Source organism: Bufo bufo, chromosome 11 (assembly GCF_905171765.1).
Source record: "Bufo bufo chromosome 11, aBufBuf1.1, whole genome shotgun sequence".
In the NCBI taxonomy this organism is placed as follows: Eukaryota; Metazoa; Chordata; class Amphibia; order Anura; family Bufonidae; genus Bufo; species Bufo bufo.
In genome coordinates, this window is record NC_053399.1 from 99105548 (window position 1) to 99177636 (window position 72089).

A 72089-nucleotide genomic window follows, 5' to 3' on the forward strand; every position below is an offset into this window, starting at 1 on the left:
GAAGTTGGATAGTCACTCGCGCCCCTCAAGCCCGCTTCTTCCTGGTTTTATCTGCTGTACCCAATCCCACCGCCTCCAGGTTCAGTGCCATACTTTAACTGTACAATCCACTGTTTCCTGTTACCTCCCTGTGCAGCGATGGTTGTCAGAGGCCGCACTGGGTTGTCAGGCCCTGCCTCCTCCTTGTGATGTGGTGGACCCCTAGGACAAAGCAAATTTCCAGTCACAGGCAGGAGAGGCCATATAACTGGTTTAGTTGTTAGAATGAAATATTTCCCCTGTGAACACACATTTGAAGCGAGGTCGGCGAGTTTTCACTGAAGCGCTACTCGGCAAAACAAGCTTGCGGCAGACAGAGCGACCGTGTCAGATTTCTCCTCGTAGATGTCACATGTGAGCACGTGTTCTCCTTTCCATTTATAAGAGGGGTGGGGTCGTTTTTTGCCTCTGGGATCTTTGTCCCCAATTTTTGGGCAAAAAATACATAAGGAACAATGAGATGAGATACGTCCACGTCGTCGTATCATGAGGGTGACGTCAATGGTCCAGCTTGGGGCCCAGGGGCAGTGATTCTGTGATAAGTCTGGAACTTACATATGTAAAATGACTGCCATGTAGCAGAGGGTGGCCATGGCTGCCTGGAGCAAGCAAAGGAGGCGCAGCCACCAGTCCAATATGTAGGCAAATTATAAATGATTTCTGACTGGAGAGATGCACATATGAGGTCACAATGGTGGAAAGTAGGGCTGCACGATATATCGCAAAAATAATCGAATCGCGATAATCGGCAAATGCGATTTGGCGATTCGGCCGACCCGAAAATGCCGCGATTATATATGAAGGGGCCCCTATTGATAAAATGTCCTCTGTCCTATTGATAACAGGTCCAGCCTCTGTACTTACTTTCACGATGAATGCATTGCAGCGAGCGGGAGCGAGCGAGGCGGCCGGCGCGTGACTGACGTCACTTAGTCACCCTCCTGCTTCCTGAATTAAGTGGGAGGAGCGTGACAGTGACGTCAGTCACGCGCCAGCCGGCTCGCTCGCTGCCGCTCTCTGCAGTGCATTCATAGTGAAAGTACAGAGGCTGGCCATTTTATGAATAGCAGAATTATGTGCGCAGTTTAGGACACATGAGGGGACACATAGGGCCATGAGGGGGACAAGCATAAGATGCTATATGTGTGTCTTATTCTGGCCCCCCTCGTAGCCCCATGTGTCATAGCACACGTCCCCTATAACAGTGTCCTCCACAGGTTCCCCATAACAGTGTCCTCCGCAGATCCCCCATAACAGTGTCCTCCGCAGATCCCCCATAACAGTGTCCTCCGCAGATCCCCCATAACAGTGTCCTCCGCAGATCCCCCATAACAGTGTCCTCCGCAGATCCTCATAAGTGTCCTCCGCAGATCCCCCATAACAGTGTCCTCCGCAGATCCCCCACAACAGCGTCCTCCGCAGATCCCCCACAACAGCGTCCTCTGCAGATCCCCCACAACAGCGTCCTCCACAGATCTCCCACATAACAGCGTCCTCCACAGATCTCCCACATAACAGCGTCCTCCACAGATCTCCCACATAACAGCGTCCTCCACAGATCTCCCACATAACAGCGTCCTCCACAGATCTCCCACATAACAGCGTCCTCCACAGATCTCCCACATAACAGCGTCCTCCACAGATCCCCCACATAACAGCGTCCTCCACAGATCCCCCATAACAGCGTCCTCCACAGATCTCCCCCATAACAGCGTCCTCCACAGATCTCCCACATAACAGCGTCCTCCACAGATCTCCCACATAACAGCGTCCTCCACAGATCTCCCACATAACAGCGTCCTCCACAGATCTCCCACATAACAGTGTCCTCCACAGATCTCCCACATAACAGCGTCCTCCACAGATCCCCCATAACAGCGTCCTCCACAGATCTCCCCCATAACAGCGTCCTCCACAGATCTCCCACATAACAGCGTCCTCCACAGATCTCCCACATAACAGCGTCCTCCACAGATCCCCCATAACAGCGTCATCCACAGATCTCCCATAACAGCGTCCTCCACAGATCTCCCACATAACAGCGTCCTCCACAGATCTCCCACATAACAGCGTCCTCCACAGATCCCCCATAACAGCGTCATCCACAGATCCCCCACATAACAGCGTCATCCACAGATCCCCCATAACAGCGTCATCCACAGATCCCCCACATAACAGCGTCCTCCACAGATCCCCCACATAACAGCGTCATCCACAGATCCCCCACATAACAGCGTCCTCCACAGATCCCCACATAACAGCGTCATCCACAGATCCCCCACATAACAGCGTCATCCACAGATCCCCCACATAACAGCGTCATCCACAGATCCCCCACATAACAGCGTCATCCACAGATCCCCCACATAACAGCGTCATCCACAGATCCCCCACATAACAGCGTCATCCACAGATCCCCCCACATAACAGCGTCATCCACAGATCCCCCACATAACAGCGTCATCCACAGATCCCCCACATAACAGCGTCATCCACAGATCCCCCACATAACAGCGTCATCCACAGATCCCCCACATAACAGCGTCTTCCACAGATCCCCCACATAACAGCGTCCTCCACAGATCCGCCACATAACAGCGTCATCCACAGATCCCCCACATAACAGCGCCATCCACAGATCCGCCACATAACAGCGTCATCCACAGATCCCCCACATAACAGCTCCATCCACAGATCCCACATAACTATGTCATACCCAGCCGCGTCAGCGGCTCATATGGGAAAATCCAAGCAAATAGACCTCTAGCACAATTCCCTTTAAAATATCGCATCGCACATCGTTTCGCAATTTTTAGGGCCCTAATCGCAATCGCACAAAATTCCCATATCGTGCAGCCCTAGTGGAAAGCCGGTCTGCCACCTAGTGTTCACCAGTGTTACTGCACGTTCCGCCACAGTAAAGGCAGCCCATTCATTTCAAAGGGGAAGCATTGCACATACTAATCTATAAATGTGACTAATCGATAAAGGTGGCTCTGCTAAATAGAGGGAATTCTGGCTAGGTGCACGATCAAATGTAAGCCCCCGTTTACCAAATATGCTAAAATTATGTGAATAGATCGGCACTCACAAATACATGGGTCATGCAGATTTAATAAACAATTAACATTAAAATTTGGTCACTAAAAATGACATATAGATAAAACTTGCAGAGTCCGTATTGGCCAGTACTCTAATGCTGGATTTTGACTGATTCAGAAGGATTATTCAAAACATGAATCAAAATGAGCGAATCTTAAAACAGCTTGTTCAATCAAATCAAAGGCTCATGTACAAAAACACTGGTTGAATCCAAACGTGCACATATTTGTTATAAAACTGAAGATTCTTCGAACATTATACTGAATATATCAGTTGTTCAGGCATCACACTCCATATATCAGTGGCTCTGTCTCTTTAAACGAGCAAGACCAAAACAGCTGAATGATTTTCAAATGGCCACACAAGTTCGTCGGAAGAGCATGATTAAGAGAGAGTTCGGTAAGAACTTGATAAAGCGAGAGTTCGGTAAGAGCTTGATAAAGCGAGAGTTCGGTAAGAGCTTGATAAAGCGAGAGTTCGGTAAGAGCTTGATAAAGCGAGAGTTCGGTAAGAGCTTGATAAAGCGAGAGTTCGGTAAGAGCTTGATAAAGCGAGAGTTCGGTAAGAGCTTGATAAAGCGAGAGTTCGGTAAGAGCTTGATAAAGCGAGAGTTCGGTAAGAACTTGATAAAGCGAGAGTTCGGTAAGAGCTTGATAAAGCGAGAGTTCGGTAAGAGCTTGATAAAGCGAGAGTTCGGTAAGAGCTTGATAAAGCGAGAGTTCGGTAAGAGCTTGATAAAGCGAGAGTTCGGTAAGAACTTGATAAAGCGAGGGTTCAGTGTACACACTTGTTTGAGCGACACTTAATAAATATTTGTAGTTGTTTATCAATCAAAAACCGCGTGATGTATTTGTGCAAACTTTTTAAAACAAAGATTCGGTATAGAAACTTAGTGAAGCGACATTCATGAGGTACTCATGATTTCTTGGCCTTAAGATTCGGTTTGTATTTTTCAAGGCATCCGAATTACCACATGGTACTGGCGTGTATTGCGCTTGTTTCCCAAAGGTCCGTGGTATATTATCGCGAGATTACCTCCGTGTCTCACTTCCGTGTTATTAGATGTCCTTAGCGAATGTTTACTTTCCTCTCTTATCAAATCGATGTTTTCAAAGATGTTTACTGCCGGCAGTATTCTTAAAACTTTTTCCTCAGGTGGCACTGGAAACCGATTCTTGAAATAAACCAAACGCGTTTCGGAGTATAATTATGGTCTCACTCCTTCCTCAGTGGTAATTTTATGAACCTCCATGTGCCTCTTTTATATCCTGTAAACTCCACCCAGAAAATTCAGAAGACACAAAAGCTGGGGTGGAATTTCCTTTAAACATGTTAAACAAAAGATCATAAAAATGTCCAAGTACAATAAAAATACATTCCCTATTTCATCCATATCTTCCAGTTAGACGTTTCTGCCCATTGGTCGCTTCAAAAACAAAAACAAAACAAAAAAATGTGTAGGTCCGTTTTTTTGCCCAATGCTGCAGAACACTTCAAATAGGTGCCCCTATAAAGCATTTCAATAATAATGTTTGCCCAATCATAGAAACAAAGATTTCCAGAGTAATGTTCATAAAAATAAGGGAAAACTTTCTCCAATGGTGTAGCTCAATCTCAATTTTTCTTATATTGATATAAGGATTGGACCTCAGACTCAAGTTGGAACTCAATTTTTGTTGCTTAATTTCTGTTCATTTTTTGTTAAGTAGATATAAGGATGGGGCCCACCTTTGAACGAGAAGCAGCACAGATGAAACAGAGATTTATAGAGAAAGAATACCCAAGAGATGTGATAAAATTAGACAAATTAAAGGGAGACCTTTTTTAATAGTAAAAAGGAAGAGGGTCAGAAAAAGAGAACAAATAACCAAATGAGGTTAATAATCCCATTTAATAATCAACATAGAGATATCCTGAAAATAGTCAACAAGCATTGGCATTATTTACAGAAGGACAAGATCATAGGAGGGGAAATTCCATCAAAACCTTGTGTAACGTTCTCTAAAGCCCCAAATCTAGGGATACAGGTAGCCCCCACAATTAAAAAGTTAAATCCACCACAAATGTCTGTGCAAAAGTGGATAAGCCTGAAAGGATTTTTTAGGTGCGGTGCATGCAATGCATGTTCCATAACCTCCTTCCCAAAAAAGACTATAGAAGTAACATCAAGTGCCAATGAACATACACATCAAATTAAGGAGTTTTTAACTTGTAATTCAAGCAGTGTGATTTATGTTATCACTTGTCCATGTAATAAACAGTACGTGGGACGCACTAAAAGGACTCTGAAAAAACGTATATCGGAACATATGGCTAACATACAAAAGGGGGACATTAAACATACTTTATCCCATCACTTTAAAAGTGCACATAATCAAAATCAGTCTGGTTTGACATGTGCTGCAATAGAACACGTTAATAGACAATGGCGTGGTGGGGACCACATAAAGTGTATGTCCAGATTGGAATCCCGACGAATCTTTGAATTCGACTCATTAGTCCCGCAAGGTCTGAATGCAGATATGGAAGTATTTGGATTTTTGTGAGTGACTGGTGGGGCTCCGGAATTGATGGAGGACCTCGGAGGTGTTTTTCCGACCTTGGGGTCCTTCCTTGATTCTGGGGCCCCATCCTTATATCTACTTAACAAAAATTGAACATCACAGAAACCTGACATTTTAACAGGGGTGTGTAGACTTTTTACATCCACTTTATACAGGGGGCAAAATGGAATATATACATTGGGGGCAAATGGATATATATACAGGGGGCAAAATGGAATATATACAGAGGGGGCAAAATTGATATATATACACGGGTCCTGTATATATCCATTTTGCCCCCTCTGTATATATTCCATAAACATTTGTCCCCTGTGTATATATTAAATTTTTTGCCCCCTCTGTATCTATTTCATTTTTTGCTTAGTTTACTTATTGCCAGTGCCATATATTTTTGCCCCCGGGGCCGGGCCCCTGTGAAGGATTTGCTGGTGCCTGCCATATAGTGCCATGACAGGTGCGGTGCCCCTCTGGCAGGCAGTGGTGTGCACATTTTTAAAAAAAATACTTGCCTCGCTCTGAGAGTGAGACTGCTCCGCTCCTGCCGTCTTGCTCTCGCTCCCACAATCCCTTCTTCCGGCGTACGTCGCGTGATCCTGCGAGACCCGACACAAGATCACAGCAAGAAAGCAGTACCGGGCCCGGATGGGTGGAGGCGGGGACGAGGGTGGTAGGGCGGCGTAACTGCTCACAGAGGCCGGGCGGCCGGCGGCACTAGTGATTTATTTTTAAAAAAATAATCTTTTTTCCGCGCCCCCCCTCCCTTGTCTCTGTGCCCTAAGGCAGCCGCTTGGTCTGCCTTTTTATAGCGTTGGGTGTGAACGTGGGGTGACAGCAGAGCCGTCATAGTCAGCATACTGGTAGTCACCCACCTTTCCCATCATTCAGTGAGGTATACTGCTTCTGACTAACATTAGAGATTTGGCAGGTAAATGAGTACGACAACCTCAGTGAGGGCTGTAATGGAGGTTGGTGCCAGGTACAAGCTGCCAGGAGACATTATTCAGTGAGGAGTCTTATAGCCTCTGAATACTTCCAATGAAGTCAGTCTGCACAATATTTCACTTATTATAGCTGCAGTCTGGGTTCAAGAGCTGCTCCTCATGTCATAACTGAGGACAGGAAGTTGCAACTATAGTCGGCCATCTTGAAGGGCATGAGGCTAGTCTAGTGTAGATCCTGGTTCCCCTCTCCACAGGAGAACACAGCCCCCCACATAACAACGATGAAGGCTTCTTTTAGTCCCCGTGGTCTCTCCCGTAGGAATATTGTGCCTTTTTTCTACGGTTTGCTGAGTGGCAGTGCAGCCGGCGGTCTGTTTTCTGCTTTGTGGAACGAGGCATTTGGGGTGTGGATTTCTCCTGCCATCAGATAAGCTCCAGGTATTTGCAGATTCCAAGCTGTTGGGAAACCTTTCTGAGCAAACATTGTCTCCTCTAAAACTGATATAAAGTCAATAAGCAAACAGGGCAGGAGACAAATGTACCCTGAATGAATGTGACAGCCTCCTACGCTATTCTCAAGAAGGAAGGAACTGGTCACAACCCTTTGAAAATAGTTTTTTTGGGACTTTAATACTGATCCCCAGGATAGGTCTTCAGGATCAGATCGGTGGGAGTCCGACTCCTGGCTGTGTTGCTTGGATGAGCGATGCCTGCTCTTCCTCAGTCACATCCATCCGTGAACGGGATTGAGCTGCAAAACTATAAAAAGTCGCCATGTATCACAGCTCTACGACCTCTTGAAAAAGCTGATCTGCAGGGGCATTGAAAGTTGTACCCCCACGGATCTGATATTGATGATCTATCCGGAGGACAGACCTGGTCCTAGACAATTCGCTGTGTCCCATTAAATCCTTGGAATTCCTCATGTACAGGTATATTCTGGAGCTAGAAAGGCAAGCTGTTATCGCCCCCCAGTGGTGAGAAAAGGGATTGAAACATCCAGAAATAGACTGGTCCTGTTTCTTGTGCTATCTTTGAGAGGTACTGAGGTTACGTAAATTACAAAACCGCTCAGCTCCTGCCATTGAGATTGATTGGCACTCAATAGGTGCCCATCCTATCTGCATTTGCAATAACATACAGATGTGTCCTTCCATTTCCTCAACATAAGCTGAGGTGTGTGGGGTGAGAAGGGCAGCTTATTCAAACAAGTCTTGGTTTCTTGATACTGTACCATGAGATGTCTATCCTATAGGTGTCTATGTGTGGCCACCTAGTGGTTGTCTTGTGAATTGCAGACGGTCAAGGTTTCACAGGGATGTTGCGAGATTGTGTGTATTTCAACATCGGCAAAGCAGGCCAATTTTTCAACTGTGTACATGACATTTTGAAAATCTCATCTACTTAGATGGTGGTATATGTGTATTTTTTGCAGGTGTGTAATAAGCATTGTGTACATATACCCATAAAAGTTTCAGACAAGGTCCTTAATAATATCTGACACCTGATCAGACCCACATTGTACTTCTTATAAAAATCTAAAGGTCACATGTTTAAAAACAACCAATAACGATCCAGAAAGCAGCTATGGAGATGTTAAAGAGTATAACACATGGAAACCCTAATATCACCCCCGGTCTAATATTCAACCCTCGCAGCATTCTGGTTTCAAGTGGAAATATCCCAAAAGTTTCATGGTTTAGAAGAACCCTGTGAGGTTTGTAAACTTTCTCAAAAATTTGCACCATAGAAACACGTAAATCACCACCGTGGTCCTCCAGAAAATGTCATGAGACGGTAGAGGCTTTGATTGTCTCCGGATTTACCACATCCGACAAACTTCTTCTGATCCCAGTTTTTGGAGATCCTGACGATTAACGCTCGTAGTAGCTCTTTTTAGGGTGTTTTCAGGATAACCCCTTGCTTTCAGTTTATTACACAGCATGTATTCTTGCTTGGAGTCGCCATCATGGTCCAAATAGGCTCACCTGACCTCTTGGGATATTTCAGATGACACGACATAGCGGCTAATCTTGAGTTGGTGGCCACTGGATTGGACTGTGGTATCATTTCAGCTCTAATGTGCTTTGCTTATCAATAAAATATAAAAAAAATTATACTGACCGCAAAATCATGGGCCTCGCTCTGTAGCTGGCCATCTGGGACCTCGCTCTCTAACTTCCCCCGTCATACCGATAGCAGTTCTTAAGTGTAATGACAAGACCATCTGATATGGGGGGATCAGGGATTCTCCTCTTCGTATATATAAAAACCAATCCCAATTCTGCCATGACAGGTCACATGTACAAACTCCCTTACACCATTTTTTTTTACATTTGCCCTGAAATTCGACAGTCAGATGCGAATCCAGTGTTCGGTACATAGAAACGTAAAATGACCAAGTTTAATTTTTCATACAAACCAGAGGCCATGATTGTAACAGAACCGCAGGTGTTTGCTGGTCTTATAAGCAGGTCTTTAATATTTAGTATGGGCTTTCTTTTATGATGATCTTAAAGCGTGTATGAGTTTTCACACAGTTTGCATGATGGCTGTGTTTTTTTATTGTAGAATCATAACTGTGAAGTTACAGGTGTCTTTAGTTTTCTCTAAAGTCTTTTCCAGCCGTATTATCCCCTGTTTCAGCTGCACAGCTAGATGCATTTCATTCAAAAGCAGGGGGCCTCTTCCTCCTGTGAAATCTGCCGGCACTGTACTTCTGTGACGTCTTTCCCTTACTTCCCACTATGTTAGTTTTCAGCTCCAGAGCTCACAGAACAGATAAGGAGGGGGAGATCACACTTACAGACACACAGGAAGCTTCGGCGATCTTCGGAAGCATTGTACAAGCAGTTCTTTTATCTTCTGTGTCTCTCTTACCAGGGACGGATCTTGCCTGACAACAGGCAGTGGGCTGCAAATTATGTAGAAATGAAACCCCTAGTGGCCACGACTTTACAGCTTTTTTTCCGGTTGGATGCAGGCAGATTTTTTTTTTAATAAAGTGTTTCAGAAATTTGCTAATTATACCGCTTTATTAAATTAAATTTTGTGACTCTAAGTTGGAGTCGAATCCTCTTATCTCTTTTTGATTTAAGTCTATAAGTTCCATCTTTACCAATTCCTGAAATTGATCAAGAACTGGGAGTCTCCATTGGATTTGGATAGAAAAATGAATTATTTGTGGAAACGCAGAGCTCATAATGGCTTCGTTGACTATGGATCATTTATTCAGGAGGCCTGTTATCATCCTGATCGATGGGGCCCTAATATCCCCCCCCCACTGCTCAGATATTACCCAATCCTCTGAGAAATGGTCTTCTGTGGAAAGCAATTGTATATTTGTACGTCCACTATGAAGGGTCATCGAGGGCTCCTGCTCCACATACACAGATCAGCATGCTTCCCAAAGAGGGACGCCACCCGTGATGCGCGTACTATATCCATACATAACCCCACACACTATAATGCAGCATGACTTCCCTTTGGTGTCCCTCCATTCAGTATTATACATCCATAGAGCCTCTTCGTAGGCAGCGGATTTATCAATGTATTCATCCTAGATACACCCCGGTCAGAGTGAGCTCCACATTTATGAAGCACCTGCTCCACTTTGCTGACATAGAACAGGGTGACTTTTTTTGTGTATTAAAATGTTTTAATGCAAATTGTGTCCACTTAATAAAAAAATAAAAATAAAGAATTGAAATTCATCAGAAATCTGGGGGATTGTGCTTTGCATTCTGCATTACTGGAGAGAGAACGATGAAGGCGGACTGGGCAGGGGGGCCCCTGCTAAGTTTTGCTATGGGGCCCTATGAGATCTGTGTCCGCCCCTCGTGTTTGATAGTTGGCTATGAACTAATACATTGCGTAGATTTCAGAATACTGAAAAAGAACTGTGTACTGACTCGTACACAATGTGATACCTCTTGGCGCAAAACCACAACTGCGAGTGACGTCTTTTTAAAAGTTATTTATTCATTCGAGTGACAACGCGTTTCGGAGTGAGAATACTCCTTTATCAAGTCTTAGGAGCTGGATACATACAGTTGGTGCGACTGATCCAAATGCTTGGTGTCGGGGTCCTGTATGTGTAGCGCAGCGTAGATTTCAGTGATAACTGAGGGGGAGCTGAGAAAAGTGACCAGTGGTTAAATAAAATTGCATTAACACCTTCAGGACCCTGTGATTTATTTATTTTTTTGCGTTTTTGTTTCTCAGTCCCTGTCTTCCTGTAGCCATATTTTGTTCCCATTACATAGCCATATGAAGACTTGTTTGTATTTTCTAATGGCTCCATTTACTTTTGCACAAAATGAGAAGCTGGGAAAAAAACAACGCAATTCCGCTACAGTGTTATGGGTTTTATTTTTACACTGTTCCTAACTTCCTATGAGATAAAACTGACCTGTTCCCTTAATTCTCCCAGTCAGTACGATTACAGAGATACCACATATACAGTTGCAAGAAGAAGTGTCTGAACCCTTTGGAATGATATGGATTTCTGCACAAAGTGGTCATAAAATGTGATCTGATCTTCTTCTAAGTCACAACAATAGACAATCACAGTCTGCTTAAACTAATAACACACAAAGAGTTAAATGTTACCATGTTTTTATTGAACACACCATGTAAACATTCACAGTGCAGGTGGAAAAAGTATGTGAACCCTTGGATGTAATAACTGGTTGAACCTCCTTTGGCAGCAATAACTTCCCCCAAACGTTTCCTGTAGTTGCAGATCAGACGTGCACAACGGTCAGGAGTAATTCTTCACCATTCCTCTTACAGAACTGTTTCAGTTCAGCAATATTCTTGGGATGTCTGGTGTGAATCGCTTTCTTGAGGTCCTGCCACAGCATCTCCATCGGGTTGAGGTCAGGACTCTGACTGGGCCACTCCAGAAGGCGGATTGTCTTCTGTTTAAGCCATTCTGTTGTTACTTTACTTCTATGCTTTGGGTCGTTGTCCTGTTGCAACACCCATCTTCTGTTGTCTATGAATGGAGAAAGTTCAGCACTGCTGCTACTCTCCCTAGGAGTGGCCGTCCTGTAAAGATGACTGCAAGAGCACAGCGCAGACTGCTCAATGAGGTGAAGAAGAATCCTAGAGTGTCAGCTAAAGACTTACAAAAGTCTCTGGCATATGCTGACATCCCTGTTAGCGAATCTACGATACGTAAAACACTAAACAAGAATGGATTTCATGGGAGGATACCACAGAGGAAGCCACTGCTGTCCAAAATAAAACATTGCTGCACGTTTACAGTTTGCACAGGAGCCCCTGGATGTTCCACAGCAGTACTGGCAAAATATTCTGTGGACAGATGAAACCAAAGTGGAGTTGTTTGGAAGAAACACACAACACTATGTGGAGAAAAAGAGGCACAGCACACCAACATCAAGACCTCATCCCAACTGTGAAGTATGGTGGTGGGGGCATCATGGTTTGGGGCTGCTTTGCTGCGTCAGGGCCTGGACGGATTGCTATCATCGAAGGAAAAATGAAATCCCAAGTTTATCAAGACATTTTGCAGGAGAACTTAAGGCCATCTGTCCACCAGCTGAAGCTCAACAGAAGATGGGTGCTGCAACAGGACAACGACCCAAAGCATAGAAGTAAATCAACAACAGAATGGCTTAAACAGAAGAAAATCCGCCTTCTGGAGTGGCCCAGTCAGAGTCCTGACCTCAACCCGATGGAGATGCTGTGGCATGACCTCAAGAAAGCGATTCACACCAGACATCCCAAGAATATTGCTGAACTGAAACAGTTCTGTAAAGAGGAATGGTGAAGAATTACTCCTGACCGTTGTGCACGTCTGATCTGCAACTACAGGAAACGTTTGGTGGAAGTTATTGCTGCCAAAGGAGGTTCAACCAGTTATTAAATGCAAGGGTTCACATACTTTTTCCCCCTGCACTGTGGATGTTTACATGGTGTGTTCAATAAAAACATGGTAACATTTAACTCTTTGTGTGTTATTAGTTTAAGCCGACTGTGATTGTCTATTGTTGTGACTTAGATGAAGATCAGATCACATTTTATCACCAATTTGTGCTGAAATCCATATCATTCCAAAGGGTTCACATACTTTTTCTTGCAACTGTATATAGTTTTATGGATTTTGTTTTTACAGCGTTCCCAATGAGATAAAACTGACCTGTTCTCTTCATGGTTCTTAAATCATGATGCCCCGTCCACCAGCCCCCAATCATGATGCCCCCTCCACCAGCCCCCAACCATAAGAGAAGAGAAGCTTAAGGCTCTGAACCGGGACAACCCCTTTAAATGTGAGGGGAAAAAATATGTGAAGAAAAAAAATCTGAAACTCTTTCCCAAGATTCAAACCTATGATATGTACATGTAAAACTGGGCATTTACCACTAAGCTACAGGATTTCCACATAGAGAAAGCTGGTTTTTCTATGCTAGTGTATATGATATGTAGATACTAGGACACAGCCTGTCAATCAAGGGGAGGGGGTGTGTGCAGAAAGGAGTGCTCCAAGGACTCAGCCCGGCCTCCTGGTGCTCCAACTTGCTCAAAAACACAGATATTTCTGCAGCTGTTTATCCTACAGACAAAAGAGAGGTATAGTTTTAATCAGCATGATGAGCCCTACCAGGCAGTTTAATAGGGTTGATCACTCTGACAGAGCCTCTTTAAGCCGTTTTTTAGCCAATGCGGCAGTGAGAGGTGAGTCTTCTCCTTTTCTTTAACCCCTGCACTCACTGGCCATATAAAAAGGGGCTTCTAGGCTCGGAGAACCCCTTTAAGTCTATTTCGTACCAGGACACTGGGATGTGTGAATTGTACAGATGTTGAAGAATAATTCACTAAATACAGTAATAAGAAGACAAACCTTTACCATCTCTGGAAGGTGTACTACCCATCAATGAGCCGGGGAAGAAAGCAAAAACCTTTTACATCTAGAGTAAAAACTATTCTTTCACAATAGTGGTGTTTAAAAAGTCCCAAATACAATGGGCCAGACACGTACATCTTACTCCACTTTTACATCTGTCCAAAGTCACTTTTGGCAAAGTCGGATTTATTAATGGTCCTTTAATACTGTGATAAATGTGGTTTGACGGTAGCAGAAAGTGGCTTTAAAAAAGTCGCACGTTCTATTTAAAAAGTCGCACGTTTGCATATGTTATAGATAAAAAGTTGCACGTTTAAAGGTTTACTTACTTCTTACTTCATTATCAGTTGTACCTGAGAGAACATGGCAAACATGGACCCATCTTTGATGACAGATCTTTTTGATGATGGAAAAAGAAGAAGAAAAAATATTAGTTGAAAAGGTAAAAAAAAAAGGAATCAGTTAAAAAAGTGTAATAAGTGTGTATAGTGTAAGATTTTAAACCAGTGCAAAACCAAAAATAATATTTTGTAATATATTTTATTTTTATGAAACTAAAAAAAACTTGCTTTTTTTTAAAAACAAAAAAACAACTACATGTTATACTTTACAATATATTTAACCAAATATACATTAATAAAACATTATTAATTCTAGTAAAATAATGAAAAAATTAATTTATTTTGACGAACATTTTTACATTTAACATTCAACATTTTTGAAGGTTAAAAGATTTAAAAAAGGTAAAAAGAGTCTTCTGTTTGATGCCAATGTTACAAGCGCAGGACATACAGTTGCAAGAAAATATGTGAACCCTTTGGAATGATGTGGATTTCTGCACAAATTGGTCATAAAATGTGATCTGATCTTCATCTAAGTCACAACAATAGACAATCACAGTCGGCTTAAACTAATAACACACAAAGAGTTACATGTTACCATGTTTTTATTGAACACACCATGTAAACATTCACAGTGCAGGTGGAAAAAGTATGTGAACCCTTGGATTTAATAACTGGTTGAACCTCCTTTGGCAGCAATAACTTCCACCAAACGTTTCCTGTAGTTGCAGATCAGACGTGCACAACGGTCAGGAGTAATTCTTCACCATTCCTCTTTACAGAACTCTTTCAGTTCAGCAATATTCTTGGGATGTCTGGTGTGAATCGCTTTCTTGAGGTCATGCCACAGCATCTCCATCGGGTTGAGGTCAGGACTATGACTGGGCCACTCCAGAAGGCGGATTTTCTTCTGTTTAAACCATTCTGTTGTTGATTTACTTCTATGCTTTGGGTCGTTGTCCTGTTGCAGCACCCATCTTCTGTGGAGCTTCAGCTGGTGGACAGATGGCCTTAAGTTCTCCTGCAAAATGTCTTGATAAACTTGGGAATTCATTTTTCCTTTGATGATAGCAATCCGCCCAGGCCCTGACGCAGCAAAGCAGCCCCAAACCATGATGCCCCCACCACCATACTTCACAGTTGGGATGAGGTTTTGAGGTTGGTGTGCTGTGCCTCTTTTTCTCCACACATAGTGTTGTGTGTTTCTTCCAAACAACTCCACTTTGGTTTCATCTGTCCACAGAATATTTTGCCAGTACTGCTGTGGAACATCCAGGGGCTCTTGTGCAAACTGTAAACGTGCAGCAATGTTTTTTTTGGACAGCAGTGGCTTCCTCTGTGGTATCCTCCCATGAAATCCATTCTTGTTTAGTATTTTACGTATCGTAGATTCGCTAACAGGGATGTTAGCATATGCCGGAGACTTCTGTAAGTCTTTAGCTGACACTCTAGGATTCTTCTTCACCTCATTGAGCAGTCTGCCCTGTGCTCTTGCAGTCATCTTTACAGGACGGCCACTCCTAGGGAGAGTAGCAGCAGTGCTGAACTTTCTCCATTTATAGACAATTTGTCTTACCGTGGACTGATGAACAGCAAGGCTTTTGGAGATACTTTTATAACCCTTTCCAGCTTTATGCAAGTCAACAATTCTTAATCGTAGGTCTTCTGAGAGCTCTTTTGTGCGAGGCATCATTCACATCAGGCAATGCTTCTTGTGAAAAGCAAACCCAGAACTGGTGTGTGTTTTTTATAGGGCAGGGCAGCTGTAACCAACACCTCCAATCTCATCTCATTGATTGGACTCCAGTTGGCTGACACCTCACTCCAATTAGCTCTTGGAGATGTCATTAGTCTAGGGGTTCACATACTTTCTCCACCTGCACTGTGAATGTTTACATGGTGTGTTCAATAAAAACATGGTAACATTTAATTCTTTGTGTGTTATTAGTTTAAGCCGACTGTGATTGTCTATTGTTGTGACTTAGATGAAGATCAGATCACATTTTATGACTAGTTTGTGCAGAAATCCATATCATTCCAAAGGGTTCACATACTTTTTCTTGCAACTGTATATATAACGTTCCCAACATAAGCATGGTCCTCACTGGAGTGAAATTGCGCCATTTTGTGCGACTTTATTAAATTGTTGCAATAGTAAATCTGTCTAGAGATTGATTTACATAAGAAAACACGCCCACTTTCAGAAAACTGGTGAGCATAGCGCGGAGCCAGAAAAAGTCGCAAAAAAGTTTTACCGATTATGCAAAAATTTGACTTTAGCTAATGATAAATCTGGCCCAATGTTTGCAACTTTTTACGCCAAAATAGTGGCATGAGGAGATTATAAATCTCCTCTTTAGGGTCCATTCACATGTCCGCAACACACCGAGCCGGCACCCACATAGAACTGCCTATTCTTGTCCGCGGACAAGAATAGGACATGTTCTATTTTTTTCCAGGGCCGTGGACCGGAAGATCGGGGGCCCACTCCGGAAATGCGGATGTTGACAGCACACTGTGGGCTGTCCGCATCCATTCCTGCCCCTTAGAGAATGAATAAGTCTGCACCCATTGCGCAATTTGCGGAACGGATGCGGACCCATTCTGCGGAAGTGTGAATGGACCCTTAGTGTTTCTTTTATATATTTTATTATGGGGAAAAGCAGAAAGCAATTACTTCTGTATTTTGTATTGGAGAGGTTAGGTTATCCCACAAATGAGGAAAAAACCTGGGGTAATGTGCATTATTTTTAACTACATCAATGCAAAAATGCTGCTCTCCGGGGTAATTCGGCTGGAATTGAAGGCTAGATAACCCATAGCAGGACCCGGGCAAAGGATCAGTGGAGGCAGAGGATCAGTGGAGGCAGAGGATCAGTGGAGGCAGAGGATCAGTGGAGGCAGAGGACCAGGGGAGGCAGAGGATCAGTGGAGGCAGAAGATCAGTGAAGGCAGAGGATCAGTGGAGGCAGAGGATCAGTGGAGGCAGAAGATCAGTGAAGGCAGAAGATCAGTGAAGGCAGAGGATCAGTGGAGGCAGAGGATCAGTGGAGGCAGAAGATCAGTGAAGGCAGAGGATCAGTGGAGGCAGAAGATCAGTGAAGGCAGAGGATCAGTAGAGGCAAAAAGTCAGTGGAGGCAGAAGATCAGGGGAGGCAGAGGATCAGTGGAGGCAGAGGATCAGTGGAGGCAGAGGATCAGTGGAGGCAGAGGATCAGTGGAGGCAGAGGATCAGTGGAGGCAGAGGATCAGTGGAGGCAGAGGATCAGTGGGGGCAGAGGATCAGTGGAGGCAGAGGATCAGTGGAGGCAGAGGATCAGTGGAGCCATCCGTTACCTGGCGTCCACCCATGACTATTAGCGCCATCAGTAAATCGGTTTCCCAACTAAGTCCCAGAAAAACGACTTTTAGCCAATGCACAAATGAGGTTAAAAGAGTCAAGGGGGGGATTGGGAACTGGCGATCTGTGACATCAGCACCTGAAGGAGGTGAGGCGGGGGGCTCCGTTGGGCTCTTTTCACCTAGGCTGGACAACAATGGCCACATTTTAATGCTGCTTGTCAAAAGGGAAAACACACAGCTTGGCCATGACATGGTTAAATACAATAGCAGCGTTGTCAGTCTGGTTCACACTGTGACCAGTCAGTAGGCGGTCGCTGTACCGTCATGTCACCTCCGCTTCTTCTCCTGCCGTCTCTTTATGATGTGATCTCTCTCCGTGGCAGGTAAGGGCAATGCTCTGCACGTGGCCCACAAGTGGAAGTGCCTGGGAGTCTGAGCCCCTCACCTGACTGACCAGTGTAACCCACCCTCCGCCATAAGACTAATGACACATATACAGTATACAAGAGGGATGAACGTCTTACCAGAAAGTTCTGCAAAGGGTAGAAATCAATGATCTCCAGGGAACAAGTGCCGAGGAAGGGAGCACCGTCTAGGAGTTACTTTCACTTTCAGTTCCGTGTGACCCCTCCGATGCCTCCGGCACACCCTATAAACACGAAGGTTACATATAGGTTAATTCCAATGGGAAGAGGCTTTATCACATTGTACACGGGTGGGGGAGGGTCAGCAAATCTGGATTCCATAGTCTGCATCGCAAAGAAAATAGGACAGAGGCACGGAACAAAATCCCTTGGAAGGGCCGCCTCGTAGTGCTCCAGTTCCGTGCCTCCGCTCCGCGAGGATTGCGGACCCATTCAAGTCAATGATATGGAGCGCACACGGGGCATGATACGGGCACGGGGCATGAGCCCTCAGGAAGTATGCCAGGCTATAGGAACGTATAGAATGTCCTATAGGCTGCAATGGTAAGTCATCCCTTACAGGGGGAGGGGGTGCCAAGGAAATGACTGACAGCAGGTGGGGGCGTGGGGCTGAATAGTTTTAAAACGGCAAGTAATTACAAATTAAGTCCAGCCACTGAGCTATTCAATAAAATGCACCTGTATAGCGCCACCTGCTGTTTGTCCTCTTCTTTATGCCTTGAGGTGGTCGCACGCGCTCAGTTTAAGTCTTCAACAGCCACTTTGCAGCCTCCTCATACGGCTGATCGGCGGGGGTCCCGGGATTTGAACCTATCCTGAGGATAAGCCGTTAATATGTAAATTCTGGAATACCCCTTTAACAAGACATTATTACCTCATATTGAATGCATTGAAAAACAATAGTGAAAAATGTTTTATTCCCATTTTTTATTTATCCCCTAAAGTTTGGGAATGCCTTAATCTCTGCCCACGGAGACATGCCCTGGACCCTGCCCATCAGCTGGTGATCCTAAGGATCGGCCATCACTGAAAAGCTGAACAGCCCCTTTAAGGATAAATGTCTGTTTTACTCTATAGGCATGTGGACCGGGAGAAGAGCGAGTACATGGGTCGGCAGAGGGGCCCCGGCCAATCACAAGAACAGGGGCCCCCGGGTCACATATGCAGCTGTGTGGCACTGCCAGAGATGGGCGAGTGTTGGCGCTCACCGGCAGGATAACTCTTTGCATATATATATGTCCCAGGTATAAACATGGCACAGCATGCAGCTGAACAGGAATAAGATCCCCTCGGGGGAGGGACCTGCCGCCAGTTGGACGTCACATGACCCAGGTCAGATGGCGGAATCGACAAAGTAATGGAAGGCTTCGCCGAAGGAGCCATTTGAGGTACAGACTAGAGAACCTCTCTAAACCAGAGTACATTGCGGTAACACACGGTGCACTTGTTTCCTGTCAGTGCACCGGAAACCGAAATGTACCCCCGCTATGAGCCGGCATCGATTGTTGCTATAATTCAGGCTGAATTTTTGGGAATAAATTATATTAAATCTGCGGGGCCCAATAGAGACAGTCACATAATAACAGCTGTACCTAAAACTAAGCACCTGAAACAATATGGATAACTGTGCCTGAGCCTCCACTGTGGGGGGCCACTAGAATGGAGGGGCTCCTGGAAGGGGGGCCCCTCAGCAGTGCGAACTGTATGTGGCAGCAGCGGTCCTAACCGCCCTCGCCCCTCAGCAACCGCGCGACTGCCCAGCGACCAATCACAGCCGAGCTCTCAGCTACTGGTACTGGAAACGTGAATCTCATTGGTTGTTACGTGCAGCGGCGGGAACGCCTCATTCCCGCCAAATTCTCCTCAGAGACACCCGCCGACCCCCAACACTGCTGCTCGTGCGCCAACAAACGACGCAGGACCCGAATATGGCGCAAGGATTTGTGTTAGAACACCGGCTATAACCCAACCCCAGAAATGACGCGCCTCAGACGGCTTCGCGGTCTCCATAGCGACCACACACACCGGAAGTACGCCGCTCCTCGGTAACAGCTGATCGCTCCTGTCAATCACCTGGGCGCGCAGCGCTCCCTGCGGCTCGTGATTGGAGCAGAGGCCGGCGGGGCGGAGCCTGGCACCCGGAAGTGTCTCCGCGCTGGCTATGGCGGGCTGTGTGCGGGACCCGTGCGGGCTCCTGTGTATCCTGCTCACCTACCTGAGCCTGGGCTACGCCGACTACGTCGTCCTGCGGCACATCCTGCTCCACAGCTTCTCCGGCAGGTGCGGGGAGGATGGGGGTTATACATGCAGGCGTGTGAGGGTTATGATGAGGGATCCTCAGGGTATGAGAGATGGGTGTGGTAGTCAGAGGGGCCCCACCTGAGCGCTGTGGGATCAACAGGTGAGCAGTGACGGCGGCATACAGAATCTGTGCTTCCTTCATATGGGGGGCCCGGGACCCCTTGTCATTGCTGGGGGCCCAGTGGTCAGGCACTTACTGAGAATGGGGGCTGCGGGGGGCACAAGGGGGTAATGCGGGGGGGGGGGATTCTTAGGGATGTAGATAGTTGGGGGTCATCAGGACGCTGGGAGATAACGGGAGGGTCATACAGACATTAGGGAGGGGGTGCAGAACAACGTGGGTGTCGGGGCGTGTCCTCTCACCTCGTATTCTGTCCTTTATCTCTCCACAGCATTTGGTGTCCGCTCCACGCGGTCGGCTTCAATCTGGTGGTCTTCATTATGCTGGCCTGTCACACCCGTGCCGTCGTCTCAGACCCAGGTAACACCCGCACCCCTCCACTGTGGTCAGGCCGTGAGCGCCCGCGCCCCTCCACTGTGGTCAGGCTGGGAGCGCCCGCGCCCCTCCACTGTGGTCAGGCCGGGAGCGCCCGCGCGCCTCCACTGTGGTCAGGCCGGGAGCGCCCGCGCGCCTCCACTGTGGTCAGGCCGGGAGCGCCCGCGCGCCTCCACTGTGGTCAGGCCAGGAGCGCCCCTGCGCCCCTCCACTGTGGTCAGGCCGGGAGCGCCCCTGCGCCCCTCCACTGTGGTCAGGCCGGGAGCGCCCCCCCCCGCGCCTCTCCACTGAGGTCAGGCCGGGAGCGCCCCCGCGCCTCTCCACTGTGGTCAGGCCGGGAGCGCCCCCGCGCCCCTTTACTGTGGTCAGGCCGGGAGCGCCCCCGCGCCCCTTTACTGTGGTCAGGCCGGGAGCGCCCCCGCGCCCCCTTTACTGTGGTCAGGCCGGGAGCGCGCCTCCACTGTGGTCAGGCCGGGAGCGCCCCTGCGCCCCTCCACTGTGGTCAGGCCGGGAGCGCCCCCCCCCGCGCCTCTCCACTGAGGTCAGGCCGGGAGCGCCCCCGCGCCTCTCCACTGTGGTCAGGCCGGGAGCGCCCCCGCGCCCCTTTACTGTGGTCAGGCCGGGAGCGCCCCCGCGCCCCTTTACTGTGGTCAGGCCGGGAGCGCCCCCGCGCCCCCTTTACTGTGGTCAGGCCGGGAGCGCGCCTCCACTGTGGTCAGGCCGGGAGCGCCCGCGCGCCTCCACTGTGGTCAGGCCGGGAGGGCCCCTCCGCTGTGGTCAGGCCAGGAGCGCCCCCGCGCCCCTCCACTGTGGTCAGGCCGGGAGCGCCCCTCCACTGTGGTCAGGCCGGGAGCGCCCCTCCACTGTGGTCAGGCCGGGAGCGCCCCTCCACTGTGGTCAGGCCGGGAGCGCCCCTCCACTGTGGTCAGGCCGGGAGCGCCCCTCCGCTGTGGTCAGGCCGGGAGCGCCCCTCCGCTGTGGTCAGGCCGGGAGGGCCCCTCCGCTGTGGTCAGGCCAGGAGCGCCCCCGCGCCCCTCCACTGTGGTCAGGCCGGGAGCGCCCCTCCACTGTGGTCAGGCCGGGAGCGCCCCCGCGCCCCCTTTACTGTGGTCAGGCCGGGAGCGCCCGCGCCCCTCCACTGTGGTCAGGCCGGGAGCGCCCGCGCCCCTCCACTGTGGTCAGGCCGGGTGCAGAGCACTAATAACGCTGTGCATACTTTAATCTTCTAGGAATGGTCCCTTTACCGGAAACCGCCATTGACTTTTCAGACTTGCGCTCCAGCACGCCGCGCAAAAGTGACCGGGTGAGTATGAGAGCGGGGGTGGTAACTCCGACCCCTGAGGATAGCCGTGGGATGACCAGCCCTCTCTCTCAGCAGGGTAACGAGGACTGGACCGTGTGCAACCGCTGCGAGACCTACCGCCCCCCACGGGCTCACCACTGCCGCATCTGTCACCGCTGTGTGCGGAGGATGGACCACCACTGCCCCTGGTGCGCCCCCCGCACTGCTTCTTAGGGAATGTTTGTCTGCTTATCTTTTCTTATCATCTTTTCTTATTTTTTTTAGGATAAATAACTGTGTTGGGGAATTAAACCAGAAATATTTTATCCAGTTCCTGTTTTACACAGGTATGACCCCCTCCCCCGCACTGAAGCCGCCATTATTACTATCCCTATATACAGAGGGATGCTCAACCGGTGCCGCCTGCAGGTGGTGCTGCCCCCATTAGCCCTAGTCTAGTATTATACACTAGTGGAGGTATTACACGATGTGTCCAGCAGGTGGTGCTGCCCCCATTAGCCCTGGTCTAGTATTATACACTAGTGGAGTTATTACACGATGTGTCCAGCAGGTGGTGCTGCCCCCATTAGCCCTGGTCTAGTATTATACACTAGTGGAGTTATTACACGATGTGTCCAGCAGGTGGTGCTGCCCCCATTAGCCCTGGTCTAGTATTATACACTAGTGGAGTTATTACACGATGTGTCCTGCAGGTGGTGCTGCCCCCATTAGCCCTGCTCTAGTATTATACACTAGTGGTGGTAGTACACGATGTGTCCAGCAGGTGGTGCTGCCCCCATTAGCCCTGGTCTAGTATTATACACTAATGGAGGTATTACACGTTGTATCCAGCAGGTGGTGCTGCCCCCCCCCCTAGTCCTGGTCTAGTATTATACACTAGTGGAGTTATTACACGATGTGTCCAGCAGGTGGTGCTGCCCCCATTAGTCCTGGTCTAGTATTATACACTAGTGGAGTTATTACACGATGTGTCCAGCAGGTGGTGCTGCCCCCATTAGCCCTGCTCTAGTATTATATACTAGTGGTGGTAGTACACGATGTGTCCAGCAGGTGGTGCTGCCCTCATTAGCCCTTGTCTAGTATCATACACTAGTGGTGTCCAGCAGGTGGTGCTGCCCCCATTAGCCCTGGTCTAGTATTATACACTAATGGAGGTATTACACGTTGTATCCAGCAGGTGGTGCTGCCCCCCCTAGTCCTGGTCTACTATTATACACTAGTAGAGGTATTACACGTTGTATCCAGCAGGTGGTGCTGCCCCCATTAGTCCTTGTCTAGTATCATACACTAGTAGAGGTATTACACGTTGTGTCCAGCAGGTGGTGCTGCCCCCATTAGTCCTTGTCTAGTATCATACACTAGTGGAGGTATTACACAATGTGTCCAGCAGGTGGTGCTGCCCCCATTAGTCCTTGTCTAGTATCATACACTAGTGGAGGTATTACACGTTGTATCCAGCAGGTGGTGCTGCCCCCATTAGCCCTGGTCTAGTATCATACACTAGTGGTGTCCAGCAGGTGGCGCTCCTCTCTATATGACGCTGTAGTTAGAGCTCATACACGTCAGTGTTCCTCTCCTGCAGGAGGCGCTGTTCTGACTTCATTGTGTAATCTTTCTCTGCAGGGCTGACTAGTCTTTACGCAATGGGCTTAGTGCTGGCCACTTGGCTCTTGCCATCCAAGAAGGGATCAGTGGAGGATGCAGAGAAGGCGGCCCCTGCTCACAGCCACGTCCAGATGTAAGTTCCTGGTGAGAGGCTCACTAGTCCACGGTTCCGCAGATCTTACATGAAATCTTCTCCCCTTAGAGTCCACTGCATCCTCCTCCTCGTGGAGTCCCTGCTTTTTGGCCTCTTTGTCACGGTGATCTTTTATGATCAGGTCAGTGTTATTTGCGGCTGCGTCCAATCAGAACGCGTGTTATTACAAGTTTTTTATTTCATACCCAGGTTTTATTTTTATTTTTGCAGATTGTGTCGATCATTACAGACGAGACGCCCATCGAGCAGCTGAGGAACAGACTCCTGAAGGATGCGAATAAGGAGGTCATCCACAGCCGCAAACCAAAGATGGCGCTGCTGAGGGAGGTGTTCGGCAGAGGTAGGTGACATCCCCCAGATTGTGTCACTAGAGATCAGCGGTGACATCCCCCAGATTGTGTCACTAGAGATCAGCAGTGACATCACCCAGATTCTGTCACTAGAGATCAGCGGTGACATCCCCCAGATTCTGTCACTAGAGATCAGCGGTGACATCACCCAGATTCTGTCACTAGAGATCAGCGGTGACATCACCCAGATTCTGTCACTAGAGATCAGCGGTGACATCCCCCAGATTCTGTCACTAGAGATCAGCGGTGACATCCCCCAGATTCTGTCACTAGAGATCAGCGGTGACATCCCCCAGATTGTGTCACTAGAGATCAGCGGTGACATCCCCCAGATTGTGTCACTAGAGATCAGCGGTGACATCACCCAGATTCTGTCACTAGAGATCAGCGGTGACATCCCCCAGATTGTGTCACTAGAGATCAGCGGTGACATCCCCCAGATTGTGTCACTAGAGATCAGCGGTGACATCCCCCAGATTGTGTCACTAGAGATCAGCGGTGACATCCCCCAGATTGTGTCACTAGAGATCAGCGGTGACATCCCCCAGATTGTGTCACTAGAGATCAGCGGTGACATCCCCCAGATTGTGTCACTAGAGATCAGCGGTGACATCCCCCAGATTGTGTCACTAGAGATCAGCGGTGACATCCCCCAGATTGTGTCACTAGAGATCAGCGGTGACATCACTGAGAATGCAGCCTATCCATTCACTAGAGATCAGCGGTGACATCGCTGAGAATGCCGCCTATCCATTCCTCCTTGGTCCCATGTAATGGTTCATTCCTTTCTCTCCCGCAGGGTATATGATCTGCTGGCTCTTCCCATGTAACACCCCCCCATCTTCCGGGGGTCCGGCGTACACCTACCTTCCTGACTATGACGTATAGGTCTCTCTGGATGGAGTGTGCCCTTTCTCTAACATCTGAGGTTGTGTCCTGGGTTCTATTGACCGGCGCCGCTGCTCTCCACACTTGGGGTTCAGAAACTGCACTACGGATCGTTGTTACATGTGCTCTGCTGCCCTCCTGTGGTCAGTGTGCAGAATGCACTGGTGACTTCTGAGAGTTTTATTTGCCCTGTCAGATTTTCTGACCTCCTGCTGTGGAGTGGATTTTCTACGTTTTCAGGCCTGACAGACGTTTACTCGCTCATGCTTTCATTCTGTTATGACGACACTCGCCAGTAGGGGCGCTCATATGCACTGGATTTTTTTCTTTTTGTACTTTGTATGTGTTACTTCATTTTTTTAAATCTCCTCTGTTCGGACACATCTGTGGTTATTACTGTCCAGGCGCCACCTTGTGGTTATTACAGGTCGGTGCTCTGTGCCTCCTCTATTCTTTACCCTGCAGCTCTGCTTTTTTAGCCCGTGAGGAGTAAAAGAATAATTATGATCTGAGAGGAGGAGCCTTGTCAAGGGGGTGGAACCTGGGCATGTGTTAGTATGGCCATGCTATAATTATACGATGCCCTCCTTGATGCCAGGCTGCTTGTCATTAGGACCCTCCCCAGGTCTGTTTCTCCAGGTTCAGCCTGCAGGGTCTGATCTCTGCTGCCCCCTGCAGGCTCATCGCTGTGGTACAGTATTCTCTGAAGTGGCCAGCAGAGGGCGCTCCTTTTGCACTTTCAGCATGCTGTAAGATTATCCCTTGTGAGAGCCACGTAACCCGTCTCCTGCGGGATAGATGAGGGGCAGGCCAGCCGCGCACTACAACTCCCACCCTCCTCTACCAACCACTACTGCACGTCCAATAGTCGTCTCTATATGTTATCTATGATTGAGGAGTTCATCGTTATGGGTGTGGCACCGGGCTCTTACTGTACCAGTGCCATGTGGGGAATGGCACCGCATAGCAGAGCTGCTGCAGCGTTGTGACGATGTGGCAGTGAGGTGTTATCCCTTATATTACTGCAGTATTACCAGCTTCTACACCAAAGTAACCCCATCATCCTCCTCGCTCGCTGTAAGATATATTTATTGCTGTCGTCTCTTTTTACACTGTACACAAGGAACGCCCCCACTGGAATTTTTGGGGTGATGTTAAATAAAACCAATGATCGTCTCTGTCTCCTGCTTCGTGTCTCTCAGTCACTGTATGTAGGTGGAACTGCTTGAGACCTGGATTTAAAGGGCCAGTACCCCAAATGTCAGGAGTATTACAAGAGGAGCTGCAGATATGTGTATGATCTATGTGCTTATGGAGGGTCTTGGCACCGGAGACATGTGACGTAAATGTATTCATGTCACTGAACGACGCTACAGTAACCCTCTATTTGACTGATGGCGGATTACAGGGAGCAATAAATTGTCTAACCCTGTCCTATAGTCTAGGGGGACATGTACACTATAGAGTGCGGTCTACGGGGACATGGACACTATAGAGTGCGGTCTACGGGGACATGGACACTATAGAGTGCGGTCTACGGGGACATGTACACTATAGAGTGCGGTCTACAAGGACATGTACACTATAGAGTGCGGTCTACAGGGACATGGACACTATAGAGTGCGGTCTACAGGGACATGGACACTGTAGGGTGCGGTCTACGAGGACATGGACACTATAGAGTGCGGTCTACGGGGACATGTACACTATAGAGTGCGGTCTACGGGGACATGTACACTATAGAGTGCGGCCTACGGGGACATGTACACTATAGAGTGCGGCCTACGGGGACATGTACACTATAGAGTGCGGCCTACGGGGACATGTACACTATAGAGTGCGGCCTACGGGGACATGTACACTATAGAGTGCGGTCTACAGGGACATGTACACTATAGAGTGCGGTCTACAGGGACATGTACACTATAGAGTGCGGTCTACAGGACATGTACACTATAGAGTGCGGTCTACGGGGACATGGACACTATAGAGTGCGGCCTACGGGGACATGTACACTATAGAGTGCGGTCTACGGGACATGTACACTATAGAGTGCGGTCTACAGGGACATGTACACTATAGAGTGCGGTCTACAGGGACATGTACACTATAGAGTGCGGTCTACAGGGACATGGACACTATAGGGTGCGGTCTACAGGGACATGGACACTATAGAGTGCGGTCTACGGGACATGTACACTATAGGGTGCGGTCTACGGGGACATGGACACTATAGAGTGCGGTCTACGGGGACATGGACACTATAGAGTGCGGTCTACAGGGACATGGACACTATAGTGTGGGGTCTACGGGGACATGTACACTATAGAGTGCGGTCTACGGGGACATGTACACTTTAGGGTCTGGTCTACGGGGACATGTACACTATAGAGTGCGGTCTACAGGGACATGGACACTATAGAGTGCGGTCTACGGGGACATGGACACTATAGGGTCCGGTCTACGGGGACATGTACACTATAGTGTGGGGTCTACGTGGACATGTACACTATAGAGTGCGGTCTACAGGACATGGACACTATAGAGTGTGGTCTACGGGCACATGGACACTATAGAGTGTGGTCTACGGGGACATGTACACTATAGAGTGCGGTCTACGGGGACATGGACACTATAGAGTCCGGTCTACGGGGACATGTACACTATAGAGTGCTGTCTACGGGGACATGTACACTATAGAGTGCGGTCTACGGGGACATGGACACTATAGAGTCCGGTCTACGGGGACATGTACACTATAGAGTGCGGTCTACAGGGACATGTACACTATAGAGTGCGGTCTACAGGGACATGTACACTATAGAGTGCGGTCTACGGGGACATGTACGCTATAGAGCGTGGTCTACGGGGACATGGACACTATAGAGCGCGGTCTACGGGGACATGGACACTATAGAGTCCGGTCTACTGGGACATGTACACTATAGAGTGTGGTCTACGGGGACATGTACGCTATAGAGCGCGGTCTACGGGGACATGTACGCTATAGAGCGCGGTCTACGGGGACATGTACGCTATAGAGCGCGGTCTACGGGGACATGTACGCTATAGAGCGTGGTCTACGGGGACATGGACACTATAGAGCGTGGTCTACGGGGACATGGACGCTATAGAGTCCGGTCTACTGGGACATGTACACTATAGAGTGCGGTCTACGGGGACATGTACACTATAGAGTGCGGTCTACGGGGACATGTACACTATAGAGTGCGGTCTACGGGGACATGTACACTATAGAGTGCGGTCTACGGGGACATGTACACTATAGAGTGCGGTCTACGGGGACATGTACACTATAGAGTGCGGTCTACGGGGACATGTACACTATAGAGTGCGGTCTACGGGGACATGTACACTATAGAGTGCGGTCTACAGGGACATGGACACTATAGAGTGTGGTCTACGGGGACATGTACACTATAGAGTGCGGTCTACGGGACATGTACACTATAGAGTGTGGTATACCCGGCTTTCAGCGCTGACGCTGCGCTGGTATAATGAGGTAGTCACTGGTTGGCTGCTGGGGCCAATGGCAGGTCTCTGCGGCAGTTGTAGAACATTTCATGCATATCATCAGATGGTTGTGTAGTTTAGGAGCGCTGGCCCTTTTAAGGCCATTTCCAGGGAGTGGTGTGATGCATCTGTTTCCGTTATCTACAAGTCCAGATGTGAATCCTCATCATCCGCTCACATTTGTAAATAAGGAGAGATTGGGTTGTTTCCTGGCCCATCAGCCATTGCCCCCCAATGTGTGGCCCTATAGAGCTGAGCGGCCCCGACCAGAACCTCCTGTGTACAGGCCGCCCATACCATATACTGCAGGACATGTGGAGGACATTACACAGCTAGTAACAACAACCCTCATTATGTACACACCAGCTGCAGCCTCACACATCGACAGCAGATTAACCCCGGCATTCCCAGAGCTGTAACTTCTATACTGTGGATCAGCAAGTCTCTTATGTGACAACTCCCTGCCTGGAGGATAGAACGGGCAGGACTCTGGAGAGCTGGGTGACATACTGGTAGCCAGTCTGGATGTCACCACATCCTCAGACACTTAGAAGGTGTCATTGTTTTCCTCTTAGGTGATTCCCCACCGTCCTGTACTTTCCTGGCACTTGCACTATAGCTGCCGTCTAATTCTTCTCATTAATCCACAGAACAAAAGGAGCCCTGTCTGCCCTCTGTAACATCACTGGTCACGCCCGACAGGCCGCAGACACCGCAACTATCTACAGCACATTGGGAAAGTCCTCAGCCCCTTTCTCCTGGACATTTCCCTTCAGCCCCTTTCTCCTGGACGTAAGCCTTCAGCCCCTTTCTCCTGGACGTAAGTCTTCAGCCCCTTTCTCCCGGACGTAAGTCTTCAGCCCCTTTCTCCTGGACATAACCCTTCAGCCCCTTTCTCCCGGACGTAAGTCTTCAGCCCCTTTCTCCTGGACATAACCCTTCAGCCCCTTTCTCCTGGACGTAACCCTTCAGCCCCTTTCTCCTGGACGTAACCCTTCAGCCCCTTTCTCCTGGACGTAACCCTTCAGCCCCTTTCTCCTGGACGTAACCCTTCAGCCCCTTTCTCCTGGACGTAACCCTTCAGCCCCTTTCTCCTGGACGTAAGCCTTCAGCCCCTTTCTCCTGGACTTAACCCTTCAGCCCCTTTCTCCTGGACGTAAGCCTTCAGCCCCTTTCTCCTGGACGTAAGCCTTCAGCCCCTTTCTCCTGGACTTAACCCTTTAGCCCCTTTGCTGTGATACTTGACATTTCGTTCTGGAGCCTCCTATTTCTCTGAATCAACTCTGAGATGTTCTACACCTTGATTAGAGTCACCTGTGGTAAATTCAGTGGATTGGACATGATTTGGAAAGGCGCAGCCCTGTCACTTCTGAAAATGCAGATCAGAAAAAACGAAGCTACGAGGAGGAAATAACTGCCTGTAGAGCTCAGAGACAGGATGGTGTGGAGGCTCAGAACTGGAGAAGAGGACAAAACATATCTACTGCACTGAAAGTTACCAGGAGCACAGAGGCCTCCATAATTCTTACATGGAAGAAGAACAACCAGGACTCTTCCTAGAGCTGCCACCCCACAAAGTAAGTAATCAGGGGAGAAGGTCCTTGGTACGAGAGGAAACCAAGAACCCAATGGTCACTCTGTCAGAGCTCTAACGATCCTGTGTGCAGATGGGAGAAGATTCCAGAAGGTCGACCATCACTGCAGCCTCCACCAATCTAAACTTTATGTCCCGACTAAAGGGGCCGAAGACTTATGTCCAGGGGAAAGGGGCCGAAGACTCATGTCCCGAGGAAAGGGGCCGAAGACTCATGTCCCGAGGAAAGGGGCCGAAGACTCATGTCCCGAGGAAAGGGGCCGAAGACTCATGTCCCGAGGAAAGGGGCCGAAGACTCATGTCCCGAGGAAAGGGGCCGAAGACTCATGTCCCGAGGAAAGCGGCCGAAGACTCATGTCCCGAGGAAAGCGGCCGAAGACTCATGTCCCGAGGAAAGGGGCCGAAGACTCATGTCCCGAGGAAAGGGGCCGAAGACTTAAGTCAATGTGATATTTCAGTTTTCCCTTTTCAGAAAATTACTAAAGATTTCTCACCTTCTGTTCTCAATTTCTCATCATGGGGGATTGAGGCAGAATGATGGGGACTAATGGCACAAGGGGCGAGAGAACAAAATGTGAGGACAGTCTGAGGGTGTGAAGACTTTCTGAAAGTACTGTATCTATCTATCTATCGATCGATCTGATATCTTTCCTCTACCTGAATAGTTACATTACATAACACAGGACACAATAAAGTGCGACTTTCTTATTTTATATAAATAGGTATTAAATAATTCTGTGCATTTTAACAATAAAAAAGTACAATAACAATTATATAAAAACATCATCGCTATCAATTGCCGACTTGAGGATTGGTTTAACCCTTCCAGACCTGAGACTCCTAACTCTTAGATCGGAGGCTGTAATGTAGTCTGGTGGGCGTGGGACCCACTAGGAGGGTTGTGTCTGATCACGGCTGGACTGTGAATACTGCCCATTGTGGGTCACTAAACCAAGACCTGTGATGGAGCATCTGTTGTGCAGAAGCCGTGGGGAGGAGATGGTGGTGGGCCTCTTTATTGTCATAGGTCATCTGTATGATACTAATTTTGGGCCAGGGGACTTTGTAAAACTTTATGCTTCATTAGAGGAATGGTAATTGGTGGGTCCTACGGTTGAAAATATTCCATTAGGAGGTTGGTGTGTCCTTCTATCTAGTTGACTGATGAGATCTAGGTTGGTTTCCAGAGCTCCTGGTTGGACCTGTAGCCATAAATACAATGTTTTGCAGTTTTTGGGCCATCTTGCACCATAAAAAGATAGCATAAGACAATAAATATATAAATACAATAGAATATTGTGCACAGGGGACTAAACTGTGCCAAGAGTCCATAAAAGAGGTCATGTTTTCCCCACTAGGGAGCCCTAGTTGGAGACACCCGTTTATACAGACATTTGGCTAAGTTGTGTGCCATTATGTTAATTCAGACCTTTCTAGCTACATACTGTGGTAATGATATCACCATTGCAAGGCTTGGTGTTCCAAGGAGCAGGTTTGAACTGTATCCAGCTCTAGTCTTGATTACATAAAATGCTGTGCCCTCTTATGGGCTGGGATTGTGGTACAGGCATGCCCTATAGCACCAGAAAAGGCAATCTACAGTCTAATGGACACCTTCAGTGTGACCACCGCTATGTTTACTACGGTAGACATCATGAAGTGGGATGCTACAGTAGCAAAGCTTCCATCAAAATCCTTCTTGAAAGTTCACCTTCCATTGACCTATCACTGTTACCGCTTGACTAGGCACCTCCTAGGTTCCTCAAATCAGCACCTTCCAGAGACCTGGCAGCACCTGCCTCAGTACTGTGTTTGCAGGGATAGCTACTTGCGCTGTCTGGGTTTTCCTCAAGATTTTGATATCAACATATTTATCATATATATTTAATGTTCATATTAAATAATTTCGGGTATCCAGACCCTACTTCTTAGTCCTGGATGGAAAATCATCTCCTCAAAAACAGCCATCATAGAGCTTCTTGATGAGTACTTTGACTCCCTCAGCGACTGGGTGGTCTCCTCATTCTTTTGACCTTTAGAGTTCATAGAAGATGTAAAGAAATGTCCAGAAAAAGTAAAAGGCCAAGAGAAAGACGTTTCAGGAGATGCCACCAGTGGTGGACCAGCCATCATCACTGGCTTTTATTGTAGAAGTCTTTCTGCACAAAGCTCTTTCGAGATGTCCATTGTGAAGGGTCCGTACCACTGCTCATCACCCATTATTATAAGTCTTTGGATGATTAGGTGCTCTGTGAGCCAACAAGGAAGATGTAGGAATGACCATTACATGGCCAAGTTGCCTTCAGTTTGGACCAGGATACTTACGAAAACAAAGTTTATGTTTCCAGCTTGAAGACTGTCTCCATAACACCTTCATATCCAGCCAAAATAATAAGGCTAAAGTAAGTTTGTTTGGTTTTTCTCTGTCCTGTTCTTAAGTGTTTGCTATTTTTGGTTATTTCTTGTTCTCAGAATTTCGAGAATCTGTGCTCTTCGTTTCATCCAGTCTTCTGCTGGTTTCTTTGACTGGCTTCTTTGTTTGGGAACAAAGAAAGTGTACTTGAGACGTGGGGCTCTCTGGTCACTTACGACCAAAGCTTGAATGGTCAAGGACTCTTTCAGGGGTCCTCGTCCTGCGATGGTCTCCATGGCCTTGGTGGCTCCGCTGTACCGTAAGGTCATCCCTCCTCCAACATTGACATCTATTTCGGATGGCACCAAGATGTAATTGCCATTGAGAGCAAAGGATCCGTCCTGACGTTTTAAAGCCAGGTAGACTCCATCACTGGTGGAGGATGAACCGCTGTTCTGACGGATCAGGATATTAGTTGCACCAGCCGGGATGGTAACCACATCATTGTATCCATACCTGAAAAGTTTATAATGAGGAAAATTACTAAAACTTTGAAGGTGACCATAGGGTGCCCCATAAGTTCCCACATAGCCATGACAAAAAAATTGGAGTAGTAGAGAAGACAGCAGCAGTAGTTCTTACCGGGGTTTTGTAAAAGATCCATAAGTCTTTGTACAGGCAGAATCATTTCCTCCACACACCATGCACTTGTCGAATTTCTTCTTGGACGCAATCATGCGGTCACACCCGGCATGGACACAGCGCCCCTGAACGCACACAGAGGTTGAGTCTGGAGAACATGGGGTACCATCTGCCACCTGGACAACAATCAGAAGGGTTAGGATTAAGGCTTGGTAATTTTGCAAATACATTTTTATGCTATGTCTTATTCTCCAGTCGCATCCATCGCAGCATTCACAGTTCTGCTGCTTTCCTTTAAGCCATCAGGTTCAGGATAAAGCTAAGCTATTAGTGTTGTGTCTGACAGATTCTGAGCTGTGAATGCATCTCTGGATGGTGTGGAAGAATACCCAATGTAGTAAAGCAAACTTTGTTCTTAGTCTTGGTACTCACTCTTGGCTCTAGGACATAGTAGTATCCCAATGGCCGGGACTGGCAGGTAAGTTTGCACTGATCTTTCTCAGCAATTCCGTTGTATCGTGGTACCCAGTCCATGGGAGAGGGGAAACCCTTGAAGAGGTCAACTCTGTGGTTGTACATGGCACACTGCTGCTCTCTGTAAGTCATAGCTGGAAGAAAAGATCGTTCACATTACCATCAATTGCTTGAAGTTTGGCACCATCTACATCAATTGATCTTGTGTTTTACCAAAGTCGTTGGGTAAGATGGGTTCGACTTACCGTTGCCATTAGGGCATTCTTGGGAATTGCAGGATCGATACTGCGTCCTCTTCCCCTCACAATATTTGCCTCCATTCCGTGGAACGGGCTTGTTGCACTCTCTGTGAGAAAATTGCACTCCGCCCCCACATGTCCTGGAGCATTCTCCATAGGGCCCCCAAGATCCCCAACCTCCATTAACAGGTGTCTGTCGGGAGGAAACAGCAAATGTTTAGAGTTTGGTTTTGGACTCTGTTGTCCATCGTCACGCGACACTTGCTTACTAGGAGCCTAAAGAACTTACATCATAAGCTTTCATCTCCACCCGGTTGATGCAGCGCCCATTCATGCAGGTCTTGCCCACTCCACATTGGGTACCGTCTGCCCAAGGGAAATGCTTTGTTTGGCACATGAAGTGACCGTCTATCCTGCCAGTGCACCATAGAGATGAGCAGGGGGTGTGCAGGTTGGGGCAATGCTTAGAGTCTGGCCCAAAGGTCAACTGGCACTGACGATCAGAGTCGTAATCGTTACCCGGGAACGGGACTGGTAGACGGAGCGGAGCATGCGGTTTATCCAGAAGACAGTGACCTGGAGGGGGAGAATATCTGTCAGCAATTGCCTCGGTAGATGTTTCACTATTTTAAGGTGATTGAGACTATAGATTCCCAAAATTTTAGGAGAAACACCACGTATCATAGGCATTTGTGTATCTATGGTGTCATCGAACCTACCATTTCCATTGTCCAAGAAGTCTGTGATGAACTTGGCGCTGCAAGGTGACCACAGCTCCTCTGGGTCTACAAAGGACATGACCGGTGCCATCATGTGTCTGGTGTTGCTTGCCGGCCGGTTGAGATCAACACATGGTTTGGAGTTGTCATGAAGCATGTTAAACACGTGTCCTATGGCGAATAAGAGATGGCATGTTACTATGGTGGCTCCTTAGAGGAAAATAGGATTTGGCAGCCGTGTTATAAGTGACTGATCCTCATGAACTTACCAAGCTCGTGTGCAGCGGTAAACGCAGACTGCAAGCCGTCATCCTCCACGATAGAACAGCTGCGTGATGGATCACAAACCGTCCCGACATCGGCCATCCCCAGCGTATCGCAGGTAGACACTCCACAGAGGTTCTGTTAACACAACATGCAGTCAGTATCCATATGAGTCACAACCAGAGCTGCATTCACAATTCTGCTAATTTCGTACTAGCTCTCAGCCTGCAGGAACCTCTCACTACTGCCCTCTGCTGGTTAAGGGTGCACTGCGGAAGTAGTTGTGTCTGTTAGGAGTGTGACTGCCCAAGCCCAAGCGGAAATCAGTAAAAATGAGACTGCAGCTTTGAGTGTAACTGGAGAATAAAACATGAGAACCACTTACCTGTCTGGTGAAGAGTATGGCTGTGTCAAAGTGTTCAGAGTCAGAGTCATTCGGCTTGTTCAGACCTCTCTGCCACTCGCAGAAGTTCCTCAGCATCTCGGCAGCATTGGTGGTCATCTTCAGCCCCCCGTAGGTTTTGGATTTCTCTTCCCGGCCTATTACCACGAGCCTCGTCACGACAACATTCACTGGGTTCTTCAAGCTTGGGTGGCGAAAGAATTTGGCTGCAGCTGCCATGACTGTCATCAGGTACCGTTTGAGGCCTGCACCGTGGAATGTCGCCATTTTCTCATCTGCCACCACCAGGGTCTCCACGTAACGAGGGACAGATGCGAAACGCTACGGAAAACAAGAGAAAAAGAAAACCAATTAATGAAGTAACAACTGCGAGAAAAGAATGGGATCTTATATGTATGATCTGTGGGATAGCTAGGTGACAACCTGGAGTAGACCTCCACGTGCCCCAAAAACGGAATATCCCCAAAGATACTCCACAGAAAACCTCAACCTCAGACTGCAGAAACCTTCAGCTGGCCTCCCTTGTGCCTCTCCAGCAAGTCAAGGGTTGCAAGAACTTGGAAAATAGACAGATATTTAGAGAGCAGATAATAGGAACACAGTGTCGCAACGGAGAACACATGAGTTATGATTGTAGAAAGGCCTTAATCCCAAGAACTTGGGGGGAGGGGGGGTTCTCAGATTTACGATTGTCCTTTACATCTCCATCCGTAAGGATTACGTCACCGCTGACGTGTATCTGCTGATTCTCCGACATTGTGTAAGTCGTCACCAACGCTCAGCAGACACCCAAATAACAGCGGGCCAGGGTCTTCTAATACCAAATTATTCCCAATGTTTTTTTTACGATGACAGCTTCCTGGAAAAAGCTTCCGAACGCTGCCGGCTGCTTATATCCACGTCTCTATGAGACTTGCGCAAATCCAGCGTTAATGGGATGTCCTCGCCATGTGTTACATAAACACTGCGTAATGTGTGGGATGGGAGGACAACTGATGGGTACGGGGTGTACTGGTCCTGCTGTAATCCCCAAAAATCTGCCTCTGGACGTTGCTGCTTTTCATGTCACTTGGCTTTGATTTATAAGGCTATTTCTTGGAAGGAGACGTGTTTTGATACAGCCATATTACCTGGAATGATCAGACGTCTCCTTTCAAGCTACAGCCAAGATAAAACGTAGACTGAGAAAATGTAGAAAACGCTGAGAGAAGCTTTGAGCGGCTGAGCTGGAGATCTTATCGATATGGTACGGTTACCTAGACAAAAGCCTAACAGGGACTTATTTCCTCTCCGACTCTCTTTCATTTCCTTGAAGGCTCCTTATCCCACTTATGCCCCATTGTCGCTCATCACAGGATTTTATGGGTCATTGGCCCTGGATGCTGTTCACCTATTGAGCATTGTACGGTAACCCTACCCCTTCCCTCAAGACATACAAAGAAAACATTCATCCATTCATCTTCTGGAGTGGAGGGGTATAGATTGACTGACTAAGCAATCATACATCGGAGCCTCATGTTTGGACCCCATGATGAATGATGGCTGGCAAATCTCCCCTTGTTGTCTATATGCTCCAGTGTCAACACAAAAGAAAGTTCTACCATCATGCCGCCATGTCATGGAGCCCGTAGATGTGCCTGATCGTTATTAGCCTAACTGCTCTGCCATGGCTCCATTCACAAAATGTATGTTTATTACGACCCTTAATTTGTCTGTTCCTTGTGGTGCCTAGAAATGTTTTGTTTCGATGACCATTGTTATAGATGAGGCTACGTGTGCTAGAATAGTCACAACATGTTCTGTCAGCTGTCCAAGTCATTGCCACTTCATGCCGTTCAGGCCTGGTTTATACACTATACAGGAGACTGCCTCCTTGTATTACACAGACTTGTTATCTCTGCTCTATAGGAGACTGCCTCTTCATATTACATAATCATGTTCCCTGTACTCTATAGGAGACTGCCTCTTCATATTACATAGGCATGTTCCCTGTACTCTTTAGGAGACTGCCTCTTCATATTACAAAATCATGTTTTCTGTACTCTATAGGAGACTGCCTCTTCATATTACAAAATCATGTTCCCTGTACTCTATAGGAGACTGCCTCTTCATATTACAAAATCATGTTCCCTGTACTCTTTAGGAGACTGCCTCTTCATATTACACAGGCATGTTCCCTGTACTCTTTAGGAGACTGCCTCTTCATATTACAAAATCATGTTCCCTGTACTCTATAGGAGACTGCATCTTCATATTACACAGACATGTTCCCTGTGCTCTATAGGAGACTGCCTCTTCATATTACACAGGCATGTTCCCTGTAATCTATAGGAGACTGCCTCTTCATATTACACATGCATGTTCCCTGTAATCTATAGGAGACTGCCTCTTCATATTACACATGCATGTTCCCTGTACTCTTTAGGAGACTGCCTCTTCATATTACAAAGACATGTTTCCTGTACTATATAGGAGACTGCCTCTTAATTTTACACAGACTTGTTTTCTCTGCTCTATAGGAGACTGCCTTTTCATGCCGTTCAGGCTTGGTTTATACACTATACAGGAGACTGCCTCCTTGTATTACACAGACTTGTTATCTCTGCTATATAGGAGACTGCCTCTTCATATTACACAGGCATGTTTCCTGTACTCTATAGGAGACTGCCTCTTAATATTACACAGACATGTTTCCTGTACTATATAGGAGACTGCCTATTCATGTTACACAGACTTGTTATCTCTGCTATATAGGAGACTGCCTCTTCATGTTACACAGACTTGTTATCTCTGCTATATATGAGACTGCCTATTCATGTTACACAGACTTGTTATATCTGCTATATAGGAGACTGCCTCTTCATGTTAAACAGTTTAATCTGTTGCACAAAAAGTCCTACTAATCAAGCAACTTGAAGTATGTCACAAAAAAAACCCTCAATGGAGCTTGATAAGGAGGAAAAACAGCATAAGCCATGTGTGGGAGTACTGAGAAGGAGGCACGAGGTAGAGATGGACCTTGACAGCCAGCACTTTCTCAACCTGGATGAACTTCAAACCTCAAATAATAAGGAGAATTTGAAGAACCAGCTTTGGTTTGTAGCAGACAGGAAGAAGATGGGTAACTTGGCTCCAGTTAGTTAGATTTTTTGGAATTGCTCCGCAGTGCCAAGAGTTCTCCTTCACATTGCCAGGTTATTGGGAGACGACAAGCAAAGTACAACATTGGTAGTGTATCCGATCTCATGGTGGTGGAACTGCCAAGGCTGGCACGCTACGGGTGGGGCCGGCTATGCTGTTCTGCCCGGCACCAGAGAGTCGGGAAGACGATTGCTTTCTGATTCAGGGACTGTTTCCAAAAATCATGTCTAGAGCACTAGGAAAAAGGGGACGGGGCTGTATTCTTACAAGTATCTGCAAGGTGCAGGGAGGAGAACTGGGTGGACGAAGCTCTAGATCCCTTCCAGTGCGGCAGTCCTACACATGTATATGTATAGCCTACTGGTCTGGGAGCATGCTAGGCCTTGTAGTTTTGCAACAGCCAGAGAGGTGCTCCCGTTAAAGCATTTGAAGCGAGACAAGCTTTCTGCAATGTATGACTCTTCAGCTGTTGGAGAACCACAACTCTCATGAAGTGAGGATATAACAGCAAGGAAAATCCCTCTTAGAACAACTGTGTCTGTAATAAGGTTTTCCGTTTTTACTCGTATATCTGGGTTGAGATGGAAAAAACTTCTTGGTAGAGTCTTGCTGGAAAACGGATGATTGTAGGAAAACTAGGTTTGTGGTAAAGGCATTAACCAACGTAACCTTACATTCCTTGGCTCATGCCCAGACAACCAGAGTCTTTTCAAAGCTCCTGGAGATGCGGACATGTCAGTTTTCCATATATCGGCCCCCACAGTAGGCCCAGACAGAAATCAGTGGGAGACTTCAATGAACGTTAATAGCCTTCTTTATTGACCGTTCCTTCCTTCCTTGCTCGAGTGGGATGTCTACTGCTGTCCTTCCGTCTGTATCAATCACCCCAGGAAGCTGCCATATTTCTTCTTCCAAAAGACAAAAACGTCCAACCTTCCATGTTATACGGAGAAACCATCTGGTCTCTACACCCTCTGATATAGTAATTCAGAAGTCACCAATCTAAATCTGTTCCCAAAGGAAGGAGTGTACTTTTCATAATTTTCTGGGAGGAACTCCCTCCGGTACTTACTATGGCTTACCATGGCCCACCGCTGAGTAATGAACTGAGTAATATAAATACTGTATCCTATATAACCACTGACTAATATAACTATATAATAATATAACTACTATAATACTGCTCCTGTGTACAAGAATATTACTTCTATAATACTGCTTCCTATGTACAAGAATATAACTACTATAATACTGCTCCTATGTACAAGAATATAACTACTATAATACTGCTCCTATGTACAAGAATATAACTACTATAATACTGCTTCTATGTACAGGAATATAACTACTATAATACTGCCTCCTATGTACAAGAATATAACTACTATAATACTGCCTCCTATGTACAAGAATATAACTACTATAATACTGCTCCTATGTACAAGAATATAACTACTATAATACTGCTACTATGTACAAGAATATAACTACTATAATACTGCCTCCTATGTACAAGAATATAACTACTATAATACTGCCTCCTATGTACAAGAATATAACTACTATAATACTGCTCCTATGTACAAGAATATAACTACTATAATACTGCTCCTATGTACAGGAATATAACTACTATAATACTGCCTCCTATATACAAGAATATAACTATTATAATACTGCCTCCTATGTACAAGAATATAACTACTATAATACTGCTCCTGTGTACAAGAATATAACTGCTATAATACTGCTCCTATGTACAAGAATATAACTACTATAATACTGCTCCTATGTACAGGAATATAACTACTATAATACTGCCTCCTATGTACAAGAATATAACTACTATAATACTGCTCCTATGTACAAGAATATAACTACTATAATACTGCTCCTATGTACAGGAATATAACTACTATAATACTGCTCCTATGTACAAGAATATAACTACTATAATACTGCTCCTGTGTACAAGAATATAACTACTATAATACTGCCTCCTATGTACAAGAATATAACTACTATAATACTGCCTCCTATGTACAAGAATATAACTACTATAATACTGCTCCTATGTACAAGAATATAACTACTATAATACTGCTCCTATGTACAAGAATATAACTACTATAATACTGCTCCTATGTACAAGAATATAACTACTATAATACTGCCTCCTATGTACAAGAATATAACTACTATAATACTGCTCCTATGTACAAGAATATAACTACTATAATACTGCCTCCTATGTACAGGAATATAACTACTATAATACTGCTCCTATATACAAGAATATAACTACTATAATACTGCTCCTGTGTACAAGAATATTACTTCTATAATACTGCTCCTATGTACAAGAATATAACTACTATAATACTGCTCCTATGTACAGGAATATAACTACTATAATACTGCTCCTATGTACAAGAATATAACTACTATAATACTGCTCCTATGTACAAGAATATAACTACTATAATACTGCCACTATGTACAAGAATATAACTACTATAATACTGCTCCTATGTACAAGAATATAACTACTATAATACTGCTCCTATGTACAAGAATATAACTACTATAATACTGCTCTTATGTACAAGAATATAACTACTATAATACTGCTCCTATGTACAAGAATATAACTACTATAATACTGCTCCTATGTACAGGAATATAACTACTATAATACTGCTCCTATGTACAAGAATATAACTACTATAATACTGCCTCCTATGTACAAGAATATAACTACTATAATACTGCCTCCTATGTATAAGAATATAACTACTATAATACTGCTCCTATGTACAAGAATATAACTACTATAATACTGCTCCTATGTACAAGAATATAACTACTATAATACTGCCTCCTATGTACAGTAATATAACTACTATAATACTGCTCCTATGTACAAGAATATAACTACTATAATACTGCCTCCTATGTACAAGAATATAACTACTATAATACTGCTCCTATGTACAAGAATATAACTACTATAATACTGCCTCCTATGTACAAGAATATAACTACTATAATACTGCTCCTATGTACAAGAATATAACTACTATAATACTGCTCCTATGTACAAGAATATAACTACTATAATACCGCTCCTATGTACAAGAATATAACTACTATAATACTGCTCCTATGTACAAGAATATAACTACTATAATACTGCTCCTATGTACAAGAATATAACTACTATAATACTGCCTCCTATGTACAAGAATATAACTACTATAATACTGCCTCCTATGTACAGGGATATAACTACTATAATACTGCTCCTATGTACAAGAATATAACTACTATAGTACTGCCTCCTATGTACAAGAATATAACTACTATAATACTGCCTCCTATGTACAGGGATATAACTACTATAATACCGTCCCCTTTGTGCAGTAATATAACTGCTATAATACCGCCCCCTTTGTACAGTAATATAACTACTATAATACTGCCTCCTATGTACAGGGATATAACTACTATAATACTGCTCCTATGTACAAGAATATAACTACTATAATACTGCTCCTATGTACAAGAATATAACTACTATAATACTGCTCCTATGTACAAGAATATAACTACTATAATACTGCTCCTATGTACAAGAATATAACTACTATAATACTGCCTCCTATGTACAGGAATATAACTACAATAATACTGCTCCTATGTACAAGAATATAACTACTATAATACTGCCTCCTATGTACAAGAATATAACTACTATAATACTGCCTCCTATGTACAAGAATATAACTACTATAATACTGCCTCCTATGTACAAGAATATAACTACTATAATACTGCTCCTATGTACAAGAATATAACTACTATAATACTGCTCCTATGTACTAGAATATAACTACTATAATACTGCTCCTATGTACAAGAATATAACTACTATAATACTGCTCCTATGTACAAGAATATAACTACTATAATACTGCCCCTATGTACAAGAATATAACTACTATAATACTGCCTCCTATGTACAGTAATATAACTACTATAATACCGTCCCCTTTGTACAGTAATATAACTACTATAATACCGTCCCCTTTGTACAGTAATATAACTGCTATAATACCGTCCCCTTTGTGCAGTAATATAACTGCTATAATACCGCCCCCTTTGTGCAGTAATATAACTGCTATAATACCGTCCCCTTTGTGCAGTAATATAACTGCTATAATACCGTCCCCTTTGTGCAGTAATATAACTGCTATAATACCGCCCCCTTTGTGCAGTAATATAACTGCTATAATACCGCCCCCTTTGTGCAGTAATATAACTGCTTTGTAGGGCTATTATTCCGATGGGTGTAGTATAGATTTGACATCACTTAGGGAGATCTTCATTCAGCCTGACTCTTCTTCCGCTCTGACATGAGCTTGTATGTATACAGTCATCTGGAGATGTGAGAAGCGCTCTGTGACGTATGCCGATAGATCATCTTCCAGATCGGCCCTTTCTAGTCTACGATGGAATTCCTGTCATCAGACATTCAGCTGAACTTCTTATCTGAAGACATGTTCTCATATTGACCACATACTGTACACCTGTACAAGCATAAGATGTTTGCCTGGCGCTGGACCCTCGACAAGCTGGCTAAGAAAGAAAGGAAGGCATGATCCAAACGCAAGACAAAGCATGACGAAGATGTCAGCCGTCCAGCCACCCGTCGGAGTAGCCGGGCCAAATGGTATTGTATTGATGGGAGCTTGAATGAGGCTCAAAGCAAATGTTTCTTGGAACTTTGAGAGGAATGTGGAACAGGTTGGGACAAGGATCAGAGAGGATCTTAAGATAATCAGCATTAGATACGTGTTACTTATCCCTCTAATAACCAGAACAGGATATAGGAATAAAGAAACCAAGCCGATTGTACCTCTGCTACCTGTCCTCCCCTCCTCCCCAGTGGAGGCCTCTTATCTTCACATCATCAGATGGTAACATTTATATGATGACCCTAGAATAACATCCAGATCTCATCTTCAGCACTTGCCCTCCATTCAAATTTTTTCTTTCTGGGTTAAACACTGATCTCCGTTTTGTTCGAGGGCCTCAATCCACCTCTCTAAACCACGAAGCAGTACATTCCTGCAAAGCAGAGCCACCACTCGGCTTTACAGGAGCTGCCTTACACATGGCGCTGTGTAAGTTCTCCATGATTAATACAACTGCCTGGTTCTCCCCATTTGTAGATTTCATACTTGTTACGGGCAGTGGGTATGGAACCACTGCACCAACCAACTAGTTTGACCTTGGGCTAGACCTAAGGACGTTGTCCTGGCGATCCACGGTTTTCACCCGTTAACCCCCATGTACAGGGATCTGGCCTTCGTGTAGGAGAGCCACCAGACCGCTACCTATTGGAAGAGTCAGAGACACCGGTGCCAGACTGTGAGCGGTCAGGCAATACTTGTAGTCAGGAAACAGGCAGCGTTAGTGTGAATACCAGTACACCGGTAGACAAGGAAACTTAAAGCTCAGGCAAAGGTGCCTTAAATATCCTCAATATACCAGCCATTGACTGGAGGAAACTAGGGTGTGTGCTGGCCCTTAAGAGTCGGGGAGCGTGCACCCTAGAGGCCTTCACTGGAAATCGCCGACTGCAGTCTACCCATGTGGGATGCCAGCAGCCGGACCCGCTGCTGAGCGCATGTGGGTGTGGGTTGTCGGCAGGGATGGAGATGAGTCACATGGAACCGATGCCCACCCAAGGGAGCAGGACGGCAGCAGGCACAGGCAATCATAGCAACAATACTGTATGTTAATGGCCACTTTTTGACCTCAGTCATTTGGCTTGAACATTATATTTTCCCCTAGTCTCTTGTCTACACATGTACATGCAAAAACCTTTCTATTCAACCTTCTGACCTACTTTTCAGCCTTTTCCATGTTTCCATAGATTAGTAGAGAAGTAGAAATTACTGTGAGCAGACCACGACTTGCTTCCTACATCTCCTGATACCAGTAAGACAATGCATTTGACCCAATATATGGAAACTGGTGCCCATTAAAGGTTATACAGTGACAATACTTAGACTCAAGTTGTACCCAGCCTCTCCGTATGTCATGACTGACGCCCTTCAAGAAGTCCACCAATAGCAATCTGTGGATGATGCTGGTTCAACTTTAGCTGCTTGAGTAACATTGTTAGTGATGACCGAGGCAGCAATTGGCACAGCCGGCTTGCATTATTGGCATCATGGGTTTCAAACCCACAAAGATTTGGCAGAATCTCATGTTCTTTCCCACAGTTAAAGTATATGCTGACAGGTCAACTAATCTGTGCATGTATATGAGGTCTGTGGGTACGTGGACCTCTCTGAGGGCAATATCATTGGTCTACAAGATAGGCTTTAGGGCAAACAGCCAAGGTCATTCATGGTTTAGAACCTAAACCTATCAATCTTCTATACTAGGCATTGGTGTTTGACTTCTAGTAACTTGATGTCTTCCAAAGCACCAAGCTCAATTGAAGTATCTATTCAATACAGTATCTCTTGTAGGATATGTGATAACAGGTAATTTGTGGGTAGTATTGGGATGATCTTACCTTTGATCTCTTTGATGAGGGTGTTTTGTGTTTCCCATGGTGATTGTTGTCATCAGGCTCTCCTGGCATTTTGGTGGACACTTGAGGACCAACATTGCACATCGGTCCATTGCCTTTCTCTGGCACCTTCCTCCGTATGACGTGAGCTCCAGCACCCTCAACGCTGTTTTGTCCTCCACCTTCCAATGGTTCAATGTGGTATTCTGCTCCTCTGAACTGGAGAACGCCCAAGAGGGATGCTCCATTGTAATTCACTGCAGCGATAGATTCTGGGTCTGAATTTACAGCACCAGTAAAGTAACTGCCAGATTCAGAGAGACCTTTGGCATCTAGCTGTCCATTTTTGCCAACATACTGTACCGTCAAGTCCTCCGAGAGAAAGCTGGGATCTCTCTCCAAATCTAGAACCAATTCTTCGCCGAAAGCACGGAATCGGAAAATTAGGCGACTTTCAGAGGATATCTCAAATCCATTTACAGGCCAGTCTGGCCGTTCTTGGCGGAAGCTGGAGTTTAGTCTTTCCGGAAACACAATTTCCTCCTTGTAACCGGCTAGAGGTCTCTCTCCAAGAGCAAGAACCACGTGTACCCAAGCAGCAGTAACAACACTGAGGCAGAAAATTAACGTAGTGCAGGACATCTTCACCGTCACCCTGAGGACCTACAAAGAACCTTAATCTGTGAAGAAAAATCTATGAACCTAAAATTGCACAAAATTACTAAAAGAATGTAGCACCAAAAATGAACCTGAATTGAAGATGACAATTCTGTACTCCTACTGAGAAGAGATATTGAAATAGTTCTCTTAAAGTCCAAAAACTTTTCTTATTGGAAGACTATCCATCTTTCCAGCCTTGGAGTCAATTTCTGGGCGTTTTTTTTTTTTCTTAGAAATTCAAGGTTTGCTGATTTTGTTCCACCGCAAATTTTCTTGCAAAATAAAAAATAATAATTTTAAAGTTTCAAAAACCTGAGCTGGAATCCAGGGAAGGAATAAATCTGATAAGATCTGGATGTGAGAATGAATTTTCTTTGCCCAAAAAGCAAAAGTTGGAGAATCTTGTGAATTGTCTTGGCTGCGCTCCTTGCAGTTCTCTTGTGCGCGCTCCTTCCCCTTCCCCTCTTGTTCTGTGGACTGACTGATCATTTAGCAGCGGGCTGTATTTAACAGCTGTCTCAGCCAAGCCCAGATTGGCTGGAAGTTTTTTTTTTTTTCTCTCTCTCTCTCTCTCTAAACAAAAATTGATGTAGTTGAGACTCAGGGGACACGGAGATTTTCTTTTTTCATAAATGATGATTAATATCCTGCCCCCCCCCCCAACCATCCCCCTAAACAAAGGAAAAAAAGGATCCCCGAAAAGGAAGTCATTTAGCTTGGAAAGAGTTAATTGAGCAACGATGGAGCCTTCCAAGTTCAGAAGGCTGCAGGCTTCAGAGAACAAAGATTGAGGCTCGGTTCCAACTTCTGACACAGCTGTTTTAATGTATGTCTGTATTGCTCTCCCCTCTCCCAGCTTAGTACTACACTGAGCTCCGTCCGCCCGTCTCTCCTCTGCTGATGGAGCGTTAATCTTTGGATTATTTTTGTTTTTTATTGTTCCATTCATTTTCTTTTTTACTTACTAGTTCTTAACTTGTCTGCTGATAACAGAAGGTCGGTCTACCTTGAAGCTGAAGTAAGACTGGAAAAAAGACTGACATAGCTTTGTTAAACATGGAGGCAAGTGAAGGCCTTGAGATCATGAGCTATGACATCACCATACCGACATCAGCTGCTGTCACTAAAAACATGGCGGCAAGTGAAGGCCTTAAGATCATGAGCTATGACATCACCATACCGACACCAGCTGCTGTCACTAAAAACATGGCGGCAAGTGAAGGCCTTGAGACAATGACCAGTGATCACAGCATGACATCACCACACTGATGCCAACTACTATCACTAAAACATGGCAGCAAGTGAAGGCCTTGAGATCATGAGCTATGATATCACCATACCGACACCAGCTGCTGTCACAAAAAACATGGCGGCAAGTGAAGGCCTTGAGATCATGAGCTATGACATCACCATACCGACACCAGCTGCTGTCACTAAAAACATGGCAGCAAGTGAAGGCCTTGAGATCATGAGCTATGACATCACCATACCGACACCAGCTGCTGTCACTAAAAACATGGCGGCAAGTGAAGGCATTGAGATCATGAGCTATGACATCACCATACCGACACCAGCTGCTGTCACTAAAAACATGGCTGCAAGTGAAGGCCTTGAGATCATGAGCTATGACATCACCATATCGACACCAGCTTCTGTCACTAAAAACATGGCGGCAAGTGAAGGCCTTGAGATCATGAGCTATGACATCACCATACCGACACCAGCTGCTGTCACTAAAAACATTGCGGCAAGTGAAGGCCTTGAGACAATGACCAGTGATCACAGCATGACATTACCACACTGATGCCAACTACTATCACTAAAACATGGCGGCAAGTGAAGGCCTTGAGATCATGAGCTATAAAATCACCATACCTACACCAGCTGCTGTCACTAAAAACATGGCAGCAAGTGAAGACCTTGAGATCATGAGCTATGACATCACCATACCGACACCAGCTGCTGTCTGTAAAAACATGGCGGCAAGTGAAGGCCTTGAGATCATGAGCTATGACATCACCATACCGACACCAGCTTCTGTCACTAAAAACATGGCGGCAAGTAAAGGCCTTGAGATCATGAGCTATGACATCCCCATACCGACACCAGCTGCTGTCACTAAAAACATGGCGGCAAGTGAAGGCCTTGAGACAATGACCAGTGATCACAGCATGACATCACCACACTGATGCCAACTACTATCACTAAAACATGGCGGCAAGTGAAGGCCTTGAGATCATGAGCTATGAAAACACCATACCTACACCAGCTGCTGTCACTAAAAACATGGCGGCAAGTGAAGGCCTTGAGATCATGAGCTATGACATCACTATACCGACACCAGCTGCTGTCAGTAAAAACATGGCGGCAAGTGAAGGCCTTGAGATCATGAGCTATGACATCACCATACCGACACTAGCTGCTGTCAGTAAAAACATGGCGGCAAGTAAAGGCCTTGAGATCATGAGCTATGACATCACCATACCGACACCAGCTGCTGTCACTAAAAACATGGCGGCAAGTGAAGGCCTTGAGATCATGAGCTATGACATCACCATGTCAAAGCCAGCTAAATTCACTAAATACATGGAGGCAAGAGAACATCTTGATGTCATGAGATGTGATAATGCCATGACATCACATCCATTAGGTTATTGCTAGGAAGTCTTGGCACTTGGGTACAGGAGATCCTAGATGCCCACCTAATGTGACTAAGAACATGGTGACTAGACATTGTTTTCCTTTTGACTAAATTATCATGGTACCAATATTTGGTAGAACCATAGCCTGTAAAGAGTTGGGATGAGTCGTGTATTAGCATTCTCCACTTATAAAGAACTACTTTGGGTCATGTTGCACTGATGTGTCTACTCCAACCCTTAACGACTGCCATTACTTATATGACCCGGTCTAGTTTCCTTCACTCTTCTGTCTCCTTCATGACCTTTGTGCCCTGTGCTTGGTAAATCAGCAGCTTGTTCATTTTGCCCTGGGCCTCTTTCATGACCTCCATGACCAAAGCCCATTACAGTGTCTACTCAGTATATCACCGCTGTCCTATGTAACCTCCTCGTTTTACTACGAGACCTGTCTTCCCTAGGATGGTCTTCAGGATAAAAATGTCAAGATGAACCATCATCTTTCTTAAGACACTTCCTCTTCTAAAAGTCTTCTAATGCTGGTCTACTTCATACCTGTAGACGGATCTGTGTCTACAGTTCTTGACCCTACTTTTCACCACTCATTACAATGTCATGTCCATGTCCACCAAAAGTCAACAAATGTCTCCAAAATCTTAACGTTGTCTCATCTGAACTCTGTCGGCCATGTCTAGCTGTCTACCATAAAGATGCCCCTGCTGGTTGTACTTATGTTTCCTACACAACCCGAATAATGGTCCATCAAAGCTGAAGCAGACGGTTCAGTCGCACCACTAAATGACCCTCAAACGTCTAGCTTTGATCCGTTGACTTCATAAATGGGCTTCAAGTGAAAGAGCTATGGGAAGGCCACAGGACTGTTTATACCCCCCACCCCAGCAGGGCCCTATAGTGCTATTAGGCCATATAATACTTGATGACCTTGCAGTTGACCTCCTGGTAGCCTTCCTCAGTCTGGTCATCTCCTCTCATGTCTCCTTCCTCTGACGCACCAGGAAGATGCGGTTTATGGATTTTATAAAAAAAACAAACCAGAATCTCTGTCTATGAAAGATTTTCCTGGGAAGAGCAATGAAATAAGAGGGAGCAGATAATATTTACATGCCCGGGGGTTCACTTACTTATCATCTGAATGTTTATTTATCCTGAGATTCTGCACAGCTGATGTCTGAGCCTCACACCGAAGACCACGGCAGGGCTGGGAATTATTAACATTCGGGGCGTCACTTGGGGCATCCGACTGTTCTTGGCACCAGAGATATCATGGGAAGAATATAGGCATATTATAGAATGGTCACGTTGTATGGGGTGAACCTGAGTCGTCAGACCCTGACCAAGGGCCCGGCAGCTGAGGGAGACTATGCCGCTGCCTGAGGCTGTGATTGGCTGACTATCTCATTCAGTGACATCATCAATCAGGGTCTAGTGATGTCACTTGGTCCTGGATGCTCTAGATCTTCCCGGAAAATCTTGTTCTACTGTATTTAGCTTATAACACAGTGAGATACTGAAATGTAAACCACAGAGCTTGCAATCTAGTAGTTACTGTTTATGAGATCCCACCTCTCATGAGGAGCTTACCGTACATTATACGCTGGGCAGTAAATGCAATGTTGCGGTAATATTAAGACATATGCCACATCCAGGTACTGGCTTCTGTGTGTAATGTCCGGTGATAGGAGAAGGACGCAGGCACCATGACATCACATAACCTGCTGCACGCCATCTTAGTAATAACCCTAATACCAAGGAAACCCAGCAAGACAGAAGTATTGTCGTTGTACTTCCATAGAATAGATGACTTGTACAATGTCATCATAAGGATGTGAACCACAACCATCAGTGAGGCCAAAAATAATGGTCCTGTACCCCGAGTGTCATTATCCTGTACCGCAAGTGTCAGTATCCTGTACCCCGAGTGTCAGTGTCATTATCCTGTACCCCAAGTGTCAGTGTCATTATCCTGTACCCCGAGTGTCAGTGTCATTATCCTGTACCTCAAGTGTCAGTGTCATTATCCTGTACCCCGAGTGTCAGTGTCATTATCCTGTACCCCGAGTGTCAGTGTCATTATCCTGTACCCCAAGTGTCAGTGTCATTATCCTGTACCCCAAGTGTTAGTGTCATATAACCTGCTGCACGCTATCTTAGTAATTACCGGCCCACCACCGATGACATCACTACATAATACCAAGGAAACCCAGCAAGAAGTATTGTCGTTGTACTTCCATAGAATAGATGACTTGTACAATGTCATCATAAGGATGTGAACCACAACCATCAGTGAGCCCAAAAGTAATGGTCCTGTACCCCGAGTGTCATTATCCTGTACCCCGAGTGTCATTAACCTGTACCGCAAGTGTCATTATCCTGTACCCTGAGTGTCAGTGTCATTATCCTGTACCCCGAGTGTCAGTGTAATCATCCTGTACCCCGAGTGTCAGTGTCATCATCCTGTACCCCGAGTGTCAGTGTCATCATCCTGTACCCCAAGTGTCAGTGTCATTATCCTGTACCCCCAGTGTCAGTGTCATCATCCTGTACCCCGAGTGTCAGTGTCATCATCCTGTACCCCAAGTGTCAGTGTCATTATCCTGTACCCCAAGTGTCAGTATCATTATCCTGTACCCCGAGTGTCAGTGTCATTATCCTGTACCCCGAGTGTCAGTGTCATTATCCTGTACCCCGAGTGTCATTATCCTGTACCCCGAGTGTCAGTGTCATTATCCTGTACCCCGAGTGTCAGTGTCATTATCCTGTACCCCGAGTGTCAGTGTCATTATCCTGTACCCCCAGTGTCAGTGTCATTATCCTGTACCTCAAGTGTCAGTGTCATTATCCTGTACCCCGAGTGTCAGTGTCATTATCCCGTACCCCCAGTGTCAGTGTCATTATCCTGTACCCCGAGTGTCAGCGTCATCATCCTGTACCCCGAGTGTCACTATCCTGTACCCTGAGTGTCAGTGTCATTATCCTGTACCCCGAGTGTCAGTGTCATTATTCTGTACCCCCAGTGTCAGTGTCATTATCCTGTACCCCGAGTGTCAGTGTCATTATCCTGTACCCCGAGTGTCAGTGTCATTATCCTGTACCCCGAGTGTCAGTGTCATTATCCTGTACCCCCAGTGTCAGTGTCATTATCCTGTACCCCGAGTGTCATTGTCATTATCCTGTACCCCGAGTGTCAGTGTCATTATCCTGTACCCCCAGTGTTAGTGTCATTATCCTGTACCCCGAGTGTCAGCGTCATTATCCTGTACCCCGAGTGTCAGCGTCATCATCCTGTACCCCGAGTGTCACTATCCTGTACCCTGAGTGTCAGTGTCATTATCCTGTACCCCGAGTGTCAGTGTCATTATCCTGTACCCCCAGTGTCAGTGTCATTATCCTGTACCTCAAGTGTCAGTGTCATTATCCTGTACCCCGAGTGTCAGTGTCATTATCCTGTACCCCCAGTGTCAGTGTCATTATCCTGTACCCCCAGTGTCAGTGTCATTATCCTGTACCCCCAGTGTCATTATCCTGTACCCCCAGTGTCATTATCCTGTACCCCCAGTGTCCGTGTCATTATCCTGTACCCCGAGTGTCAGCGTCATTATCCTGTACCCCCAGTGTCAGTGTCATTATCCTGTACCCCCAGTGTCAGTGTCATTATCCTGTACCCCGAGTGTCAGTGTCATTATCCTGTACCCCCAGTGTCAGTGTCATTATCCTGTACCTCAAGTGTCAGTGTCATTATCCTGTACCCCGAGTGTCAGTGTCATTATCCTGTACCCCCAGTATCAGTGTCATTATCCTGTACCCCGAGTGTCATTATCCTGTACCCCCAGTGTCCGTGTCATTATCCTGTACCCCGAGTGTCAGCGTCATTATCCTGTACCCCCAGTGTCAGTGTCATTATCCTGTACCCCCAGTGTCAGCGTCATTATCCTGTACCCCGAGTGTCAGTGTCATTATCCTGTACCTCAAGTGTCAGTGTCATTATCCTGTACCCCGAGTGTCAGTGTCATTATCCCGTACCCCCAGTGTCAGTGTCATTATCCTGTACCCCCAGTGTCCGTGTCATTATCCTGTACCCCCAGTGTCAGTGTCATTATCCTGTACCCCCAGTGTCAGTGTCATTATCCTGTACCCCCAGTGTCAGTGTCATTATCCTGTACCCCCAGTGTCAGTGTCGTTATCCTGTACCTCAAGTGTCAGTGTCATTATCCCGTACCCCCAGTGTCAGTGTCATTATCCTGTACCCCGAGTGTCAGCGTCATCATCCTGTACCCCGAGTGTCACTATCCTGTACCCTGAGTGTCAGTGTCATTATCCTGTACCTCAAGTGTCAGTGTCATTATCCTGTACCCCGAGTGTCAGTGTCATTATCCTGTACCCCCAGTGTCAGTGTCATTATCCTGTACCCCGAGTGTCAGTGTCATTATCCTGTACCCCGAGTGTCAGTGTCATTATCCTGTACCCCCAGTGTCCGTGTCATTATCCTGTACCCCCAGTGTTAGTGTCATTATCCTGTACCCCCAGTGTCAGTGTCATTATCCTGTACCCCCAGTGTCAGTATCATTATCCCGTACCCCGAGTGTCAGCGTCATTATCCTGTACCCCGAGTGTCAGCGTCATCATCCTGTACCCCGAGTGTCAGTGTCATTATCCTGTACCCCCAGGGTCAGTGTCATTATCCTGTACCTCAAGTGTCAGTGTCATTATCCTGTACCCCGAGTGTCAGTGTCATTATCCTGTACCCCGAGTGTCAGTGTCATTATCCTGTACCCCCAGTGTCAGTGTCATTATCCTGTACCCCCAGTGTCATTATCCTGTACCCCCAGTGTCATTATCCTGTACCCCCAGTGTCCGTGTCATTATCCTGTACCCCGAGTGTCAGCGTCATTATCCTGTACCCCCAGTGTCAGTATCCTGTACCCCGAGTGTCAGTGTCATTATCCTGTACCCCGAGTGTCAGCGTCATTATCCTGTACCCCGAGTGTCAGTGTCATTATCCTGTACCCCGAGTGTCAGTGTCATTATCCTGTACCCCCAGTATCAGTGTCATTATCCTGTACCTCAAGTGTCAGTGTCATTATCCTGTACCCCGAGTGTCAGTGTCATTATCCTGTACCCCGAGTGTCAGTGTCATTATCCTGTACCCCGAGTGTCAGTGTCATTATCCTGTACCCCGAGTGTCATTATCCTGTACCCCCAGTGTCCGTGTCATTATCCTGTACCCCGAGTGTCAGCGTCATTATCCTGTACCCCCAGTGTCAGTGTCATTATCCTGTACCCCCAGTGTCAGCGTCATTATCCTGTACCTCAAGTGTCAGTGTCATTATCCTGTACCTCGAGTGTCAGTGTCATTATCCCGTACCCCCAGTGTCAGTGTCATTATCCTGTACCCCCAGTGTCCGTGTCATTATCCTGTACCCCCAGTGTCAGTGTCATTATCCTGTACCCCCAGTGTCAGTGTCATTATCCCGTACCCCCAGTGTCAGTGTCATTATCCTGTACCCCCAGTGTCCGTGTCATTATCCTGTACCCCCAGTGTCAGTGTCATTATCCTGTACCCCAAGTGTCAGTGTCATTATCCTGTACCCCCAGTGTCAGCGCCATTATCCTGTACCCCCAGTGTCAGTGTCATTATCCTGTACCCCGAGTGTCAGAGTCATTATCCTGTACCCCCAGTGTCAGTGTCATTATCCTGTACCCCCAGTGTCCGTGTCATTATCCTGTACCCCCAGTGTCAGTGTCATTATCCTGTACCCCCAGTGTCAGTGTCATTATCCCGTACCCCCAGTGTCAGTGTCATTATCCTGTACCTCCAGTGTCCGTGTCATTATCCTGTACCCCCAGTGTCAGTGTCATTATCCTGTACCCCAAGTGTCAGTGTCATTATCCTGTACCCCTAGTGTCAGCGCCATTATCCTGTACCCCCAGTGTCAGTGTCATTATCCTGTACCCCAAGTGTCAGTGTCATTATCCTGTACCCCCAGTGTCAGTGTCATTATCCTGTACCCCCAGTGTCAGTGTCATTATCCTGTACCCCCAGTGTCAGTGTCATTATCCTGTACCCCCAGTGTCCATGTCATTATCCTGTACCCCCAGTGTCAGTGTCATTATCCCGTACCCCCAGTGTCAGTGTCATTATCCTGTACCTCCAGTGTCCGTGTCATTATCCTGTACCCCAAGTGTCAGCGCCATTATCCTGTACCCCCAGTGTCAGTGTCATTATCCTGTACCCCCAGTGTCAGCGTGTCCTTGTGATCCTCTGTATGGTGGTAGTGCACACGTATGTGCTGTCCAACCTTGCAGTGTTGTGTAAGTGATGTGTGTTGCACACATGACGTGGGCTCCATGACACACGCCGTGCTCCACACGTCACCCGGCTCCATGACTCAGACGTCAGCACGGCCTGTTCTCATCTTCCCAGAGCTCCTGACATGCAGACGGGATTCCCTGTCCTGGATTGTGCAATCAGGAAGCTGCGTCCTGTCCGGGCGAGGGAGGGGTCTGGGTGCAGCGCATATAGCTCAAGTCAGAATAATGGAGTGAAAAAGGCGCAAATTATTACGCAATCGCTTAAACTGCGCAAAAATTTGCAAATTTTATTGGCTGTGCACTATGCTCGCCAGTTTTCTGAAAGTGGGCGTGTTTTCTTATGTAAATGAATCTCTGGACAGATTTACTATTGCGACAATTTAAAAAGTCGTAAAAAAATGCGAGAAATTATCTTATGCGACTTTTTTGTAAAGACGTGCGACTTTTTTAAAGCCGCTTACTGACTGATAAACTGCTATCGTCATTTATCACAGTCTTAAAGGGCCGATCAGAAATCTGACTTCAGCCATATGTGACAGTGGAGTAATGAGACATCTGGCCCATAGAGTGCAAGCTCCTGGGATCAGCCCCCTGTGGGCAGCAGTAGCTGGGCTTTATGTCACCCCTTTAGCTGCTCCTCAGGACGGTGTCACGCACACATCGGACTCCTCCGCCCGGTCCCCTCTCGTGTCCTCTCCATCACAGGGTCACAGACAAGATTAACCCTTACTAGGGCACTTACGGGTCCTCACAAATGACATCTCACCTCCTAAGAAAAGCCAGATGGGCAGCTTTCCTCCACCCCTCAAAATGGCAGATCTGCCCCATTATCCCCAAATATTGGCAACAGAAAAGTATGGCGGCTTCCTGTAATCCAGAGTCTGCAGGACAGAGCGGCTTCCACTGGCCAATAAGAGCACAGCTTTCATCTCTGTGCCGCACTGCAAAAATGGCAGCTGCAATCTGATTGGCCGCTTCCAGAACAACGACGTTGGCCATAGCAACCAATAAGATGTCTGCTTTTCGTCTTCAGATGGCCTCTGATTGGTTGCTATGGGTAACAGCGCTGCTGATCCCTACAGTGGAGGTCGGTGACATCTCCACCATGGCTGCGAGTCGTGGACTCGAGGAGGGAACACCGCAGCCGATCCATGATTCACACAAGGCCCCGCCCCCTACATACATGTGCGTCACCTGATGTCCGTGACGCAAGCTACAAGACATGCACACCACTGTATCTAAGCCTACGGTATGTGATACAGTCTGCTGAGCTGTGTATCTAATCCTATCCTGTATGATACTGTCTGCTGAGCCGTGTATCTAATCCTATCCTGTGTGATACTGACTGCTGAGCAGTGTATCTAATCCTATCCTGTGTGATACTATCTGCTGAGCTTTGTATCTCATCCTATCATGTGTGATACTGTCTGCTGAGCCGTGTATCTAATCCTATCCTGTGTGATACTGACTGCTGAGCAGTGTATCTAATCCTATCCTGTGTGATACTGTCTGCTGAGCTGTGTATCTAATCCTATCCTGTGTGATACTGACTGCTGAGCTGTGTATCTAATCCTATCCTGTGTGATACTGACTGCTGAGCTGTGTATCTAATCCTATCCTGTGTGATACTGTCTGCTGAGCTGTGTATCTAATCCTATCCTGTATGATACTGTGCTGAGCTGTGTATCTAATCCTATCCTGTATGATACTGACTGCTGAGCTGTGTATCTAATCATATCCTGTGTGATACTGACTGCTGAGCTGTGTATCTAATCTAATCCTGTGTGATACTGTCTGCTGAGCTGTGTATCTAATTCTATCCTGTGTGATACTGACTGCTGAGCTGTGTATCTAATCCTATCCTGTGTGATACTGACTGCTGAGCAGTGTATCTAATCCTATCCTGTGTGATACTGTCTGCTGAGCTGTGTATCTAATCCTATCCTGTGTGATACTGACTGCTGAGCAGTGTATCTAATCCTATCCTGTGTGATACTGTCTGCTGAGCTGTGTATCTAATCCTATCCTGTGTGATACTGTCTGCTGAGCTGTGTATCTAATCCTATCCTGTGTGATACTGCCTGCTGAGCTGTGTATCTAATCCTATCCTGTGTGATACTGTCTGCTGAGCTGTGTATCTAATCCTATCCTGTGTGATACTGTCTGCTGAGCTGTGTATCTAATCCTATCCTGTGTGATACTGACTGCTGAGCTGTATATCTAATCCTATCCTGTGTGATACTGTCTGCTGAGCTGTGTATCTAATCCTGTCCTGTGTGATACTGTCTGCTGAGCTGTGTATCTAATCCTATCCTGTGTGATACAGTCTGCTGAGCTGTGTATCTAATCCTATCCTGTGTGATACTGACTGCTGAGCTGTGTATCTAATCCTATCCTGTGTGATACTGACTGCTGAGCTGTGTATCTAATCCTATCCTGTGTGATACTGTCTGCTGAGCCGTGTATCTAATCTTATCCTGTGGGATACTGTCTGCTGAGCCGTGTATCTAATCCTATCCTCTGTGATACTGTCTGCTGAGCTGTGTATCTAATCCTATCCTGTGTGATACTGACTGCTGAGCTGTGTATCTAATCTTATCCTGTGTGATACTGACTGCTGAGCTGTGTATCTAATCCTATCCTGTGTGATACTGTCTGCTGAGCTGTGTATCTAATCCTATCCTGTGTGATACTGCCTGCGGAACTGTGTATCTAATCCTATCCTGTGTGATACTGTCTGCTGAGCTCTGTATCTAATCCTGTCCCGTGTGATACTGTCTGCTGAGCTGTGTATCTAATCCTATCCTGTGTGATACAGTGTGCTGAGCTGTGTATCTAATCCTATCCTGTGTGATACTGCCTGCGAGCTGTGTATCTAATCCTATCCTGTGTGATACTGTCTGCTGAGCTGTGTATCTAATCCTATCCTGTGTGATACTCTCTGCTGAGCTGTGTATCTAATCCTATCCTGTGTGATACAGTCTGCTGAGCTGTGTATCTAATCCTATCCTGTGTGATACTGCCTGCTGAGCTGTGTATCTAATCCTATCCTGTGTGATACTGCCTGCTGAGCTGTGTATCTAATCCTATCCTGTGTGATACTGTCTGCTGAGCTGTGTATCTAATCCTATCCTGTGTGATACTGTCTGCTGAGCTGTGTATCTAATCCTATCCTGTGTGATACTGACTGCTGAGCTGTGTATCTAATCCCATCCTGTGTGATACAGTCTGCTGTATCTAATCCCATCCTGTGTGGTACGGCCTGGGGGAGGCACTCCGCTCAGAACTCGCTCTGGTTTCCCGCCCGGCACACACTCACTTCCACTACTCCGCTATTCCCTGCAGCAGAACGGAAGCAGAGGAAGCATCAGGAGCGGAGAAGGGTTTCCCCGGCCCCTCCGTGTACAAGGCGATTACCGGACGCCGAGGGAGATGTCAGAGCGTTCACACCCCCCTGCCGAACCACTCATTATCTATAGGAAGCCACTGTATGAGGAGTCTCATCTGCAGGGGTGTAATACTCTGCAGGATCTATCACTGCGTATCTGTCAGGAGGTAGAGAGGACAGAGCGATGTTCTGCAGATCTCTAGAGAGGTCAGGGGTGTAATAATCTGCAGGATATATCACTATGTATCTGTCAGGAGGTAGAGAGGACAGAGCGATGTTCTGCAGATCTCTAGAGAGGTCAGGGGTGTAATACTCTGCAGGATCTATCACTGCGTATCTGTCAGGAGGTAGAGAGGACAGAGCGATGTTCTGCAGAGCTCTAGAGAGGTCAGTGGTGTAATAATCTGCAGGATATATCACTATGTATCTGTCAGGAGGTAGAGAGGACAGAGCGATGTTCTGCAGATCTCTAGAGAGGTGTAATAGTCTGCAGGATATATCACTATGTATCTGTCAGGAGGTAGAGAGGACAGAGCAATGTTCTGCAGATCTCTAGAGAGGTCAGGGGTGTAATAATCTGCAGGATATATCACTATGTATCTGTCAGGAGGTAGAGAGGACAGAGCAATGTTCTGCAGATCTCTAGAGAGGTCAGTGGTGCAATAATCTGCAGGATCTATCACTATGTATCTGTCAGGAGGTAGAGAGGACAGAGCGATGTTCTGCAGATCTCTAGAGAGGTTAGAGGTGTAATAATCTGCAGGATATATCACTATGTATCTAGAGTTAGAGAGGACAGAGCGATGTTCTGCAGATCTCTAGAGAGGTCAGAGGTGTAATAATCTGCAGGTTATATCACTATGTATCTGTCAGGAGGTAGAGAGGACAGAGCGATGTTCTGCAGATCTCTAGAGAGGTCAGTGGCGTAATAATCTGCAGAATATATCACTATGTATCTGTCAGGAGGTAGAGAGGACAGAGCAATGTTCTGCAGATCTCTAGAGAGGTCAGATGCGTAATAATCTGCAGAATATATCACTGTGTATCTGTCACGAGGTGGAGAGGACAGAGCGATGTTCTGCAGATCTCTAGAGAGGTCAGAGGCGTAATAATCTGCAGAATATATCACTGTGTATCTGTCACGAGGTGGAGAGGACAGAGCGATGTTCTGCAGATCTCTAGAGAGGTCAGTGGCGTAATAATCTGCAGAATATATCACTATGTATCTGTCAGGAGGTGGAGAGGACAGAGCGATGTTCTGCAGATCTCTAGAGAGGTCAGTGGTGTAATAATCTGCAGGATATATCACTATGTATCTGTCAGGAGGTAGAGAGGACAGAGCGATGGTCTGCAGATCTGTAGAGAGGTGTAATACTCTGCAGGATCTATCACTATGTATCTGTCAGGGGGTAGCGGGAGAGATGCTCTGCAGCGGTCTGTGTTTGCGGTGTCGGCAGGACTCAGTGTTTCCATCGCTCGGCTCCTCATTTCCATTATTTTTTTCCTGTGCAGCTGTAAGGGTTTCGTCTGTGAGAATTAACCCCGCGGGATCCTCTCACAGGCCGCCATCGATGCAGCCGGTATTTCTGTGTGACTTATTTTGTCCCATTAAAGGGGAACTCCTCTGAACTGTAACATTGTGTAAGAGTCCTCAGCTGCGCTCACAGTTCTGCTGGTTATTATTAGTGGAACAGTCAGCAAGATTCTCCTCATACAAACCCCTGACAGCTGTAATAATGCAGGAGACAGCCTGAGGGTGCCAGAAGAGTTCAGCTCTGAAGCCTCCACAACTGTAAATACAGCTCTGGAGTATAATACAGGATGTAACTCAGGATTAGTAATGTATGTACACAGTGACTGCACCAGCAGAATAGTGAGTGCAGCTCTGGAGTATAATACAGGATGTAACTCAGGATCAGTGCAGGATAAGTAATGTATGTACACAGTGACTGCACCAGCAGAATAGTGAGTGCAGCTCTGGAGTATAATACAGGATGTAACTCAGGATCAGTGCAGGATAAGTAATGTATGTACACAGTGACTGCACCAGCAGAATAGTGAGTGCAGCTCTGGAGTATAATACAGGATGTAACTCAGGATCAGTACAGGATAGTAATGTATGTACACTGTGACTGCACCAGCAGAATAGTGAGTGCAGCTCTGGAGTATAATACAGAATGTAACTCAGGATCAGGACAGGATAAGTAATGTATGTACACAGTGACTGCACCAGCAGAATAGTGAGTGCAGCTCTGGAGTATAATACAGGATGTAACTCAGGATCAGGACAGGATAAGTAATGTATGTACACAGTGACTGCACCAGCAGAATAGTGAGTGCAGCTCTGGAGTATAATACAGGATGTAACTCAGGATCAGTACAGGATAAGTAATGTATGTACACAGTGACTGCACCAGCAGAATAGTGAGTGCAGCTCTGGAGTATAATACAGGATGTAACTCAGGATCAGTACAGGATAGGTAATGTATGTACACAGTGACTGCACCAGCAGAATAGTGAGTGCAGCTCTGGAGTATAATACAGGATGTAACTCAGGATCAGTACAGGAAAAGTAATGTATGTACACAGTGACTGCACCAGCAGAATAGTGAGTGCAGCTCTGGCGTATAATACAGGATGTAACTCAGGATCGTACAGGATTAGTATTGTATGTACACAGTGACTGCACCAGCAGAATAGTGAGTGCAGCTCTGGAGCATAATACAGGATGTACCTCAGGATCAGTACAGGATAAGTAATGTATGTATACAGTGAGTCCACCAGCAGAATAGTGAGTGCAGCTCTGGAGTATAATACAGGATGTAACTCAGGATCAGTACAGGATAAGTAATGTATGTACACAGTGACTGCACCAGCAGAATAGTGAGTGCAGCTCTGGAGTATAATACAGGATGTAACTCAGGATCAGTACAGGATAAGTAATGTATGTACACAGTGACTGCACCAGCAGAATAGTGAGTGTAGCTCTGGAGTATAATACAGGCTAAGTAATGTATGTACAGAGTGACTGCACCAGCAGAATAGTGAGTGCAGCTCTGGGGTATAATACAGGATGTAACTCAGGATCAGTACAGAAGAAGTAATGTATGTACACAGTGACTGCACCAGCAGAATAGTGAGTGCAGCTCTGGAGTATAATACAGGCTAAGTAATGTATGTACACAGTGACTGCACCAGCAGAATAGTGAGTGCAGCTCTGGAGTATAATACAGGATGTAACTCAGGATCAGTACAGGATAAGTAATGTATGTACACAGTGACTGCACCAGCAGAATAGTGAGTGCAGCTCTGGAGTATAATACAGAATGTAACTCAGGATCAGGACAGGATAAGTAATGTATGTACACAGTGACTGCACCAGCAGAATAGTGAGTGCAGCTCTGGAGTATAATACAGGATGTAACTCAGGATCAGGACAGGATAAGTAATGTATGTACACAGTGACTGCACCAGCAGAATAGTGAGTGCAGCTCTGGAGTATAATACAGGATGTAACTCAGGATCAGTACAGGATAAGTAATGTATGTACACAGTGACTGCACCAGCAGAATAGTGAGTGCAGCTCTGGAGTATAATACAGGATGTAACTCAGGATCAGTACAGGATAGGTAATGTATGTACACAGTGACTGCACCAGCAGAATAGTGAGTGCAGCTCTGGAGTATAATACAGGATGTAACTCAGGATCAGTACAGGATAAGTAATGTATGTACACAGTGACTGCACCAGCAGAATAGTGAGTGCAGCTCTGGCGTATAATACAGGATGTAACTCAGGATCGTACAGGATTAGTATTGTATGTACACAGTGACTGCACCAGCAGAATAGTGAGTGCAGCTCTGGAGCATAATACAGGATGTACCTCAGGATCAGTACAGGATAAGTAATGTATGTATACAGTGAGTCCACCAGCAGAATAGTGAGTGCAGCTCTGGAGTATAATACAGGATGTAACTCAGGATCAGTACAGGATAAGTAATGTATGTACACAGTGACTGCACCAGCAGAATAGTGAGTGCAGCTCTGGAGTATAATACAGGATGTAACTCAGGATCAGTACAGGATAAGTAATGTATGTACACAGTGACTGCACCAGCAGAATAGTGAGTGTAGCTCTGGAGTATAATACAGGCTAAGTAATGTATGTACAGAGTGACTGCACCAGCAGAATAGTGAGTGCAGCTCTGGGGTATAATACAGGATGTAACTCAGGATCAGTACAGGATAAGTAATTTATGTACACAGTGACTCCACCAGCAGAATAGTGAGTGCAGCTCTGGAGTATAATACAGGCTAAGTAATGTATGTACACAGTGACTGCACCAGCAGAATAGTGAGTGCAGCTCTGGAGTATAATACAGGATGTAACTCAGGATCAGTACAGGATAAGTAATTTATGTACACAGTGACTCCACCAGCAGAATAGTGAGTGCAGCTCTGGAGTATAATACAGGATGTAACTCAGGATCAGTACAGGAGAAGTAATGTATGTACACAGTGACTGCACCAGCAGAATAGTGAGTGCAGCTCTGGAGTATAATACAGGATGTAACTCAGGATCAGTACAGGATAAGTAATGTATGTACATAGTGACTGCACCAGCAGAATAGTGAGTGCAGCTCTGGAGTATAATACAGGATGTAACTCAGGATCAGTACAGGATAAGTAATGTATGTACACAGTGACTGCACCAGCAGAATAGTGAGTGCAGCTCTGGAGTATAATACAGGATGTAACTCAGGATCAGTACAGGATAAGTAATGTATGTACACAGTGACTGCACCAGCAGAATAGTGAGTGCAGCTCTGGAGTATAATACAGGATGTAACTCAGGATCAGTACAGGATAAGTAATGTATGTACACAGTGACTGCACCAGCAGAATAGTGGGTGCAGCTCTGGAGTATAATACAGGATGTAACTCAGGATCAGTACAGGATAAGTAATGTATGTACACAGTGACTGCACCAGCAGAATAGTGAGTGCAGCTCTGGGGTATAATACAGGATGTAACTCAGTATCAGTACAGGATAAGTAATGTATGTACACAGTGACTGCACCAGCAGGATAGTGAGTGCAGCTCTGGAGTATAATACAGGATAAGTAATGTATGTACAGAGTGACTGCACCAGCAGAATAGTGAGTGCAGCTCTGGGGTATAATACAGGATGTAACTCAGTATCAGTACAGGATAAGTAATGTATGTACACAGTGACTGCACCAGCAGGATAGTGAGTGCAGCTCTGGAGTATAATACAGGATGTAACTCAGGATCAGTACAGGAGAAGTAATGTATGTACACAGTGACTGCACCAGCAGAATAGTGAGTGCAGCTCTGGAGTATAATACAGGATGTAACTCAGGATCAGTACAGGAGAAGTAATGTATGTACACAGTGACTGCACCAGCAGAATAGTGAGTGCAGCTCTGGAGTATAATACTGGATGTAACTCAGGATCAGTACAGGATAAGTAATGTATGTACACAGTGACTGCACCAGCAGGATAGTGAGTGCAGCTCTGGGGTATAATACAGGATGTAACTCAGGATCAGTACAGGATAAGTAATGTATGTACACAGTGACTGCACCAGCAGAATAGTGAGTGCAGCTCTGGAGTATGCGCTGGGGACGTCCTCTGCTCTCTACACTCACTTTTATTTATACAGGCACAGAGTTCCCTATTAGCCCCCTTTACACAGGCAGTGTTTGTTCAGTGTTTGTTCAGTCTTTGCTCAGTGTTTGATTCTACCTGATCTCTATGTGCTCTATACTAAGTTTTGACTCCCAGTCACTGCTAGAAATCACTGACCAAACACTGAGCAGACACTGACTGTGAATGCAGTTTTAACCCCCCTCTTTTTTGTGCTGGTAAGGGGTTAATCGGTGCATGCGCAGTCCACGTGAGAGAATGTGCTGTGTGTGCGGCCCCCCGCTGCAGACCTCTGTCCCAGTAACCTACATCCGCCATTCTGAGCATGTCTGCGTGCCAGGCTCTCCCTGCAACCTCCAAAAATAACAGAGTCTCCACTATAACACGGAGGGGACTAAGCGGGTACAGGCTGAGCCGCTGGAGCGCCGCCCTACTGACAGCACCCGGGGGGACGTGGCGTCACTGATACACCGCTGTGAGCCGAAAATCCCCACAGCTTCCCCGGGGGCCCGGAAATGGCCGAAATCTCTGCGTACCACGAAGGGATCCAATCCACAGTGTCACACTGTCCACAAATAATACTGCCACACATTACTCGAATCATAGTGCCATACTGTCCACATATAATACTGCCACACAGTACTCGAATCATAGTGCCATACTGTCCACATATAATACTGCCACACAGTACTCGTATCATAGTGCCATACTGTCCACATATAATAGTACTACGCAGTACTCGTATCATAGTGCCATACTGTCCACATATAATAGTACCACACAGTACTCGTATCATAGTGCCATACTGTCCACATATAATAGTACCACACAGTACTCGAATCATAGTGCCATACTGTCCACATATAATACTGCCACGCAGTACTCGAATCATAGTGCCATACTGTCCACATATAATAGTACCACACAGTACTCGTATCATAGTGCCATACTGTCCACATATAATACTGCCACGCAGTACTCGAATCATAGTGCCATACTGTCCACATATAATACTGCCACACAGTACTCGAATCATAGTGCCATACTGTCCACATATAATAGTACCACACAGTACTCGTATCATAGTGCCATACTGTCCACATATAATAGTACCACACAGTACTCATTTCATAGTGCCATACTGTCCACATATAATAGTACCACACAGTACTCGAATCATAGTGCCATACTGTCCACATATAATACTGCCACACAGTACTCGAATCATAGTGCCATACTGTCCACATATAATACTGCCACACAGTACTCAAATCATTGTGCCATACTGTCCACATATAATAGTGCCGTGCAGTAATAAAGTAATAGCGCCATGTAGGCAGCGTGAATTCAGGCCTAGTCCCTGTCATCCACATAAAACGTATACTTTATGCTGCCATACACTGCCACATTAACTCTCCAATATACCAGCTCTAGCCATATGTGTAATAGCGCCCGCCATACTGCCCATACACCACAGCCTACCATATAAGCGACCCATAGTGCCCCCTTCAGTGCCTACATAATATTGCCACCCAGACTGGCTATCTGGTAGTACCTGCCGCCACACCGTGTCCAGGTGACGTGTGCTATGAATGTGGGCGGATGCGCTGTGTGCTGATCAGAAGGCCTGGGCCGTGGACGAGCACCTTGTATCTGTGGTCAGACAGTGAGTCAGCCAGTCCAGTATGGATTCCAGTAAGAGCTCTGGAGGCAGCGCCCTCAGGAATGTCCACCGACATCGCTCCTAGGATCCCACTATACACATGTCTTTAACCCTTCCCTGTCAAGTGAAGGACAGCAGTGCTGTGGGGGCCACAGGAGGTGGGTTGTCCTGACAATTACAGTGACCAACCGCACAGCACAGTGCCATCCTGCACCACGTGGCATGTGAGACTGCGGTAACACTGGGCTGAGTCATCAAAGGGTCGGGGGTCCGACACCCTGAGGAGGCAGTATTATAGCAGTTATATTCTTGTACATAGGAGCAGTATTATAGTAGTTATATTCTTGTACATAGTAGCAGTATTATAGTAGTTATATTCCTGTACATAGGAGGCAGTATTATAGTAGTTATATTCTTGTACATAGGAGCAGTATTATAGTAGTTATATTCCTGTACATAGGAGCAGTATTATAGTAGTTATATTCTTGTACATAGGAGGCAGTATTATAGTAGTTATATTCTTGTACATAGGAGGCAGTATTATAGTAGTTATATTCTTGTACATAGGAGCAGTATTATAGTAGTTATATTCTTGTACATAGGATGCAGTATTATAGTAGTTATATTCTGGTACATAGGAGCAGTATTATAGTAGTTATATTCCTGTACATAGGAGCAGTATTATAGTAGTTATATTCTTGTACATAGGAGGCAGTATTATAGTAGTTATATTCTTGTACATAGGAGGCAGTATTATAGTAGTTATATTTTTGTACATAGGAGGCAGTATTATAGTAGTTATATTCTTGTACATAGGAGCAGTATTATAGTAGTTATATTCTTGTACATAGGAGCAGTATTATAGTAGTTATATTCTTGTACATAGGAGCAGTATTATAGTAGTTATATTCTTGTACATAGGAGCAGTATTATAGTAGTTATATTCTGGTACATAGGAGCAGTATTATAGTAGTTATATTCTTGTACATAGGAGCAGTATTATAGTAGTTATATTCTGGTACATAGGAGCAGTATTATAGTAGTTATATTCTTGTACATAGGAGCAGTATTATAGTAGTTATATTCTTGTACATAGGAGCAGTATTATAGTAGTTATATTCTGGTACATAGGAGCAGTATTATAGTAGTTATATTCTTGTACATAGGAGCAGTATTATAGTAGTTATATTCTTGTACATAGGAGGCAGTATTATAGTAGTTATATTCCTGTACATAGGAGGCAGTATTATAGTAGTAATATTCCTGTACATAGGAGGCAGTATTATAGTAGTTATATTCCTGTACATAGGAGCAGTATTATAGTAGTTATATTCTTGTACATGGGAGCAGTATTATAGTAGTTATATTCCTGTACATAGGAGGCAGTATTATAGTAGTAATATTCTTGTACATAGGAGGCAGTATTATAGTAGTAATATTCTTGTACATAGGAGCAGTATTATAGTAGTTATATTCTTGTACATAGGAGCAGTATTATAGTAGTTATATTCTTGTACATAGGAGCAGTATTATAGTAGTTATAGTCTTGTACATAGGAGCAGTATTATAGTAGTTATATTCTTGTACATAGGAGCAGTATTATAGTAGTTATATTCTTGTACATAGGAGGCAGTATTATAGTAGTTATATTCCTGTACATAGGAGGCAGTATTATAGTAGTTATATTCTTGTACATAGGAGCAGTATTATAGTAGTTATATTCTTGTACATAGGAGGCAGTATTATAGTAGTTATATTCCTGTACATAGGAGCAGTATTATAGTAGTTATATTCTTGTACATAGGAGCAGTATTATAGTAGTTATATTCTTGTACATAGGAGCAGTATTATAGTAATTATATTCTTGTACATATGAGCAGTATTATAGTAGTTATATTCTTATACATAGGAGCAGTATTATAGTAGTTATACTCTTGTACATAGGAGGCAGTATTATAGTAGTTATATTCTTATACATAGGAGCAGTATTATAGTAGTTATACTCTTGTACATAGGAGGCAGTATTATAGTAGTTATATTCTTGTACATAGGAGGCAGTATTATAGTAGTTATATTACTGTACATAGGAGCAGTATTATAGTAGTTATATTCTTGTACATAGGAGCAGTATTATAGTAGTTATATTCTTGTACATAGGAGCAGTATTATAGTAGTTATACTCTTGTACATAGGAGGCAGTATTATAGTAGTTATATTCTTGTACATAGGAGCAGTATTATAGTAGTTATATTCTTGTACATATGAGCAGTATTATAGTAGTTATATTCTTGTACATATGAGCAGTATTATAGTAGTTATATTCTTATACATAGGAGGCAGTATTATAGTAGTTATATTCTTGTATATAGAAGCAGTATTATAGTAGTTATATTCTTGTACATAGGAGGCAGTATTATAGTAGTTATATTCTTGTACATAGGAAGCAGTATTATAGTAGTTATATTCTTGTACATTGGAGGCAGTATTATAGTAGTTATATTCTTGTACATAGGAGCAGTATTATAGTAGTTATATTCTTGTACATAGGAGGCAGTATTATAGTAGTTATATTCTTGTACATAGGAGCAGTATTATAGTAGTTATATTCTTGTACATAGGAGGCAGTATTATAGTAGTTATATTCCTGTACATAGGAGCAGTATTATAGTAGTTATATTCTTGTACATAGGAGGCAGTATTATAGTAGTTATATTCCTGTACATAGGAGCAGTATTATAGTAGTTATATTCTTGTACATAGGAGCAGTATTATAGTAGTTATATTCCTGTACATAGGGGCAGTATTATAGTAGTTATATTCCTGTACATAGGAGCAGTATTATAGTAGTTATATTCTTGTACATAGGAGCAGTATTATAGTAGTTATATTCTTGTACGTAGGAGGCAGTATTATAGTAGTTATATTCTTGTACATAAGAGCAGTATTATAGTAGTTATATTCTTGTACATAGGAGCAGTATTATAGTAGTTATATTCTTGTACATAGGAGCAGTATTATAGTAGTTATATTCTTGTACATAGGAGCAGTATTATAGTAGTTATATTCTTGTACATAGGAGGCAGTATTATAGTAGTTATATTCTTGTACATAGGAGCAGTATTATAGTAGTTATATTCTTGTACATAGGAGGCAGTATTATAGTAGTTATATTCTTGTACATAGGAGCAGTATTATAGTAGTTATATTCTTGTACATAGGAGGCAATTTTTATTGTAAAAAACAAAACAAATACAGTTACATGAACAAAATTTCACTTCAGTTCAAAAACATAAATTACATTCAGTGTTCGTAAATGATTACTCCACTATAGAAAACACAAAAACATTTTTAACTTAAAGAGGCCATGCCTGAAAAACAAAAAAACAAAAAAAAAAACCTCATATAGTACAACCGAACAATAAGAGAACCATTTCTAATCCAGATGTACATTTCTCCACAATATTTTGTTGTTCTGGTTCTTACTTATCTCCAATGACCTGATCCACCTGAGTTCAGACAGTATTTGGCTGACTGCTGTTGTGTGTTGGAAGGCCTCACTGTGTAGGGACACTCGAGTTCTTGCATGCCAGTGGTAATACCTAATGGTGGATATTATTATATATAGCGTACCCTTGTCGATGTTACCATTAGTAGATGGAATACCATAGATAATCTCAGGATACTTTAGGGACTGCAACCTTGGAATTCTTAAATTGCCAGAGACTTCTGTCCATATTTTCCTTCCTCCCGAGCACTCCATTATGAAGTGTTCCATGGTCTCTTCTTGTGGACATCCCAGAGGACACTTCCTATCTGACTGAGATAGGTACTTCAAATTACCTCTGACAAAGAGCCTCCCGTGTAGTGACAACCAGGCAATGTCATACAGTTTAGCAGGAAGTCTCTTCCCATTGAGGAACCTCAGACTTTCCTGCAGTGTGGTGGTCGGACAATCCCTCAGAGCAAGGGGAGAACAAAAGAAGTCCCTACATATCTTATTGTATAGTTCTTTCCTGGTCTTACTCATGATGAAAGACTTCTCTAGCCTCCACTTCCTGACACACTTCAGGGCATAGTCCAGGTACTGGGGGAGGTAGTCACTCGTCCTTCTCCTCCTCTTGAGACTGTCGCCTCGCACCCAAGATTCTGCAAAAGGCAATATCCAATCCCTGACACTATTCACCCACAGGGAGCTGTTCTCCGAGTCCAGGCCACCAAAATTGACTTTTAGAAACATGGAGTCAAAGAACACCCTTGGATTTATCATATCCAGCCCACCCTCTCTCCTCTGCAGGTATGTTATACCCCTCTTTATTAGGTTCAACCTGTTCCCCCAAAGAAGCTGGAAGAACAGGCTAAAGAGCCTAGCCGAGAAAGATTCTGGCAAAGGAAAAATGACAGATACATATAAGAAGACAGGGACCAGATAAGTCTTTAACATTTTGACCCTTTCTCTATAGGTCAGCCTCCAGTTCTTCCATCGCTGAACCTTTGCATTTCCGGCTTCCAATTTATCTTCCCAGTTTATCCTGGCATTATCGTCCCTCCCAAATTTAACCCCTAAGATCTTAATATAGATGGAGGCTTTCGCAAATTGTGGCAGATCAAAGTCTGGATCAGAACTTAGTGTCCAGAAAGCTTGACTCTTCTCAAGGTTGACCAGAGACCCTGAGGCCTCCGAGTAGCTTCTGATGGCTGCAGACAACATCTTCACCTCATGAGGCTCAGATATCACCACAGTAACATCATCCGCGTAGGCGACAACACTCAGGGGCAGGCAGTGGGGGACCGGCACCCCCTGAAAATCACACTCCTGCAGTGACCTCAGGAACGGGTCTAAGGCAAACACATACAGCAGTGGACTCAGCGGGCAACCCTGTCTCACCCCTGCCTCAACCCTGAACGTGCCCCCCTGCCAACCATTGATCAGAGGAAAGCTCTCTGCCTCTCTGTACAAAGTCTTCAGCCAATCGATAAATTGCCCCGGAATACCGTACTTTGACAAAGTGGCCCATAGATACTCATGGTCTACTCTGTCAAAAGCTTTAGCCTGGTCCAGACCTACAACATATCTCCCACACCTCAGGGCTTTACATCTCTCAAACATCTCCCTTATCGAGATGACTGCTCCAGAGATGTTCCGCCCTTTTACTGTGCCGAACTGACAGCCTGACAACAGTGCCTGGGACAAACAAACTAACCTAGAGAACAAAATTTTCGCCAGAATCTTCCTGTCGACATTCAAGAGGGCAATCGGCCTCCAGTTCTTGATATCACTAGGCTCTTTCCCTTTAGACAGCAGAATTAAGGAGGACACCCTCATGGACGGAGGCATCAGGTGACTTTCTAGACAATTTTTGAACACGTCCACGAGGATTGGAGCCAAGTGGTCTCTGAACTCCTTATAAAATTCTGCGGTAATACCATCTGGACCTGGTGCCTTCTTCAGATGTAACTGATCAATGGCCTCTTTAACCTCCTCCACCGTTAATTCTGCTGTTAAAGGAGAAAAGTCCAAATTGTTAGTATCAGGGCCTGGAGTTGCCTCCAAGAATTGAGCCATTTTTTCTTTATCCAAAACCTTCTTCTGAAATAAGTCAGCATAGTAGGATCTCACCACCCCCAGGATACCCTCCCGAGATTCCTGCAAAACACCCTGGGAATCAGTGAGACCTGCAACAGATTTATTAGCCACACGCTCCCGGCAGTTCTCAAAGGGATCAGGAGACCCTAAGGTCCCATAATCCCGTTCAAGAACCAGGGAGGTGTACCTGTTGTACTGATACTGCCTCATCTCAGATTTCAGTCGGTTTATCCTTCGTTGGTCCCCCCCATCTGCCGAATACAGTGACTCCAATTCTTTCCGCAGCTTGAGATACTGGCTATATTTACTCTTCCCTTTTTTTAAAGACAGTCTCTTTAAGAGGGATCTGATCTCATCCTTGACGTCCTCCCACCAGTCAGCCACGTTTTCGTAAAAATCCATTCTCTCTAGCTGATCTTCAAGAAGGGAGTGGATGCAACTCTGGATGTAAGGATCATCCAAGAGGCTGGAGTTGAGTTTCCATGACCCTCTCCCGAGATCAGGGCGCTTGGTGGCTCCCAAACAGAAGTACAAAGCTAGGTGGTCAGAATAAGGGACAACTTTCTCTCTCCTCTCACTGATGTTTTCAGAAGGACTCACCAGAGCTAAGTCTATCCGACTACTTCTGCCAGCACAAGAATAAGTGAACTTTGGCTTTCTACCACCACATGCAAACACATCGGACAGACCAGCCTGAAGAATCATTCTGTTCAGGACCTTAGAATCTCTAGTAAGCGGCCTGTCAGTAGGTCTGTCACTGGGCATCATAACAGCATTAAAGTCCCCCGCCATGACCACAGGAACAGATGTGAACAGGTATGGCTTTACCTCATTAAAAAGGTCAGTCCTCTCAGTCACTGTCTGTGGACCATAGATATTGATGAATCGGAGCCTTCTACCTCGGATTGTGACCTCCAGGACCAGACACCTTCCCATGGAAACCTCCGTTAATCTATGTATGGTCACATCCCTGGTGTTAAACAGTATGGAGACCCCAGCATATGGTTCCACAGCCAGCGACCAGAAGGAAGGACCAGACTGCCATTCTCTCTCTGCCTCTCGTACTAGACCCAAAGTATTTAGATGGGTCTCCTGCAAGAAGAAGACATCGGCATCCAGATACTTCAGATGTTCATACACAGCATGCCTTGTTCTCCTCACTTTCATGCTATTTACGTTGCTGGAAATGACTTTAATATAAAAATCAGCCATTAAAATAAAACAAAGTAGAAGAAACAGAGAGATGGACCCCATCATCATATATCAGAGTCTGAGCACTCCCGCTGACCACCACCAGTTTCCATGTCTGAATCATACTGTTCCTCAACTTGAAAAGGTCTCCTTTTAGAAGGAGGATCATCACTTGGGTCCTCATCATACTCGGCCATCATACGATTCAACTCACTTTCCATTTCTGCCTCTGCGTCTGATTCCGACAGGACACTGAATCTATTGGCGGTCACTGTCCCATCTGGTCTAC

The 72089-nt window shown here is 45.6% G+C and overlaps 2 protein-coding genes across 4 annotated transcripts; one reads left to right on the forward strand and one right to left on the reverse strand.

Moving 5' to 3' along the window:
- The first annotated feature begins 7311 nt into the window (after window positions 1-7311).
- On the forward strand, window positions 7312-25902 carry LOC120982358 (palmitoyltransferase ZDHHC3-like). 3 transcript variants are annotated; one of them, XM_040412435.1, is made up of 9 exons: window positions 7312-7578; window positions 20319-20407; window positions 21652-21725; window positions 21798-21913; window positions 21990-22051; window positions 23349-23463; window positions 23533-23605; window positions 23695-23824; window positions 24634-25902. In XM_040412435.1, the coding sequence occupies exons 1-9, from the start codon at window positions 7571-7573 to the stop codon at window positions 24720-24722; spliced, it is 756 nt and encodes a 251-aa protein (XP_040268369.1). In that variant the 5' UTR covers window positions 7312-7570; the 3' UTR covers window positions 24723-25902. The 3 variants fall into 3 exon arrangements, with proteins under 3 accessions (XP_040268369.1, XP_040268366.1, XP_040268368.1); XM_040412432.1 differs by lacking the exon at window positions 7312-7578 and adding an exon at window positions 19245-19905; XM_040412434.1 differs by lacking the exon at window positions 7312-7578 and adding an exon at window positions 19245-19905 and having other exon boundaries at window positions 21801-21913.
- Window positions 25903-32281: 6379 nt separating this feature from the next.
- On the reverse strand, window positions 32282-45796 carry ADAMTS4 (ADAM metallopeptidase with thrombospondin type 1 motif 4). The gene is made up of 9 exons (XM_040412410.1): window positions 44678-45796; window positions 34927-35265; window positions 34547-34679; window positions 34278-34448; window positions 33848-34134; window positions 33565-33751; window positions 33278-33453; window positions 32846-33021; window positions 32282-32719 (listed from the first exon to the last, which is right to left on the reverse strand). The coding sequence occupies exons 1-9, from the start codon at window positions 45314-45316 to the stop codon at window positions 32296-32298; spliced, it is 2532 nt and encodes an 843-aa protein (XP_040268344.1). The 5' UTR covers window positions 45317-45796; the 3' UTR covers window positions 32282-32295.
- Between the last annotated feature and the right edge of the window lie 26293 nt (window positions 45797-72089).

Bases quoted from the DNA above. Each gene is read 5' to 3' on its own strand.
- LOC120982358 (XM_040412432.1), top strand. From the start codon at position 19,787: ATGGCGGGCTGTGTGCGGGACCCGTGCGGGCTCCTGTGTATCCTGCTC. The intron at 19,906-20,318 runs GTGCGGGGAGGA...ATCTCTCCACAG, and splicing joins CTCCACAGCTTCTCCGGCAG to CATTTGGTGTCCGCTCCACG. The intron at 21,914-21,989 runs GTGCGCCCCCCG...TATTTTTTTTAG, and splicing joins ATGGACCACCACTGCCCCTG to GATAAATAACTGTGTTGGGG.
- ADAMTS4 (XM_040412410.1), bottom strand. From the start codon at position 45,316: ATGTCCTGCACTACGTTAATTTTCTGCCTCAGTGTTGTTACTGCTGCT. The intron at 33,752-33,847 runs GTAAGTTCTTTA...TCCTCCCGACAG, and splicing joins TGGAGATGAAAGCTTATGAT to ACACCTGTTAATGGAGGTTG. The intron at 33,022-33,277 runs GTGAGTACCAAG...ATTGTTGTCCAG, and splicing joins ACTATGTCCTAGAGCCAAGA to GTGGCAGATGGTACCCCATG.